Genomic DNA, 52912 nt, shown 5'->3' with positions numbered 1-52912 from the left:
ACAAGAAAGTCATCGAGGTGCTGGAGCATTTTCAGAGAAGGGCAATGAAGAGATGGTGAGGGGTCTGGAGCCAGTGAAACAGCAACAAAAATGGCATGCTTGTGGCAACACTTCTGTGATTTACAGATAACTTGGAATGATGAAAAAGGAGATATATTTATTGATCACTCCTACAGCAAGTAACTTAAAACTCTCTGTGTTCTGTGACCTCTGTACCGCATAGTCAGATGGGCAGCAACCAGCTGTGAGAGGGAAGGGAAAATCTCCACAGACAGTCCTCATCCCCTGGCTGCTACCTGTGAAATCGTCCCTTCAGTCACTGGGGAACACTGAATGCAGGAGGGCCAAGTGAGAAGAATACACTATTTCTAAATACGCTTGCATATGTGCTTATCTCCAATAAAATCTGAACCACTGGTAAGAAAGTGGAAGAATATGTTCTGAAGTCTGACTGCCCACTGGATTAAACAGTGAGCTCTGAAAGGAGTTTATCACGTATTGCAAGTGTCATACCTCAAAGCAAATGAGAAAAAACAGTCCAGTAAATTAACAGATTGAGGTGTCACCAAGCTTTCCCTGCTGTTCTCCTACTGCCTGGTTGCAAAAGGCTTAGTTACACCAGGTATATTGACCTCCAGCTCTTTCTTACTGATTTGATAGCAGATAGTTGTATCATGTGCTTCATATTTTCTGGCTCAAGTGTTCTTTATCACTGTAGCAGTGTTTTGAGCTTGCAGATCTTTTATTCCCAATGTTTTTATGTGCTTCTTGTTACTGTCTACCATTTATTACCAGCATTGTCAACAATGTCTACTTTCATCCTGTGCAGTGAAGCTGTAGGTGCCCCATTGCTGGAGACGCTCAAGGCCAGGTAGGATGGGGACCATGGCAGCCTGAAATGGTGGGTGGTAGCCCTGCCCACAGCATGGAATTTGGAACTAGACAATCTTCAATGTCCCTTCCAAATTAAGCCATTCTATGATTCCATGATTTCTTTGTTAGTTAGAATAAACTAAGAAAACAAATCGGCATGCCTTATTGCAAAAAGTAGTAAACAGCTACATAATTCAGGGATCGCTGTATGACCTTCTTGGCGTTCTGACGTGCAATTACTTCAATATTGCCTGATTATCAGAACAAAAGATTAAATACCCTTCAAAGTTGAAACTAGAACATAGTTTGTATGCGTGGTGTCACCACCTCTTTTTATTCCACTGATGAAAATTATGTAAACATTATTTGGATGCAATAACATTTAGTGCCCTCATGTTTGTTCTAACAAATTCATTATTTCCTTTGCAGTCAGTTTTAGCAGTGATCTTTTATTAGAACACATAGTCTGTGTTTTCATTTAATTTTCTGCAGGCCTTCTTTGTTTGGCTCATTTATCTTTCCTTATCCCTTGAAACCATCTACAGTAATTCAGTTCACTACAGCTAGACTTTCTGACAGAGCAAGAAGTAATCAGCTCCAGGCACAGCTGATTCCAAAGTCTGCCAAAGAGTATCTCATGATTCTGACTATTTTTATGCTTTTTAGGTTATTGGACGCTTTTTGTTAGCATTCCTTTGTCCTTCATCCTACCAAAGAGTTACTCCTTCCTCTTTCCTCTCTACTGAAATACAGTTTGAGCAGCGTTGCAAAGAGAAATAGCAGCAAGCCAATGAAATAAAGCTTTTAGTTTGTTTGTTGTACCTAGTAAGTTATTACTATTAAGTAATCTCCTTCCAAAATACAATGGTGCTATAGAATATTTTAACACAGATCAATTTGTTGTTTAAAACTTTTTGGAAGTAAAACAAACTAATGTAGGTACAAATACCTGCTTCCCTTAAGCTCTGTTCAAAATGTGCCTGATTCTTAGGTGCTAGATTGTGGTTTATGGTCAAGTTAGGGTGCTTGATGTAAGTAATTTGAGTCATTTGTCTTTCCCTGTCAAAACCAGTGTTCGTGAAAATTTCACAAGTGACAGGTATACACCGAAAAATGAATGGCATGCAGCTGGGGCAGACACTGTCCAAGGTGCCTACGTTATCTAATAGTGCGTTATGTACAGTTCAGCTCTAGAGTATCATTTTAGATAGGGAAGATTTTTCTCATCGAATGAGACACAGTTCTTAGGAGTTTTTTCTTATCTGAATATATGGATGGTGCTCCACGGATAACACCTGGCTGGTATTTCTGTTGTGCAGGAAAACTCATATGTTGGCATTCATTTTTGCTCTCAAACTGGAATGAAGACAAAAATTTCCAAAATCTCTTACACAGTGAAGCAAACAGAAAAATATACATACAGCTTCAGATGGCAACATTCAATGAAAACAAATGCTTCTCTTAGAGTTTGACCTGTCCAATATGTTTGGAATCTTTACTATTCAGTTTAGTTTTAGCCTGATAATTACCACCAATTACCAAATGTTTCTGTTTAATTTTTGGTCTGACATTTGTTAACATCACTGTTTTCTTTGTATTTCTCCAGTATTTTTTGTTTCTTTCTCTGTAGAAAAACTATTTGCCCTCATCTTTAGTGCCCCTTGTGAACTATCACAAGCCCCTTCTCATTCTGTGCTGAGAAGTTAACTCCAGTCACCAAATAGCCCACACTGATGGCTTCTTCCCACTCTAAATGTTTTCTTCCTTCTCTCTTTATTCTTCTTGTACTTGATAGGAATTCCCTGGACACATTTGCAGAAGTAACAAATAATTCCTACTCACATTCCTCCTTTATGCTCACCTTTGCTTAGGAAGCATCTAGAAAATGACAGTGAACTGGCTTTTGCTGAGTTGAGATCACTGATTATCAATCTGACTAATATTGTTTTACTATATATATTTACCGCTTAATCTGGCTGTATTCATACACAGCTGGGACTTCAATATTTGTAGGCCAAATGGGATAGGTCCTGTCTCTTTTCATAACAAACTGAAATCCATATCTGTGCAGGGATCCTCAAATATTATTTGTATAACAAAGATGGAATGAAAGAAAAGTCTTACTTTAACCCTTACACTTACTTTAAGATGCATAGCATTCCTTGCTATGAATATATATTTTAAATATTTTAAAGCATCGGGGACATCACTAATTAAACAAGTATGTCTATAAATTTTAAGTGGGCTTCTTTAGAATGTGCCCTAGTGCACTAGAAACAATATTGCAGAGAGTGACTACAATTAACTGTTAATAATTGTTTTTTAAATTATTTATTTTTGAGTGTCTGACATTATAAACTCAATGTGGCCTTGAGATTAAAATTTTGTAATGATTTGAAAGGGCTACCTGCTGAACTATGAGACTTTGTAGCTAGGGAAATAAATTACATTCTAGTCCACATCCCTCTGTAAAATAGATGTCATTTAGGAGAAGCTCTTAAAAAGAGATTTCTTAATTGGAAAAACATCCTTTTCAGTCACAAGTGGCTGAACTGGAGTGTGTCCTCAGAATATCAATATGAGCTGAAGCTATTAAAATGTCATGGTTAACCTTTTTAAAAAGCCTAATTTAATTAGAAAATAATAATTAGGGTATTCTTACCAGTAAGAAATGCCTGCCTCAAATGAACTTCCTGTACACTCTCAATTTCAATGGATAATTCTGCTGGAAAAGATTCAGCATATGAACAATGCGATTGAGTTTGCAAATACTGTGATTAACTTACAGGTTTTGCTATTGGAGGTAATTACTGGAGCATGCTGGAGGGCAGGGACAATTTACTTCCTGATCACACCTTGTAAAATGTTTTTGCACATGTCAGCAGCTCTTAAGCATAATGTAAAATAAATAAATAAATAATCAGAGCAATCAATGTTCTTATACCCAGGGCAATTTCTATGTCTTTCCTGAAATCAATGAGAGCAGAGATCTTGTGAACTGAAGGAAAAGGCAGCCTGGCACCCTGCAGGGTATCTCTTCATTTAAGCCTGCATGACTTAGAGCTTCACTCTGGCTACCATTTTGCAGGTATATTTTCATCCAGATAGAACCATTACATCCCATGTCAAGGCTGGAGATGTAATTCCCTTTTAGTGCAGTGGCTGCTGGAATAAGAACAGTTATACTCAATGAAAATAGATTATTTGAAGAAAATTGTGGTTCCAGGGTATAACTCAGCTGAGCAGTATTTGAAGACCAGTTGATGTAACATCATGGAATGGTCACCCACTATCTTCCATAATTAGAAACAAATGTCCAATGAATCTCATTAGGTATGGGACAGGAGAATCACTACCTAGGAAAAATAACACTGCTCAGTTGGAACACTATTTAGGAAAAATAACTGCTGTGTTGCATGAGTGCTTAGGATGAACGATTTAAAAATACTGTTTTAAGGTACAAAAGGACAGTTCTGTTTCCTTTTGCTAGCCAGCAACAGTGGGATCACACAGTCCGGTCTGCCAGCATACAAGCAGTCGTTAATTTGCCTGAAAAGTGACCTTTGTCCAAACTGTTTGTTTTTAATTGGACTGATTCTTTGTTGTGGAGCTATCCTGGCTGGATGTCATCTGTTTGGCCATGGCTGGATGACAAAATGTCTTTCAGGAACTAAGATTTTGGCCCTGTGCTCCCTGACAGAGGATCTGGCCTCTGTTAGATTCTTTGTATTCAGCCCTGGGGGGTGGGGAGAAGAAGAGACATGGGATGCAGGTCTCTAAAAAGCATTGCCAAAACAAAATAAAGCAGAGTATCAAAACTCACCCAGGGCCAGGTCACAGGCATCCTGGCCCATGCCAGTAACAATGAACACAATAATGAGTTCTTTGATTTGGTCCCTTTTCTATTGTAGTTTTTAAACTACAACACGCTGAACTTTGATCTTTGCTACTGGTGCTTCCAGCATGCTCATAACAACATGAGAGAAACCTAGACCCAATAGAAGATAGGTCACATTCAAACATTTCCTAACTTTCTCACAATAGCAGTTTGATGAGATTTTACCAGATGAAGAATTGCTAGAAGAACCATGTAGTATGTGCCAGAGACCTGGGGCCTATTGCAAAACACAGTGAAAACAGTCACACCACCTCTACACAGTGTCATCCATCATCTTACAGAACAAGGAGGGAACAAGGGCAGGGTCTGAATTGTCCTCATTTAGGTACAGCAGAGGAATTTCTCTCTGTCTGAGTGTCACTGACCTTCTGCCAGACAGCACGTTTGTTGTAGGAATTTCTTCACTGAATTTCTCTCTGTGCTGTGAAATCTCGTGGCCATTGACTGCACTGGTCAACCATCTCAGCCTGGGTTACTCTGAACTTCTGTATTTGACATGTTCCATACAAAGTACAGAATGATGGTACCAGAGGGGTTAAAAAATAAAGTGCAATCAGATCTCTATACCTTGACAAAGAGACATACATTATGTGTTTTGCATTCAGCTTCAGAAAGCAGGGAGACCAATGGAAGAGATACCTTACATCTTTGAGGGTGTAGTCAGCCTTCGCTAATGCTGAGATTTCAAGAGATAAATGGCTCAAATCAGGCTACTGAGACATTTCAGAACTCTTAGTTCTTTTAAAGCATGATTATGTACTTTTCCCTGTAACAATGGCTAAAGAATTCTGCTAATTTTGCAGCTCCTTTATACTGATCTGTACATGCTGCATGAAAGGAGTCAGAGCAGAGATAGGCTTCAGACTCCGGGCTGAACTTGTACAGCAAAGCAGTGCACTCAGTCCTGTCTCTGTGGCCGGGATTTCCTTCTCTTCCTGTCCTGGCTGGGATGTCTCTGCAGAGTGCTCAGGCTATCTCCTTGATCCACCCCTCCCTTTCAGCAGTACCCTTTGCAGCAAGTATCATTTACTGACACATTCTCCTCTTTGCTATGCACCCCACTGATCGCCTGGCTCAGGGTACTGGGAGCATCCTCCAGCAGTGTGGCTGTGCAAATCAGCACGAGACTCTTGTGAAGTCACTGTCCACCTCACTCTAAAAATCAGTGCAAGTCCAGCTTCAAACATACAGCTTTTGCTTCAGGACACCTGTGCTAGTGGTGACCCAAGGAGAAGTGTAGTTCCCAAAGGCATAAGGAACAGTATTGTAAAAGGTGTGATGGGAGCATGTGGGGTGCAACAAGATTTAGGGCACTGTACCCACAGGAACTGATCAACCAGAAGGCGGCCCCTGCCAGCACTGACCATTGCCACAGCACTGAGAAGATTTTCAGAAATGCTTCTATCTTCTCACCACTTGGCTGCCACTGCTGGTTGTCCACAAGCACATCCTGTTCTGCCCATCCCCACTGAGCTCTTTGGTCAGGATGCTGAAGAGCTGCGTCAAACAAGGCATTCTTATTAATCATAATACCATATAACAAAGTGATACAAAGTGCACGCCTGTTCAGGAGAGCTGAAGTGTTGCTCTGAGAGTGGATAAATGAATTGATGCTTCTTCACCATGCAAAACTGGAGTGAGAGGAGGAATGATTTCACAGTTTTAAAAGGTTATTTAAGCAGTGGTGTTTTGAATAAGTCTGCAATACAGTAAGTACCATAGAGTGCAGTCTTACCTAAATCAGTTTTATAGCAGATAATTCAAGTTCTTGTAGCAAAGAGCTCATTGAAGGACATAAAGCTTACCTATGAAATCAGAGAAGCATTTGAATGATCAGTAATATCATCAGCACTTCCTGAGCTCATTAGTTTACAGCTGTCTCATGTGTGTCTGTGCTGCAATGCAGCCACAGAAATAACTACAGATCTTGCATCAGCTGTACGCAACCTGCCCAGTCTTGTGCTGGGTGGATATGCAGTGGTTAAATCCTACAACCCTGTTTTGCTAAATTACAGGATTTTAGTTCCTCTAAGGAGTTGTGCAATCTTATGCATGCTCATGCCTCTACTGAAGACTGAGAGCTCTACACAAGTACTTGGCGCTTGGTATTAAGTACTAAGTTTGAGCTTACTGTGACCAGAGCTTCCAACAGTCATGAGATGTCTGCACTGCCAACAGGATGCCTGTTTACTGAGATTTCCCCTTTGTCCTGGCACCTGACAAGATCAGTTCCTAGACTTTTTCAAGCTCAACAGAAAATGAAGTCCCAAAGACTTTGTATCACTCAATACTAAATGAAGGATGCAGCAACATGTCTTAGGAATGCAAAGCTCTCTTACCAAATGCAGCTATAATAGCCCACTCTTCTTCCTTCCCTTGCTCCCTGAAATTCAGCTTCTTTCACCCATGTGCTTTTCTGGGTAGAGTTGCACGATGCAGTTGAGGATAGCAGAGATATTCTCCTCCTACGGACTATTCTGAGATGCAGTCCTACCGTATTTTGTGTTTCACTGTACACAGACTCTCTGGGGACTGTAACAGTTTCAAGGCTGTCATAATGTTTTATACATCAAATATGATAAAATGTATTCACTGTACATTTGCTTATTAATCTTGTAATCTCTTAGCCACCCCTTGCCACTTCTTGCTACAAACCATCCATGACATTAAAAATACAGAAGACAGACTCAGTAGATTTACCAAGTCCTCCCCAGCCATCTCATGTCAGCCATTATCAAATTAAAATCATGGAGTTAAAAAGATAGTATGCTGGTACCATCTTTGTTGGTTGTGTATGGTGCTATGATGTTTGTGTGGAGATAACATCCCTTCTGCTTCTAAAATGAAGATAGTCCATATTACATAGACTTATTTTTTTAAGGGGAAAAAGGGGAAGGGGAGGTTACATTCAAAATTCACAGGATTAAGAGGATCTGAATACAAGAAATGCTGCCACACAGACTCACCACAGCTCATGAGCACTTTGTGCAGTTGTTTGCCCAGTATGCTGTTTCAAACATAAAAACAGGCTTTTGACCAGGAAGGCTGGAGCCATAGGCTATATTTCACTTTGTAGAACAGGGTCAGATAGCCAACTATCAGGTGGATGATCTTTTTTAAAGGGAATTTGTATATATCAAACATAGTGAATGCCGTTGCAAGCGCCTTATTATCCTTGTCCAGTCATGGAAAACACAGCTGTAGCAAGACTTGGCAAGGAATCAGCTACTGGGAAAGCAAGTGTAAAACTGCAGTCAGTGGGCTTGAAAAAGCAACACAGACCTGAAGCTGCTGCACTGAAGTGGCAATTGCTGCGTCAATTTCACACTGGAAATTACTAGTATGGGAGAAGCACAGAGGAGCCCAAGTCAAGGACTAGACCCTATCATCAGGAGGGCTGCACAGATAGTGATTGAGAACAGAAGCAGTCACTACCTTATTACCACTTTTGTGAGAAGTAAAGATCACAGGGGATGAAAACAAGGGGATATTCATTCACACGTGTACACAAGGATAGCATTTGTAATGAAGAGCTGCTGTTTGAACAGACCTGGGAGTAACATGTCTGCTCTTTCGTTAAAAACAAACAAGTAACAACTACCTTTTTACAGAACGTGTCCTTGAAAATATACGGATACCTAACTGTATGCTACAGGGGATGCGGGTTTTTTCTTTCCATCTCCTTGGGATGAGATTTCCTGTTTTGAACTATATTCAGAATTAACCAACATAACAAGCCAACCAGAAAAACTGCAGGATTGCGAGGTTTTGGTTTTTGCAGCTCAAAACTGGCACATAATAATAAATACAGAATCTGCACCAGCTCACACTGAAGATCTCCCAAACAGAAATGCTAACATATGGCAGTTCTCAGCATCTTAGAACTTGCATTGTGATTCTAAGTGCAAAATCCCCTATGGCTCTCTGAAAGAATATATACAATGAATTCAACACATTATTTATGTAAAAATCCATCCTGTTGAATATTCTGCTCTTAGAAGACGTGGCTTTCAAAATTAGATTCGCCAATAAAACTCCCTTCCTTCATTGATAATCAGCAGTGTATTCCAGTCATCCCCCTCAATTTATTCATGGCAATGGAGGAGAAGGAGAGGTCTACTAAGGAGTAAGCTCTGCTCCACAGGATCACTCAGGGAAATCTATTCAAGGGAAAGAATGTAAAAAGGATTGTGCTTTTTGCACATAAATTAGAGATAAAACAAATACTACTCACACTTGAGAATTTGCTAACCAGAATCACCATTTTTTAAGAGTTAAAGTAAAGCTGGTAGCAAAGAGCAGAAGGGCTTGGGGCATCTTTGAGTGTCACTAAATTACTGGCGGTGCTAAAGCACAGTGCTGTGGTTTAATCTAGCAGGTGGCTCAGTGTCATGGAGTCGCTCATTCATTCCCACCTTTTCCCAGATGGAAGAGGAGAATTAGCACCAAAAACAGTAAAACCTGTAGGTTGAGATAGAACTATTTATTAAGATAGAGAAAAGGAAAAGGGGGAAAAAAAAAAAGAAAAAGAAAAAGAAAAAAAAAAGGAATAACAGTTATGACAAATATATATACATGTGTATGTATTTAATAAATGATACACAGGCAATTGCTCACCACCCAATAACTGATGCCCAGCTAGCCCTTGAGCAGCAAGACACATACTGATACATAGATTTACTTTAATCTTGATCACCAGCACTCTCGCAGATCACTCACATAGTGGCCTCTCTTCCTTCTCTCAAATGGCAGATATTAGACTAATTTCACAGAGCAAATATTATGAAGTCTACTGATGTTTTTATCTTTTGAAATGTAAGTTAGTGGACATGCACCTAGAAGTGTTCTGGATTCATTTAGCAGAAGCAGACAGGAATTTTTTGAAGCAGCTGTGCATGCCACTACAGACATCTTCTGTCTTCCCATCTATCTGTTCTTCTGCAGTCACAGCTGTGACTGCATCTGCTTCAGGTACTAAAATCGGTGGTTGCACAGAGATCAGCTTTGGACTGCTAGTAAAATCCATGCAAGTTTTTCTGTCAAGGCTGGCTCAGCCTGCATTTATAGTAGACAGTTCACTTGCAGAGGTCCCTTTTAGTAATTCAATATTGAACTTAAATGGCAGAACTAATTCCATTCTTATTCTAAGGAATACTTTAAACAGGCTTTGAAATTCTCCTACCTTCAGAAGGACCAGAGCACCAGTTCACCTGCCCCTAATTTGTGTCCAAATCCCTCATTTCTGCTCATGCCACACCTACAGACTGTGACTCAAAGCTGCTAGCAGTGCAAAACCTCCAAAGGCAGTGTATGCACCCTGGAAGAGTTGCTGTTTTTCCGGGTGGCAGGTGTGCTATCACACTTTGAGCAGTTCCAGAACTCACACTTTCGACTACAGTTTCTTGTGTAATTTATTTAATCAAAATTCCAGTGCAGTTGGAATACAGCTTTATTAAAGCTTTATAAAAACTTGAATTATTTTCCTGGGTAGCAATTAAGAATTAGTAACTGATGCCTACCTGCTACGTACTTCATGAAATTTTTCTACTACGTGTCACTGTACTCATGTTTTAGAGATTCCTTATTATAAATTGCTTTGCTTTGCTGCCAAGTATCCCATGAAAGGGACATAAATCAGACACAGCAGACCAAAGGTAAATTCCCAGATTTTCATGCAGTAAGCCAGTAAGATCTAATATCATTTATTTATTTAGATGGAACTGCAGAGTTTGTCAATGTTACAGCTGAAGTTTCTCAAAGGAAAGTGATGGCCCAGGACTGTTTGTACTGCAGCGATTAATTGTGGTCTTCACAGAATACAGAGCAGTTAGACAGCAAGTTCTTCATCTGATTAATCTGAATAAATTAATAAACTTGGTTTTTAATCATACGTCTTTGACTGGATGAATGTTAGGCAAAAAAAAAAAAAAAAACTATGACCCCAAAGGATTAATAGGGAGGCATGTTTTTCGTCTTCAGCAGAAGGCAAAACGTTCCTTAGAGATGTGTTAGGCTGAATATTGCACAGGTAACCAACACCCGGTGCACACAGGGGACTTACTCATTCCCTGTCTCAGCTATTATTTCTGAGCAAGCTGTTGATTTAATACTACACAAAGAAGGCAAGACTAATATTCATTTAGTAACAGCAGTGCAAATTAGCTACATCTTTCTGAACATCTACTGATCGCAGACCATCTCTTGTTTTATTCAAGCAATTGATATCCTGGTTACATTACCAAGCTGTGTTTTCAGACCATTTCCTTATGACTACTGGCAGGAACAAGAAAAGCTTATCCATTCAAGTCATCTGTCAAGGTTCTGACATCACAGGGTTTCTTGTAGTGTGAATTTTGTGCAATAATATTGAACAGAATTGTCAATAGGAACCAGTTATGTAAGCTTCTTTACTTGCTCAAAGCATGTTTTTGCTAAGATCTGAGTTCTTGTTGCCATGTTGCAAATATGTAACGAGGTACAAGAAGCAATAACCCACATGCAATAAGACTATGAAAACAGATGTTTCGTGGCTGCAAGCTCCCAACATTCCATCTACCTATGTTAGAGTTCCACAAGCATAGGGACACAGAGAAAACCAGATCAATACCACCCAGGCTGCCACTTCTCTGCTTCAAGGCAGGAGGGGCAGGGCAGCCATCTGGGTTGGGAAAGCCTCTAGAATGCACAGGCCCACATGGATTCCTAGGCTATTACAGCACCTAATCGCAGAGCATGAAACTACACAAGTGAAATGATGGTGTTTTTGTAACAGATGTCCTTCCATTTACTTTTTCTCATCCACCACATGAAAAAGACAGAGAATTTTTTCCTGCCTTCAGTCAGCCTCTGGAGTGAGGCAGACCTTCAGCCCTTTCTCAGGCACTCAGACGTCACACAGCCAGCCTCACTGCACTGCACTGCTCAGGAGGGGCTGAGGGCAAAAGATGTGTGGGAGAAGGAAGAAAAGCAGCACCTGAGGCAAGAGGAGACAGACAGACCTGAGATAGGGCATGCATGGATTTCCTTTTTCAGGATCAATTAAGATCTTGTCCATCTCTTACCCAGCTCTGAAATTTGTTCACCGCAGGTGTGCAGAGGTCTGTCAGGACAGGTCTTCAGGTGTATGTGTCACTTGGTGGGAAGGAAGAGCTACAGCCACAGCAGAGATGTCTTTGCTATGGAACAGGAAAGTAATTTGTGAGCTACAAAAGAGAGAATGCAAGCAGAGAAAAGGTCACACAAAGAAAGAGAAACAGATTTGTCTGAGGCAGCTCATCTGGTTACAGGGATGTTCTTCCTGCACTGACATCAATGGGAAGGCTTGTCAGTGCTGTGATCGTGTGATCACTTGTATTAATGACATGGCAGTGGGAGGTGGCATTTTGCTCCGAGGGCAACATCAAAAGGAGGAAAATGTTCGTCTTTTTTTTTTTTTTTTTTTTTTTTTTTTTTTTTTTTAATTTCAGTCACAGAAGCTGCTTATAACACACACACACACAAAGGCTCAGATTTCCACTGGAGAAAGAACACTTTAACACCCCTGTGACACTTACGAGCAACGAATCCTGTTGGAAAAATGCATTCCTTTGGTGCTGCCACAAAGCGGCTGCATGCTGGGGCCTGGACCACAAGTGAATGCACAGACTGGCACAGGGAGTAGAGGTCTGCTGCCTGCCTGAGCAGTGCACCAGCCCTGGGAGATGATTTACTGCAGTGCACGAAGGCGTCTGCTGGATGCCAAATAACATGTTCACATTATATGAAACAAAGAGAAACAGATCCCTTTTAAAGATGACACAGTCAAGCTGTAGTATGGGGACTAGCTGTTTCTTACAAAACATCACAGAATTTGATATTTATTTTTTTTTAATAAAAAAGAAAACTAAACAAGTCTATCACTTACATACACAAATTCCCAAGCAGCGTGTGGTGATGCCCTGCCTATTAGCAGGCACAGTCAATGGTCAGTTCTCCTCCTGGAATAAAGGTATCCACTGGGGTTCAGCTCAACACTGGATACTCAAAAGTAACCCCCAGGTTTCAAAGAATCACAGAATGTCTTGTGTTGAAAAGGACCACAATGATCACCCAGTTTCAACCTCCCGCCATATGCAGGGCTGCCAGGCACCAGACCAGGCTGCTCAGAGCCACATCCAGCCTGGCCTTGAATGCCTCCAGGGATGGGGCATCCACAACCTCCTTGGGCAACCTGTTCCAGTGTGTCACCACCCTCTGTGTGAAAAACTTCCTCCTATTATCCAACCTAAATCTCCCCTGTCTCAGTTTAAAACCATCCTCCCTTGTCCTATCACTATCAATCCACTTAAACAGCTGTTCCCCCTCCTGTTTATGTGTTCCCTTCAAGTACTGAAAAGCCACAGCGAGGTCTCTCTGGAGCCTTCTCCAAGCTGAACAATCCCAGATCCCTCAACCTTTCTTCAGAGAAGAGGTGCTCCAGCCCTCTGATCATCTTAGTAGCCCTCCTACAGACTAGCTCCAAGAGCTCCACATTCTTCCTGTACTGGGGGTCTCAGACCTAGATGCAGCACTCCAGATGGGGCCTCACAAGAGCTGAATAGAAAGGGACAATCACCTCCCTCTCCCAGTTGTCCGCCCCTTTTTAAATGCAGCCCAGAACACAGCTGGCCTTCCAGGCTGCAGGCACAGACTGCTGGTTCATGTCCAGCTTCTCATCCACCAGGACCCCCAAGTCCTTCTCCACAGGGCTGCTCTCAAGGAGATCTTCCCCCAGTCTATATAAACATCTGGGATTGCCCCGGCCCAAGTGCAACATTTGGCCTTGTTGAACCTCTTTAGGTTTTCATGGGCCCACTTCTCCAGCTTGTCCAGGTCCCTCTGGATGGATTCCCTTCTCGCTGGACTATTTACCACACCACTCAGCTTGGTGCCATCTGAAAATCTGCTGAGGGTGCTCTCAGCGCCATCGTCTGTGTCACTGATGAAGATGTTGAAGAGCACCACTCCCAAGACAGACCCTCTGGGGATACCACTCGTGACCGGCCTCCACCCTGACACAGAACCATTGATCACAGCCCTTTGGCTGTGTCCATCCAGCCAGTTCTTAATCCACCAAACAGTCCATCCTTCAAATCCACACCTCTACACTTAAGAGATAAGGATGTGGTGAGGGACCATGTCAAAGGCTTTGCAGAAGTCCAGGTAGATGACATCCATCACCCTTCCCCCATCCCCTGTAGCTGTCATTCCATCATAGAAAGCCACCAGATTGGTCAGGCAAGATCTGCCCTTGGTGAAGCCATGCTGGCTGTATCGAGTCACCTTTTTGTCTTGTATGTGCCTTAGCGTAGCTTCTAGGAGAATCTGCTCCATGATCTTCCCAGGCATGGAGGTGAGGCCCACCAGCCTGTAGTTCCCTGGATCTTCCTTTCTCCCTTTCTTAGAATGGGAGTAATGTTTCCTTTTTTCCAGTTGCTGAGGACTTCACCAGACAGCCAGGATTTTTCAGATATGACAGAGAGCAATAATAACATAAACATAAAATTTCTGGACAAAGGTTCTTTCAAAATTAGTCATCCATTAAAAAAAAAAAAAATTGTGTTGAAAACAAGTAGAAGCACACTTACCCTGTAAACAAGTTACATAGCCTATACAAAATAATGATCTTGTTGGCTCATTACTTCTGGCTCTGAAACAACATGGTACAAGCACTGTGGAGGAGGAGTAGTGCAGATGGATTCCTTACATTTCTTTTCCATGCACGTTGTTACAATCTGGTCACCTTCACAGTGTCCAAGAAGCCTCAGAGCTGTTGCATTAGGCAGGGTCACATCTCCTGTGCTCGTTCCTTTCCTCTCCCTGCAGATTCCCTTATTTTTTGCAGGAAAACACGGGGGAATCTCCTCAAAAAGTACAAATAAATAACCAAATAGCAAAGATAGGAAGCCCACCATATTACTTGTTTACAATACATGCTTCTTGTGTCTTGTTATTCTGCTAAGATAAAACTAAAGTTATCCTATTTAGCATTATTATTAAAAAAAAATAAAAATCCCCTTGGTATTTTCATCTCAGATTCTCAGGAAAACACAAAACTGTGATTCTGTGTTTCTGTTTCCTTCAGAATATTACGGCTTGGGTGAAGAAAAAAATCTGCAATATAAATGTATTTCCCAATGTCATTTCATTAGGTAAAGAAGTGCTTCATATTAAGGATTTATCTTTCATCTCACATCACAGTTTCAGTAGCACAGATCTCTTTATTCTCTTTTCTCTCTCTTTCCTTTTTTTTTTTTTTTTAAGTGAAATTCCATTTCTTAAAATAACAGCCCTCTTTGTGAGATGACTATGTTATCATTACCCCAGTAATCTCACTTTGAGATTTCAGACTATTCATTTTAACACCAGTTCCAATCTGCCTTTTGATATTCCTTTCTCCTCTGTTCAAACAGGCTTCTGATTGCCCTGGCTCATCACTGAGGGGGCTGTTATGGAAGACAAAACCAGCTGACATCCCACAATGTCATTCAGTGTATCTCGTGCTCTTCTCTAGCAGCAGCTAGCATTGAGGAGGTTAGGATATGGTCACATTTCACTATTAAATTCTACCAGCCATTATCCAGATACAGTTTTTAATCTTTGCATCAAAACAGCAGTTTTGATATGAAAAGTTGTAAATCTGTTCAAATCACCAGGCCACTCTGCACAAGCGTTTGTTTTTTTTTTTTTAAGTAGAGGGGATGCTGTTTTGCTTCCATATATGCAGCTGCTGATTTGTGTCTTTATATCGCAATATGCTCTATTTTAATAGCTGGCTGTGTGTTCTTTAGCTATGCCTTTGGTTTCCTAGTTTCATAGTGATTTGCCTTAATAGGTAATAGGAGGTGCTGTGGTTTCACTGACAACTTTTAATGAGCCTGTAGGAGTCCCAGTCAAAGAAGTATTCTCTATTTTTCTCCACTCTGTTTTCAAAAAATAAAAAAAAGTTCATAGCAGCATGTGCTCAGCGGCTCCTTTGTAGTTTTCAAGGAAACTTTGCATTAAAAAAGTGTTGTTTACTGGGAACACGATATGCTCACTGTTCACTCCTTAAATCAGGCAGGAAAGAGGGAGAAAGTAATACACTGCATATTTAACCGCTATCAGCTTCCTTGTGCTATGCTTTTGTCCCAGCTAGGATTCAGCCTCAGCAGGGGTTTATGTTCAAAGAGATGAAGTATGTTACACAAAGAAAGCTTCCATGCTAGTATTGCTATCTAGAGGTGAACTTTGTTTTCTGTCTTGCTATAACTGCCTTTGCCTTGAAAACCTCTTCAAAGACTTTCACCAGCATGAGCAAGGTCAGACACAGAAAAAGATTATATTAGAAAAATCACTCGATTTATCACCATTGCCACATTTATTGATTTGCCTAATGTGCCAAAATAACAAATCAGCCCGGTAACAGCATATTTTAAGTTGCAGAATGCAGGGACTCTTGCCTTGCATCAGAGCTGTGCATCATCACTATTTCAGAGAGCAGAGTGGTGAGCATCTGCAAGAGCGAGCTCCCATGCATTGTGCTTTGAAGATGTCATGAATGTAGTAGCCACTAGCAGATGGATATATATGCTTCCACAACTTATCTTACAAGCACTTCACAAACATCATTCATTACCCTTCAGTGTGCTGTACTTGAGTCAACCAGTATAAAAAAGAGAGAACCATTACACATCTGAACAAGGGAAGAACACATTACAGAGCATAGATACAGCATGCTTGGTTGCAGGGTATGCCGTTTCTGTGTTTGGAATTAATTTGTCTATTTTATTTTATGTAAAACACTTGAAATTCTTCCCCCCCAACCCTTCCAATAGTGTCCTTCCCTTGTTTTGTAAGGCATTAGGACAGGACATCTGTATTCAGTTCTGCAAGCCTTCCCTGTCATGAGAACCCATTTTAGGTGTAGAGGGACTCCCACACCTCTGTGCTTGTGTCACACTGCCCTACACAGCTAGCTAGCACACCACGCAGGGCCAGATGGGCAAATACAGGCAGCAGCCTGCGAGCTGTTGTGCTGTTTGCACCTCTGTTGAGACAGTTTTGTGCCACTCTGAATGCAAACTCAGGTTTTGCAGAGTATTTCAACTCTAACTAGCAAAGGGTCATAAAGAAAAGGAAGCCGCAACATCAAAACCAGCAAACCCAATGTAAATAAATAATAATAAAATGCAGTAGAGTACATACAGAAAAATATACAGACAATGCATATACCCTTTAAAGACTGAACCAAGAAATGGCTTTTTTACTCTCTTTCCTTCCTCCCCCTCCCCCCCCCCCCCCCCCCCCCCCCCAGTTTTAATCTTTCACTTATAGGCTTTAAACTTACAACCTATATTTGTGAATTCAGCAGACATAGTTGCTATGGAAAATACGTAATGCTCCTCCAGGGTAGGTGGCAGATAAAAGTGAGAGTGTCACAACTCAAGTCATCTGACTGGAGGCTCAGTGGGGCAGTGCTTTTCCTCCCTGCCTACCTGAAGTGTATCAGTAATGCTTATGGGCACTGTGCAAATATTAACAAACCAGATGAGAATTTCTGAGCTGGCTGGAAAAGCAAGAACAATACAAATAAGCAGCAGGGGAGGTGAAAAAGCATGCAAATCAATCTATACTTTCCGGTCCACAGGTCCCAAGCCTCATTACCTTTGAAACTTTTGCTAGTGCTTAAGCAGCACTCTAGTTTCTTTCTCAAAGATGGAAGCGCAGTCTGCCATCCACAGTTTAATGAGCATCAAGGAGATCAAAAGAGCCAAGGCAGAGAGATTCCAATTGTCATCTTAAAATAAATTATTTCTGCGGTTGTTTATTTATAATTCTTACCTTATTTATCTTATCATTATTTCTATCCCTGTCTTATACCTATATTTGGGGGATGTTTAGAAGAGGATGGCTTTTATTGCTTTCTAGAGAGATGAGGAAAAATAGTAATGTGCCCTTTATGATCAAAGTAGATTTATGTTTATCATATATTGCTTTTCATCTTCAGTATTCTCTGAAATCGTAGATGTATTAAACCTTAAAACATTCTTATGAGGTACATAAGATAAGGTCACACTCATTTTCTATGTGGAAAAAAAAAAAATTGTGCCAGAGAGAATTTTATTCCTCTGTGTATGAAAAGAGTGACAGTTGGTCCGGGTGAAGGGAAGTCCACGAGGGAAAAGCAATCAGAGCAATGAGAAGCTTAATTTGCTATCATTCCCTGACAGTGAAAATTCTAATTCTAAAATCCGGAGGGGTAGAGTTGTATTTTATTTATTTTTTTTTTCAGAAGTGGAGAGGTTAGACTGTAAAATATATCTAAAAACATGCATATATGCATAAACCTATTAAAAGGAGAGTACATGTACCAAATCAAACACTTGAATGACATTCTTAATATGTGACAAGAGCAAAACTTGAGCAGGCAGTCTCAGTTCAGTCTTCCTGCATGTCTTATAAAACATAACTAATAGTCACAAGCGTTACTTTTAGTTCTGAAGAACAAATGCTCTCTCAGTAGAAGGAATGATTATTCAGCATTCAGTTTACTTTTCATCGTCCAACATATATTTCAAACCTTTTTTAATGTCAACTAGTTAACTACATAAATGCAAATATCTTTGGGGGTTTCCCTCCTTGTTTCTGGTAGCTTGAAGAAATGACGCCTTACAGGGTTACTTACACCTTTGGTCATCAGCCAGAGCTCAGCATTAATAACACCAGCACAGACTTTCATAAAGACAGATGCAGACACAACTCCTGTGACTCAGTCCCTACAGCAGTACAGAGTATCTGGTGGCACAACTCGTGGCCTGGCTGCCACTTCTCGCAACAATTTGGCCATTGTATCCCTAACCTTCCTCTCCATGAACACACATGCCTCTCTAAAAGCTGAGTAAACCTAGGACACAAACTGAGTAGAAAGAGGTGGCACACATGATATTTATTCTACAGACCAGAGGAGTTGCACAAAACTTAGGCTGAGGCTCACTTATCAGCTTCATTCCCAACTCATCTATGGGCTGAATGTGCAACTGCAAAAGTATTCTGAAAACAAATATGGTTAGGGCAGCTTCATCTACACAGAATGACAGAGTTATATTGAGTGCAGCCTCACTGAGCAAACACAGCACAAATACGCATGCAGTGCTAGCGCTGTGTTAGTCCAGAGGACAGTGCCGCTCTTCTCAAATATGAACATGTATGATTTAACAGCTTATACTGACCAACACTATCCCATGCTGTACCATAAAATATGTCTTTTCTGTTAAAATTAAAGTGAAAGGTGAATATTTACGTGTACTACTTGGAAGCCAGATATATTTCTTCAAAGAAACTCCAGTCTCGCCGAAAACTGAAACGACCTCACACATTAACCAGTGCAAAAAGCCAGAGGTTAACTGGGTGTATATCCATGGAGTATTGGTGGTGTCAGCACGTTCCGGTAGGTCTTGAAAAGAGAACGGATTTAGTGGCATTTAGTGACACCTACTGGCCTATTCTCGCGCATCGAAATTACAAAAGGTTTTAATTTCTGACAAAGGAACGTCTTTCTCAACTGAAGATTTCCTCTCTGCTTCCCCATTGCTTTCTGAATAGTACAAGATGATAGGGGAGGCCGCAAGGACAGCCAATAAGCACCATACACTCTATAAATGAGAGAATAGCTTCATAAAGTACAGGAATGGGAGAAAAATCATCGTTCCTAATGCCCAGATGTTTGGGAACAGATTTCAGTGCCCTCAGAAATCACGGTGGAGAGACACACGATGCACAGCTTTGGGGCAGGGACAAGAGCTGTGTGAGGCAGGGCTTCTGGCGTAAAAGGTGCTGACAATTGCTTTGTGTCTTAAGGACTACACAACAGCATACTTTATGGGGGTCTAGTGGCTCTCATAACGTTTGTAATGTTTTTCTGATCTTTTTTAGCTTACTTGACTTTTCTACTTCCTTTTCCCAACTTGACATAATCTTCTGCCAGTGTCCAGTTTATGCTTAATTCATTCTGAAAATACACCTGAGCTGCCTAAGCGAGGGGTCTTTTCCAGCAGGTGTCACTGTGAAGTAATAAATGCAAAAAACCCACCCCCCACTGGCGGGGCAAGATTTGAGAGCCTGGGTGGGGCAAGGGCCAGCAGCAAGCTCTGCACTAACACCTACCTAACCCTAAAACCAAGGCTACCATTAAGCCTTGGAGGAAGAAGCCACAGGGTTTGCCAAGTGTCCAACGAAGGGTTGTAGGACAGCCGTCCTCCTGCAGCTGGACAGCATGCCCCTGCCTGAGATGCCCATTGGTTGAGCCACTGGCACCTCAGCAGTGGCGGAGCACTGACTTTTGAATGTCTGAAGCCTTCTGCATGAGAAATTCTTGCAGCCACGGGGAGCTGAGCCTATATTTTCTACTTGGGTCTTCAGGAAAGTCTTTGTTTCCTTTATCTGTAGAACAGGGCTGGTTTTCAGGAGCTGGTTTTCAGAAGCCAGTTAAAACCATGGATGTATGTGCCTGCCTAGGACTGGCTTTAGGGAGCCAGATTTGAAAATGACGGTGTCACTTCTTTATTTGGTTGCAGTCAAATTTAAAAGCATTAATGTCTGCAGGACTCCAGCTCAGGTTTTCAGCTGTTTTAAAGCTTCAAACTGATTTTGCATTTTTGCTGTTATTAACAACTTGATACCAACATGTCCGGAAAATCAGCTAATTCACCTGCACTTTTATAAGCAGTTCAGTTGTATCCCTTATTGCATTACTGTTACGCGAAAGGTACCATGAGTAGACCTAGACACAGAAATGGATGAGGAAGTCTTTTGATCGCACTTTTTTTTTTTTTTTTTTCTTCTTTTTTTCTCAGAAAAATATTAAATATTAATGACATTTTGCAAAACTACTCCAGCCTTGATGAACCTTCCTTTAGAAGACACAAAAGGACGGGAGCTCAGAAACTGACAGTATCTGAAAGCTGAGAGGGCACCCTGCTGGTCTCTGCATGAAGCGCTCTCCTCCAGACCATGCTTGTCTCTGATTCTTCACTGTTGCCTTTTAGAGTGCCAGGACAATAAAGTTCCACTATAGTGGAGATTTTACTCTATTCTCTGTCAAGAAACGATTTTCAAATAGTTGTCACGGAAAGGGAATTTTAATTGCTTTTTTTTCCTATTAAAAAAAAAAAAAATACTTTTGAAAACTCAGAACCCATCCTCAAGAAGCTTAACCTACTTAGCTTATCCATGACTGATAGCATTACACAAACAAGACTTCTGCAGATAACTTCTCATCAGCAGATGGTGTTAAATCTAACCTATTATTTCTCAAAGCGTTTGATTCCCACTACAGTGGGAAGAGCTGATATTTGTTAGCATGAGTTAAAATCACACACCTTCATTGCTCAGTACTCTTAAAATGTATTTTCAAACAACAGTGTTCTGTTCTGTCAGCAATTTAGAAATGGCCTGGCAGATTTTACCTTGTTGTCTTAATTTAATTTAGAAAAAGAAAAAAATCTTGATACAAGAAACTTCCTGTTGAAATTTGAAGCTGTTGTGAATTTCTGCTCTTGTACCCCACAAAGACACTTTTGCAAAGACAACACTGTCTCCACAAAGACCCTAAACAGGTGTTTCAAAACAAGCACCAGCTTTAAGCTATTTAAAGCATGCAATGTGACATGAGAGAACATATTTCAGAGTGCTACTTTTGTCTTTTGATCTCTGAAGATAAACTTTCTTGAGGTGAGCAGATTAACAAGCACAGGACACAGATTAATTGCTTCTAGTCTGCACTATAATTTTCACTTTTTAAATTACTTTTAATGTAAAAACCCCTTTCCCTTATATACGTTGTTATAAAGTAACATAAATAAATGTGACCTTTCTTGGATTTTTCCCTCCATTAACTGCTTCTTTTCTTGTGCAAAACTTATCCAGTATCATGAGTGAGAACATGATTATATAAAGATGTACGAAGCCTACACAACACTACTCAGAAACTTATCAAAGTTTCAGATCTGTGACGTGTATGTTATTTTCTTCTTACTCTTCATGACTCAGAAACTCAGTTAAGTAAAAATATATTACTAGGTTTGTGTCTCAGTGAAACATTGTCATTTTTAAGGAATCTTCACCTAACTTACATTCGTATTTGATATGGAAAATTTATGAAGGGGGCGACAGAGGGACAAGGTTTTCTGCTGTCTGCCCAAGTGGAGATCCCTGCAGAAGGGACTCACAGAGACATGCTGATTCCAACTTTGGTTTGAGAGCAGGAACCCCACCTGTACAACTAGCATGTATGGTTCTTATAGCATGGCTTGGACCATGCTGATGATAATCCATTCCATTCATCATGCCTTACACAGAACCATGTTTGAATCATACTTGGTTTGAAAACCAGTAGTTGCCTACTCAGTGGAAAATTCTAGATACTTTGATAACCACTCAAGAAAGATCAGGGGGAACTGAGGAAAACAGAAAACAGAGTCACTGAGAGCCAGTATGAAATGTTAGATATGTCAGATGTTTCATTTCACTAGCTGTCCTTGTTATTGATTAAGAAGAAAAACTGCTGAAGACTAGTCCATCCCATAAAACTCTTGAGTTGTCCATGCTTCTTGTGTGATGCTTTTGTGATGTCACTTGCAGTGTAGTATAATAAAACTAAAGAAATCCAGACCCTCCTTATTGAGATATGCAATGAAATGTTTATGTCCAAATCACTTTTGCGTTATAAAATGTCTTTTGCTGTGTCTTGCAAGGCTCTGAGTTGTCATTAAACATGCTATGGAGAGCTACTGGGATAATCACTCAAAAGACATAAACTTAGCTGTGTCTTTCAAGGTCAAGTTCCCTTGTAATGAATACTGGAAAGAAAGAAAAGTTTCTTTATAATTCTTCCTCTAGTTTACAAACAGACTGAAAGCAAACAACTTCAATAGGAGTGGAGCTGATGACTCAGAAGTTTCCTTACTTCATTTCAGAATGCAAGGCATCAGAGACAAATGAAAATAAAGTTGTTCTCTTACAGTGTTGTTTCCTCATGTAAGAGAGAGCTTCTCCACTTTGCTTCACTTCTAGAAAGCTGGATTAATGGCTGAGCATGGACTTAGTTCTCCAGCCTCTCTTAAGACTGAAGTGACGCTCACAGAAAGTGGGGTCGAGTGGGCCAGGCCATGGCTTCTCTGTTTTAGACGCAAAGATACACTGTTGTTGAAAACCATCTGAGCTTACCTCCATTCAGAGTCAATCTGTTTCACTCACATTGGAGGATAAGCTCCAGCACTGGGTGAGGCAGGGAACACAAGGATGCTCAGATGATTAGGCACTTTGTCAGAGACTGCTTTCCTCAGCTATCAGGCATGCTCTCCTGTTCCTCCAGCCCCTGCCTCTGTGAAAAACAGGGTGGTATATAGAGATATCAGATTTCATTCACATCCTCTTATAACCACATACTGAGAGCAAATCTCTCAAACAATTGTATCTTCAGTATGTTCAGTCAATTGCCCTGAACCACTGCAAGCTGCGTTAACCCAGACTGGAACTTCTTTTTAGTTTGTATATATATATGTATATTCTTTCATTATTTTACAGGAAAATATATATGTATGTTATCCAGACATCCATGTATATCCAATTTCCTCTGAGCATTCATAAGGAACTGGAAGACCCAAACAAGAGAACTACAATCAGGTCAGCTCACCTCCTAGCTCTTGCCTTGCCAATAGTCCGGTTTTGTAACTAACAAACTGTGAAGAAGCACTTTCAATGGAGTGCAGTTCTTCCTAGTCTTGCAGTGGCACTTTCGGTTACCTCAAATGCCTGTCTTTTACATATTTATCATACCCAGCTGAGCACCGGAGTCTACATATTGACTATATATTGCTTCTTACCTAGAACCTGTTTTTGAAGAGAAAACTGAGCATAAAAAAAAGTATTATATAAATGGATTAAATCCAAACTTCCCCCATTTCAAGGTTCCTTGTCTTCTCTACAGTTCAGGTTTATACTCCAGCATTCCTTGATACTACTCCTGTTTTCCTCAGCTTTTCCCTATGCTTATGGGAGAACCCTTCCCCGCCTCCCCCGGCAGAAAAACAAACAAACAAAAAAATTGAGCTTGTAATTATGATAATTATACAGAGTTCCAACCATTTCCTGCAGCCATTTTCACTTTTTTAAGTTTGTCGCTTTTTTAAGCATTTAAGACCAGGTTGGATGGAGCCCTGGGCAGCCTGAGCTGCTGTGTAGTATGGCAGTGGGTTGGAAATGGATCTTTTGACCCAAGCCATTCTGTGATTCTATGATTCTATGTTTTTATGATTCTATGACTCTATGATATTGTATGAACTAGCTAAGCATCATAGCCATGTCTACACCTCTGTTAAAGTGCTGTGAGACGTGCACCATACATGCTTCAGCATTCAACAAAGCCTCCTCGTTGCACTGGGATGTCTGAACATTCAGAGAACCTGTCACACTCTGCAACCGATCACTTATCCACACCTCACCTCAGAAATGAACGACTCAGAAATGAAAACTTGGCCCCTGCAATCAGCAGGCTTCCCCTGGCAAAAGGCAGATAAAATATGGACAGAAACAGCAACAGTGTGACAGTATTTTCTTTAGTGCTATTTCATAAGCAGAAAAATAACAGAATCAGAATACACAGAGACAAGCTAATGAGATAATCAGGAAAATGAAATACTTTTAGCATAATAGTAGTCCTGGAAAGAATGACTTGAGAGAGAAAAGAAAATATTTAGAGTGAGTTCACTGAAAAATGTACAACTATAATTCAGACAGGAATAAATATAAGGTTAGAAGCTAGGAGGAAATCTCAGGCATTTCTAAATTTAGGAACAGCCTCTGTTATGAGTGGTGAAGACCAAACAACTTTTAAGATGGAATGATTTCAGTTCATGACAGAGATTCCAAGAAGTTGTTACCTATGATAGCAGGCATTAAACTAAGGGAGTCACAACCCCTCTGGTACTCCTGTGTTAATGGCAACAAAACTAAGCTGGAAGATGACATGTCTTGTCAGAATTCATATTGCACTAAAAGAAAGCAAAGAATTCCACGCATCTACAGAGCTGATGATCAGAAATATTTCATTCACAGGGGACCATAATCTGATGCTCAGTATTTATGTTTGAGATGCTCAAATGAGATGTGACTAACTGACATCAATCTTTTCTCAAGTGATTCTTCTGAATTAGCAGTGATATGAAGCAGAGTAATATAGATGGGGAGATCTGAAATAGTCTGTGCCAGGCTGTTCTAAAGCATGGTAGTTAGTCCCATTTTAAAAGCCCTCATCTTGTCAAAATAAGCCCATACAATTGCACCTTCTGAGTAACTTTTACACTCATGGACATGGAGAAAAACAAAAACCATGACAGTATTTCCTCAGTTCAGAAAACTCAGTCCCTCCTTGGCTTTCTGTTCTATACAAAAAATAACAAAAAACATGTTGTGAATCATTTTTGTATCACCAAAGAAAATTAAAGAACAAAACAAAACAAAACAAACAACAACAGAAGCATAGCAAATGATACACAGCACAATTGCTCACCACTAGTCAAGTGATGCCCTGCCAGCCCCCAAGCAACAGCAGGTCTCTCAGCCAGTTCCCCCACTGTTGCTGTTCAGCACAACACTACATAGTACTGGTCAGGTTAGGTCAGCTGTCCTGGTCATGTCTCCTCCCAGCAATTGTGCAGCCCCAGATCCCTCACTGGCAGGGCAGCACAAGAAGCTGAGATGTTCCTGGCTCTATGCAGCACTGTACTTCAATAATTGAAACATCAGAGAGTTTTCATCACAAGTCCAAAACACAGGACCATACAAAGTGCTACAAAGAAAATTAATTCTATCCCAACCAAAGAAGAGCAGTAAGACATGATCAAAGGTGATCTAGAAAGGTCTTGTTTGTAATTAAAAACACAATACTTAAGGCATTGCCTCTGTACACAGCTCAGCCAGCTTCTGCCTATTGAACACTGTTTTCATATCACTGGTCTGAAATACGCCAGGGAAGATTTCCTCCAATTTATCAGGAAACAAGGCTGCAGCACTAGCTGTGATGCTGCAGTAAATGGAAGATGCTTGTCTCAGCTGATTGTGTTGCCTCAGCTCTTATAAATATTCCTTCTGACACGCCAGACAAAACTCTGCATTTGTATTTAGGGAGATGTGGTATCATGGTGGTGACACCCTAGATTTACCCTGTACAAGCAGAATTTAGTTCACATTTGGTCTTAATACAATCAATTTAGTTTTCTTCTTTTTCTTTCTTCTGAAGAATCTTTACCTAAATATAAAAATAGCTGGTTCTTCCACAGTCCACATTATCTGCCCAGTTTATTTGCCAACATTAATGCTTCATCTATTCTGGGGGGGGTTTAAAACCTCTTGGAAAGATCTCTTTTGAAGCCCTCTGTTCAGCTAACGTGTTAGGGTGAACACTGTGATTTTCATGAAGATAGCATAAAGCTTTTTGATAGATAAGCTATTTCACAATGTAACTTGAACTTGAAAAGGATGAAACAGTGTGTTGGAGACTCCCTGTCACAGCAAGTTTCCCCCCGGGGGTGTGGCCAAGGGCTGTGAGTGGGATTTTTTTCAAAGGCCATATCAGAATTGCTTTTTGAATTCAGACTCTCTGGCAAAAAGTAGTCTGTGACAATCTGTCATACCTTTTGCAGACTTGCATATCTGCTTATTGGAAGCAGAGTTATGGAAGAAACAATCTGTGAGTGTAGATCTTTTTAGGTGCATAGTAGGAAGATCCAAGACTTCAGCATGTAGCACTAACAGGCCAAAATCAAGCTTGAATTTTTTATGATATTGAATTTGTTGCAATATGCACAAAACAGATCAACTATAGCCAATATATTTTAGACCCATTTTATTTTATTTTATTTTATTTTATTTTATTTTATTTTATTTTATTTTATTTTATTTTATTTTATTTTATTTTATTTTATTTTATTTTATTTTATTTTATTTTATTTTATTTTATTTTATTTTATTTTATTTTATTTTATTTTATTTTATTTTATTTTATTTTATTTTTTCCCAGAACAGGAAGCTAATTGCCAGCAAACATACACACGCTCAGCTAGAAGAAAATGAAGACTTCAACTGCCTGCATTTCAGAAAAGGTAAGACTTCAAATACAAGTGATATATTCCTTTGCTGGTGCAATGTATTTTCAGTCTACAACCTGCTTCAGTTGCCTATCAGACTCTGCATATGCTTTAATGAATGTGCCTGTTCCACATAACCCAAACTGTCTTAGAATGTACTTAGGACTCTGAGTACAAAAGATTACAGAATCCCTCTGTTTCATTAGCATCCAGGGGCACAAGGCCTGCTTGAAGAATGTGCTCTGTAGCTCACAGGCTGCTTCCTCCTCCCTTTGATGTGTTTCACAGGTATCAAAAAGGACATAGGGGCTGGCAAGATACTCGTCACCATGCTTGTGCATCTTTGGAGCTTCGTTTTCCTTTGAAGTGTAACAGCTAACAGGTGAAGTTGGGCAGAGCAAAAAGATTCCTTTTCCTATTAATTTACTTCATGCAGTTCTGGCTAAATGGAAGAGCTTAATATTACATACTGAAGAGGTCAACAGCCTGCATTGTCTTTTACCACAGCAAATAAAGAAAAACATTGAGAGAAATGTTTAACCACATCTATTGTAAGGCATAAGTCTGAGAAACCATTTAATTAACAGAAGCAAAGTGATGGTGTGCTCTTCTAATCCTTACTGTGATTTTAAGCTTATCACTGAAGGTACCATAATTTATCCTGGTCTGAATAACAGAAAAATGTGAAGCATGTACAATTCTGACACAAATCCACGCAAGAAAAAAAGCAAAAATATTAAACACTTGAAAAAGCAGTCCAATGCAAAATGTATTTCAGAAATTATAGTTTAGCTTCTGTTTAACATTAAAAGGTTACTATGGTAACTGTATACCTGAGCTATAATTAAAAACAGGTTCTTTCTCCTATGGCAAACTCTGGTTTATAAGATTCTGTCCTTTGTTTTGATTGGCAGTGTGTCCTCTGTACTTCTTACAGTTAAGTGGAAGTAATGTTCATACTGAGACCTGGAGCTCCAGCAATCATCATATGGTCTTGCCTTACTGGGCTTCCTTCTCTTCAGTATGCCCCTGTCCCTGCTGGTTACACTACTTCTGAAACAAGACAGGATGCCATGGGCCTTCTTGGCCATCTGAGCACTTCTACTTTACTCTGAGGCTGGAACTCTGCAACCCACTATCAAAATCTCTCTCATCTATGACCTGTGTTATCTCTTTGCCAGTTTTTCCTTACTACTCATGAATTACCACTAACCTCTTTCTGTTCTTCACAAGAAGTGCTGTCAAGGCAGAAATTTGGATTTCTCAGGTAAGGATTTTAACTTTGCATGCACAATGTCAGGCTACCTCCCTTCATCATTTTGGAACTTGCTCCCAAGTCCATGCAATCTCGTTACCAGGAAACTCCCTGCACACCCAGTAGAACTGAATGTTCATTTGTATTTCATGAACGTCCCCTTCAGAAAATCTGATAAGATACTGCTGGTGCAATTAGTCACACACTACCACTGTAGAGCAGGCTCAGAACCATGCCCTTTCTTTTTAAACAAGTGATTCCCTTTAAACATATATATATATATATGTGTGTGTGTGTGTGTATAGTTATTTAATACTCAACCAGAAATACATTACGTTTGCCAAGATAATTTAAAAATTTGCCTATCACCAGGTAGGTCTGAATCCAGCCTCTGCCTGCAGCTGTCTGAACACAGGAGGGAAATTTCCCTAGAGTACTGAAATTTTCTGAAAATTTCCCTTTACTGGGGTAGCAGCAACTGCTATGCTAGTTTTGATGGCTTCCATGCCCAGAGTTATTTTAAATGTTCTGCAATCAGACTTCATAGATGTGGAACTTACAGTCACACCTTATGTGTGATTTTTATCTACAGTAAAGCTCCCAGTGTTGCTACCAACAAAGAAGATACAGCATCTTTGCTGCGTGGATGTTACTTTGAGTGGGAAAAGAAGGCAGAAAAAGAAGATAAGCAGGGTCTGCTGCTGCTATTATTTCTGCAGTATCCAAACATTCATGTTAGAGTAAGTCACAAACTTTGCCTTACTTTTGATATCAGTATTTCCATTTCACATTGATATTTAGCCTAGACTTATAAGATGCTTAAATCACCTACCTAAGTCTGCACTGCTGATATCCTATACACATTTAAGAATCTTCGTTTTACTCCTTGCAAACAGCAAGGGTAAATGTTTCTACTTTTCAAAAGCACAAAGTTAGGATTTTGTAAACATATTTAGTAAACAGAACCTCAAAAGCCCAGCACATTAACAAGCAGGTTATTTATATTCAACCAATGCAATTATAACTGGTGAAAAGGAAGTTAGAAGAGGAAATGTAAAGAATAGACTATAGATAGTGTGGTGGTGATAGTAATCATTATGCTTCTTTTCAGAGAAGATGAAGAACTCTCTGCTTGCAGCTTTCATTTTATTTGCAGCAGGTGAGTTTTCATTTGATGTATGATTTACTACTGTTTATACATAGTAAAAAATATAAAGATTACTCAAAGGCAAGAATGTATGACTTAAGTAAGTCATTACTGGATTAAAGGCTCTGGGTAGGAGAAACTACAATAAGTAACAGATTTTCCTATTTATTTTACAGTTGTCTTGTTAAATGCATTCTTTTATTTATTCCCTAGATTCCTGCAACTGCTTAAGCTGGGATTTTCCATTTTGCAAGCAGCTTCCAGGTGAGTAAACATTTCTCACATGATGACTACTTAATGACAAAGATGGAGATATTTGTTGATGGAAATCTACCAGCTGAAGTGACTGCATTTGAAATATGGCATAGGGCTTTTTGGTTGAAATTCAGAGTGTAGGAGCTGTGAATTTCTGATTGTTTCCCAAGACCTAGTTCCCCACTGCAGGGCTGAAGGCACAGGGTCTATCTATGTTTCTAGTTTCTGGGGGCTTCCCAGTGGCCTCCTCAAAAGACAATAAAATCTGTAGCATTTATATTAACAAACTTTTATGGTTTAGATTTAATTAATACATTACCATCAGTGGCAAAATGGATCATTCAAATATGTATCAATAGAGTAAGGTGGTCATGAGGAATTTATTGTAGGCAGAAATAACCCTACTTGCTAAAAGCCACAGCAGGGAAGATACATTTTTTAGTACATAGTACTGGCTGAGCCATCATAGTAAGACAATATTTATCTGAAACTAGCCATGCATTATTTTCTAAGACTCACTGTTGTCCCACTGAACTAAATTCAAAGTGCTACTAAGAACACCAGACAAATAAGAACAAAAACAATTCTAGAGTGGAAAAGCGATGCCTCATCTGTCTGCCAGTCTGTTTCTTTGTTTTAAAAAGGAAATTAGATTGTGATATCATTGGTACAGGGGAAGTTTTCTCTTTGTGTTGTCTTGGTACAGGCCTAAAAATATTGCAAGGTGTACAGGAACTAGCATTACACATTCTTTCAGGGAACCAAAAATGAACAGGGTAAAACTGAATGTGCATATGTACACTAAATCTTCCAATTGTAGGACAAGTGAAAACACAGAAATAAGGTATTGTCAGCTGAAGAGTGTAATATAGAACTTCAGTATATGGGCTGGGGCAGCAGGTGTAGGGTAAGCTAGTAGACAGTTTCCACAAATAAAAATTACTCTGACACTATTAGGAGACACTCTGTAGGAGACAGAGGTGTTGAGGAATGGTGGTCTTAAGTCAGAGATATACTGACAACTTTCTCATCTAAATCTGCTGTTAATATAATACGAAGAAATCACTCTGAGTATGGAAAAAAAGGAGAACTGATCTTTTATCACATAACTTGAGTGAATTTGATAACTGGACTGTAACACTAATTTCAGAGACACATATTTACTTATTAAATATCAAGTATTTTCTGCTTAATAGTGATAAACTTATTGGCATCTTATTAAACTTATTACACACAAGAAAATCAGGGTCCTATTCCATATGGAAAAAAAAAAAAAAAAAGTTACTTTGAGTATCCATGCATTTTACTTTTCTGAAGCAAAACAAAACATTACAACAACAACAACAGAAAACACCCTCATTTTCTTTCTGCACCTTTTTTCAAAAGCGTGGGTGATACTTCAGCTGATTCTTCTGAACCAGTACTTCAGACAGTAAAACACAAAACAAAAGGAGGACAGTCGGATTTTATGACTACAGTTTCTGATAAATATTTCTGAAATATTGAAGTATGTTTAACCACTGCAGACTAATAGATCCTTTAAGAACATCATCAGTGTTTAACTACCATGTAGTTAAACAGGCTGAACCACACATATGCTGAATTGCAAAAACAAACAAACAAAACAACAAAACCTTTTACCAAAAATTAATCACAAGTCAATCTGCCTCAAAATTCATGCTCCTGCTTTGTAATGCAATCTTTATAAGTCTGGTAGCATACAGCAGACTGTGTTTCTCTTCTGAACTCCACAAAGTTGGAGATTGACAATTTCGGACTATGTCTGGAGTCTGGTTAATATATTCTTGAAAAATAGTCCTATGCTCCTGTGGTGTAATGATTTGCAAGAAATTCCCCAGTAAATCTTGCAGATTGGAAACTGTAGAAATACCACATTTGTCCTTGGTGCTGATCATCAAAATGCCAGCCCTCTCTCCCTTTCCCCCCACCCCCAACTTAAAATTAATTGATCAAGAAATAAATTATTGCATGGAATTAATGTCTAAGATGTGTGTGAGGTCTACAAGACCCTCAGTTTTGGCCCACACTTTCCAAAATGTCTACTGACTCATGTTTGACAGTCAGTAAGTTGCTACTGACAAAGCTGTTGCCACATCCAGTTTGTAATCTTGTTGTCAAGCAGGGTCTTCCTCAGCACAGGACAGTTGCTCCTTGTTCTGCAAAGTTCTCAAGCCATAGTGACTCCCCAGTGAATGTGCTTTGCTCTGAAGATCTGGAGCAGGCTCCCAGAAGGTTCATGCATGGTTTCATACATGTTCCAGCAAGCAGCTGAGTGGCGCCACACAGTTCCTGATCCTAGTCTGTCACATTAGTAGAGACACTGAGGGCGCAACAGACACAGTCTAACAGGGGCAGAAGGTGTGAAACCACAGAAACGACAGCTGGGAGGCAAAAACCAAAGGTATGCTAGGGTAGAGGTTTCACAGCAATTCTGTCACATGCTGTAGTGAAATTGCCTTGCAAGAGCTTTCCTCAAAGTTACCCAAATAGATGATAAAAAAATAGAAATACTTCCTTGCACTCATTAAGTTATTTTGTGCCAGGGAATGCAGTAGTGCTTCCCATAGTATGAAGGTACTCCAATTAGACTAGAATAAAAACAGTTCAAGCTCAAAAGAAGTGCAGGGGCAAGCAGGAAGTGACGTTGTCAGTGATGTGGATAAGAAGTGCTGCTCAAAGGTGTCACAACACTGAAGCTGCAGGAAAGTAAGTGTCTCCACACTGCACTGTTTGGTGCAGAATAGCTCTTAAAGGAAATACAAAACAGAGAGAATGGTCCTTCTTATATAGTCACATAGGAAAACTATGTTTTAGTTGGAAACATGACTGATCATATTTAAATGCTCTAAATGTTTCTGTCCCTTCTTTAAATGTTAGTGAGCTGCTTACCTTGAGAAGAGGTGTGGCATAAGATGTGGAAGCAATTTTTTCCATTTTACAAAAAATACAGCTTGTTTAATTTATTTATTTATTTATTTATTTATTTATTCTCCTAGTTATCTTGCACCTATTGATAATAGTTGTTGCTCTGTGGTATATATCATATATTTCATATACTTCATCTTACAGATTGGAAAAATGAATTGTCCTGTTACAAAGAACTAAATGAGGACTTAACCTGTACCTGGCTGCCAGCACCCAATGATCCAAATATTATTAATTACACCTTATTCTTAAAATGGTAAGTCTAAAAGTCACTTCAGAAAATAACAACTTATCACTGCTGTCTGGTCAATCCTACCTGCCTAAATTGTTTCATACATATTTAATTACACTGTAGGTTGTTACACAATTTTGATCAAGCCTTTCCTCACACTTCATCAATTCTTACTGGCATGGTAAGAGCTGCACATTTTAAACAGCAGGGAGAGTGACACTGGCAAGCACACGTGTTACTAAGCAGACGCTTCTGTTTGCTTTATAATCAATGCAGAAACAGCTGGAATTTGTGCTTGAACAGATTTACAGAAAAGTTTGAAATAGGTGCATAGAGTCAACAACCATCTGTCTAATCTGATGAAGGGTGATGTACCATTCTCTAATTTCATGAAGAGTGCCCAGAAAAACTACTCAGGTTTGGATTGAGAGAACCTCAGCTGTAGCAGCTGTACTTACCCCTCTCTTCCACAGTTTCATTAAACTCTGATCAAGCTGAAAACTCCACCTTCTCCCCTAGTTTTAAAGCAAAGAAAACAGAACAACATGGAAGTTAGTAACCGTATTTCGGAGAAGTGACACTAGCTCTTCCAACCTGTAACTATCTTCACTGCCCATTGCAAACATGGAAATCATATTAGAACTACCCTTCCTCCACACAGTAAACATTGTTTCATTCAAGCAAAGATTTCTTCTTTCTGCAATTTGCTAGTCATTAGTCATCCTTCCACGCATCAAAAATCTGTTTGAAACTTTATTTCCAAATACCACCTGAATTACTTGCTTTTAATTTTGTCTATTGACTTGCAGCAAATATTCAACACTAATGTGTTCTAAGTTTAAAAGTTTGAGTTTCATTATGCAATATTATAATGTTAAACCAGATAACCAATGAAAGGCAGGATGTGTCACATTTTAAAAAAGGAAAAAACAAACAAACAAACAAACAAACAAACAATAAGGTCAATAACAAAATGTCTGCCTTAGGTAGCTCCATTTTTTTGTTTTTTTGTTTAAGAGAGCTAAAGCAAAGAACTCAGGTAAAATGTAGATGGGCAGGTTAAATCAATATCTGCCCACTGGATTGTTAAAAAAAACGAAGTATGTTCTGTCTCCATATCTTCATAACAAAAGGGATTTTCCTCGCTTTTCATCTTTGTATTTGGGATTCGCCATGAGAAACAGAGAGCTGACATCAGAAACACAATTTTTACCATGAGACCATATCATGGGGCACACAGTTTATGATACTGTGTGCTGTTGGCAAATTCTGATACTCACTGCTGATTATTTTACCACAGAGCACAATGCTCTTTACATTAAAAAAGAGCTGTGGTTAGAAGCATCTCCAAAAGCCAAGGAAATGTCTGTGCACTGGGAAATTCCCCAGGGAGATCTGCACACTGCAGAGCAGCCTCAAAGCTGTGACTGCTCTCCTGGCCACTGTGGCTATTTTCCCACTGGCAGAAGAAGTGGATGGCAATAAATCTCAAACCACACTGAATTTGTTGTCTTGCCTCCTTCATTTTTTAGGAGGCATCATTTTTTTATTTCTTGGAAGGGGAGAAGCACTTGTGAAATGGCTCTTTTTCTACAGAGACGCTGTCAGCTAGAGTATTTGTAATGTAGTTGCTCTTTGTATGTCCAGTCAGAATCAGAGTGTATTATGGGTAAATTGCAGAACTGATGTTATGAACAGAAAAGCCAGTAAATGACTGAAAAAGATGGTAGGAAAGGAGAGATGCAATTGTCTCACAGAGATACAAGGTTTCCCAAACTGGAGTCAGAACTTGAACCTCAGCCTCCTAGGCTTCAGCCTGATAATCCTAGAGAAAAATTTTCTTCTCCCTTTTTATTGTTTAAAAGAAAAATAATAATCATTTGAAAGGATTTTTTTTTCTGCTTGCCTAGAAGATGACATCACTCCATCTGCAAGCAATGTTAGTTTAGCATTGATATTTTTCCTTTTCTTTGCTCTTTACAATTTAATTGTCAGGAAGACAAGGATTAAAGAATAACACTCCCACAGAAAAGTTCAAACCAAGCATTCAACATCATGGTTTGAAATATTAATGGCTGATTGACAATTAGTCTGAAAAAAAGAAGAAAAAAAGACAAGGGAAGCTTCCAGGAGTTTTGTTCCATTATTAAATATTCTATCATGATCAGCACATTTAATACTTGAAGTATCTAGCTATGCAATTAGTATGCTTATCAATTTCTTTTTAAGAATGTTGAATTAGAACATCTTTAGCCTTGAAAAATCTGTTTTGTATGCATCAGAGTGCAAACAACAGAGCAGGATCTGGGGGGGAAGTCCAAACAGAACAGGAACAGTCTTCCATTTAACGACTTTTCCTAAAGGAAAACTGACTGAGTGTGAGGGAACACCCTCCAAGAAGTTGAATCTTACTTCTCTAAGTCTTGCTTTTCTTTACACATACTTTACATTCACATGTACTCCAAAATGCTACACTACTCAGGACCACATTTCTGCAGCAACTGCTAACATGAAGAACATCTTTGCAGAACTTGAGCTTTCACTACAGGTCACAGGAAAAGGCTAAAATGTCAGCTGGCTTCCAGAAGGTTGCCTCTTAAAAGAGAATTCTGGGACAGTGTACACTGACTGCCTCCTGCACTTGCTCTTCTCCCTGCTGTTAACTGTTTTGAGCAGTGGTATTGAATGATTTCCATATGTCCAGTACAACCTCAGCTATTTTGAGACTCAGTGAATTCTGGAATCCTGTCTGAATTAAATGGTTTGGGCCTTAAGAAAGTAAGCTGCCTAAATGTCTCCAAGTACTTCTGGACAGTCGATACACATTATGTCCAGTGAATATTTTAAAATGTATAATACAGACTTGGCCAGCTGTTGGCTTGATTGAGAATCAGGGTCACACAAAGTATGTTTCCATTACCTAACCTGATTCATATAGCAATTACAAAAATCATTGTTACGTAAAAGCCTTATTGTGCAGTCACATAAGTTGAAGGCACTTTTTATCTTGCAAATATACTCTGTAGATGGTAGACCTGCCCTGTTAACTTTCACCATGACAACTTCAGCTGTCACAGAAAGCTGTTGATGGAGAAGAAGGCTTGCAGACTTACTTGAACAAAACTAGTGATATTTTCTGCTGCTAGGGAGTACAGTTAGGCCTGCATAACAAATCATTTGTAAACAAAGTCACAGGGAGACTGTTTTTTTTGTTTGTTTGTTTTGATACTTTTCTTGAGTGTTCTTGAAGGTAAGTGAGGATGAAGGGGTACCTGCTCGTGCACCTCCTGCGTAAATATTGCAGTATCTGCAGGTGCATGAGATACAAACTAAAATTAAAATTAGAGGTCCAACTTTCAGTAACCTTCAAGCAGAGGAATTCCCTTCCTGGAAAAAAGTTACAACTGCAGACACACAGGAGCATCAGACACCAGCAACCACCAACTCTGGAAGAAAACCATGAAACTTCTTGGACTTTCTGTACTGTATTCATACTTAGGTTTACTTAAGAGAAGTCCATACAGCTGAGGAGAGAGGGGTCTTTCAAACATCAGTGTCTTATTTAAACATGAATACCCTGTTTCTGCAAAGCATCATTCATAAGACAGGCATACAACTCATAAAACCAGACATTTTTCATACGTTTGTCATAATTTAGATTCAGTAACAGGAGGAATTCTGCTATTCAGAAGGAACTGATGTTCCTCTATAGTAGGTGGCAAGTAGACTTTATGCAAGTAATTTCTAATCTAATATTAACTTCTAAAAGCTGTTTATGTCCAATTTTAATCTCAAAGAAAACTACACAGATTTTGTCTTTTATCACGCTGTGCCTCATAAATGTAAAGAATGTAGCAGTTCTGCAATACACAACATGGATTTGCAAGTTTAAGCCAGATAGAATTGCTCGGGTACCAGAATTATATTTGCTGTTTCAAGCTGCTCAGTTCTCACCTTCAAATTTTCAGAATGATGACTTTGTTTATGAGTACCTGGACAGCTATAAAAAGGTGTATGATAAAACAGCAAAAACTCTGGCTTTCATTCTTATTCCTCTTCTCTGAAGGGAGAGAATCACAAAACTTTTTAGAAGAAATACATCATCACCTTCCATCACAATAGAACGAGAAAATCTCTTCATGAGCCGTTCTGCATCTATTTGGATAGCGGTGAACTATGCCCATGCCAGCTGTGTGAAAGGAAAGAACATCTCAGTTACGCCAAGAAAAGCAGGTATTAGTTATGTCTTCATTATTCGTATTACTGCAGTATCCTGCTGAAGCAATGGTAGCATTTTCTTCAAAATTATTGTCAAAATGTTAACTCCTGCTATATTCTTATCCTTTTCACTGATTCAGCGTGCTGCAGTTTGGCTTTCTTCAATGAAATCTCTATTGAAGTCCATGGCAGAAGTTCATCCATTTTTATGGTAACAGGACTTCAAATCATTTGCTGGACTATAAAATACTGATACCCAAAAAATTATATTGTGACATTTGTGTACCATATTTCACCAGCTTCCTCTGTCTCTGATGGTTTTTGTAACTTCTTTATCATAGAACCATGGAGCTATAGAATTGCTCATGTTGGAAAAGTCCTTATAGATCACCAAATCCAACCAAAACCTAACCATACTTCCTTAACTCTAAAAACTCTTCACTAAAATAGGAGACAGTCATAGGTTTACAAGGAACAGGCTGATGCAGTAGCATATATTCAAGGAATTGTTTCCACAGACAATTAACATTTTGGGAAAACTTTTCAAATGTAACTATTTTCTAAAGCCAGTTAGCTATTACACAGTATTACAAGGGACACGTGAAAAAAACAAATCCTATGAACTCTGCACTGTGGATACCTATTCACTGATTCTCTGCAGCATACAATCGCTGAGTTAACTACAAGATCTTCTGAAATCCTAACCTTCCCAGAGTAACAGTGTTTCAACAGTGCTTCTCATTGCTGAAAGGAACTATCAGTAAAACCTAAATTATCACTATGACCTTCTTGGGAGATTTTCAGAGGGAAAACTATCTACTTGCATTAAAACTTATATAGCTAAACACAATTGCTGAAATGGGAAGCTATTAAGAAGTTCTGGAAACATTTCTAGTTTATGATTAGAAGTATTCTTGACATTTTGACTTTGCTTTTCAGACTTACTGAGCACCTGTTTATAGAAAGGATTTTCCTGCTATCAGAAGTGTTCACAAAATAATTGCACACACAAAAGAGGAACAACCCTTATTTGTAGACACTATAAAGATTTAGTTAGTACTTATTTCCAGTTTTTTTAAGACTCACAGTGTTCAGTATTCTCAGCCAACTCTTCCATTTTTGGTAAAACACATCCAATTCACACATAATGTCCAAAGCTTTCCTGCTTCCCTCGTACCGATGACATCTGTTCCCCATTTCAGGGAAGTGTTTAACACCATCTAACATAAAAGCTTATCAGATCACAAAGCAATTGGTAATAAAATGGAACTCACCCACAACTCCTACAAAATATGAGCTGAGATACAGAGAGGCACTGACAGAAGCCCCTCAATGGACAAAGGTAAGTATTTCCATATGCCTCTTTAGAACATGGGGTTTATTATCAGTTCAGTAGTACGCAGTACATACAGCTACATGACAGGACGTAAACAGGACACTGTTGTAGCACACAAAAATGTGGACAGCAAGAAATCACAGCACACGATTTGCTCACAAATCTCACAGTGGTCTCTTAGTTTGATGCTGACAGATTCTGAACTGTTTGAAAGAGAAAAGTTAGTAGTTTTACACTAAAAATGAGAAAACCAGTAAAACTATGTGATATGGTTTATTAACTTGTCAATAGGACACAACAGCCAACAGAGGAAAAGCTGAAAATCCAGAGAGGGAATCAGAAATGAGGTACAATCCCAAGATTTGATTACACTTTAATTAAAAGACCATATTGCTTTCTGTACTATTATCATAACAGAACAGGTTGCTAAAATATTGTTCTTCAGAATGCCAGTAAGTATCAAAGTCAAATCAGTGATAATTTTTCAGTGCATGTAACACTGAATCCATTTCTAAGAGGGGGTTAGACCTGCACTACTGCTTACATGTACTGGCAGAACATAATCAGTTGAAAAAGGGAGTATCATCTTTCAAGCATGAAATAAAATTTGCTTATATGCGTAGTAATTCTTCACCATTGATGGAAACTGCTACTTTTGGTCAGAATAATGGTTTTTGGTTGAGAAAACAGTTAATATAAGATTGTCTTATTGCTGCCACACATATTAAACAACATTTGCTTTTAGGTGCCCATAGAAAGCAATGCTGTCAACATCACTGTTTCAAATGCTACATCTTCATATATCATTCAGCTCAGATGTATAAACAAGGATGGTCTTCACTGTGTTTGCATTTGGAGTAGAGAGATTTTGGTCCCTCACAGTAAGTTAATTTCATGGGAACAATTTTATAATGTACATAGTCAAAAACTGTCGAAAATATTAAGGTCAACCCAATTTGTATGAGTGCATGTCTCCATCTTTTCCCATGTTTGCCAGAGCTCATGAACAAGCCAAGAATATCATACAATGCAACTACAGAAATATCACCAGGCAGAAGAAGTCTTCTTCTTAAGTGGGAGGTAATTTTCTCTTTGAGTCTGTGTACACTATATTATAATCATACCATTAATTCATTACTTTATAGGGGAAAATAGGCTTTCTCACTGTATCAGGACTACAGTGTACAAGAAAAAGGTACTGAATGTTGAACTTGTGCTTTAGGATTCCCTGCCTCTGTATGGTGGTAAATCAGGTTCTAGAAATTAGCCAGGAAAAACCACTATAATTTATAAACTATTTAAATTTACAGAAACCTCCAGGCTCAAATCACTGACTAGAATAAAGATTCTTTCCAGTTAGTGGTAAACACTAGTGCATCTCAGGCTAGCTATGAAAATAATTTTCCTTGAAAAAACCTTATAAGCCACATACAAGTGACATATCTTGTGTTAGACACATTCCTAAGCAGAATTCTTAAGAGAATTAAGAAGTAAAAAGAGAAACAAAAACTTTTTAGAAAGGTATTTTGTAAGACTGCTGATATAAAAAATAAAAATTCAGAAGTGCAAATACATTATAATGAGAGAAAATGAGCTTACAAAAACAACATCCAGCTGAACATTTCCCATAATGATATTTAAAATTCACTCCATAAATCATAGGCTTCCACTTTTCTGTTGCAGGTGTCATTATCAGCTGACTGTCTATGTCCATCAGTCACTCTTACTAGCTGAAGTTACTGTGTTAGGAAAAGGATAGCTGACAGTCTGGAATTCTCACATTAAGGGCCCACAGGGAATTTTGATTAGCAAAGTCTTCCAGTTGGTCTTTGGGTAGAAGCTCACTCTAATGCTGAGAGAACAAACATCTACAAACTGAGAGTTACCAAAGGGAATGTCTGAAGCAGAAAAGACAGAGATTGGCAGAGTTCTTAAATATATATATTAAATATATATATATATGGGAAGTTATGTAACTACACCTTTCTGGTTTTGTTAAGGGAAAGAAAAAATAGCAGAGAAAGCAGACACCTCTTCTGGCTAGGATGAGATATCCCTTCTTTTCCTTTATCTGCTAAGAAGAAGGAAAAGCTGTGAAGTAAATGATTCACTTTGTGATAAATTAAATTGTACGTGGCAGTTCCAATGTTAAGAGAAGACATTAGTCACTACTAATGAACTATAATTTAAAAATACCTACATTAAATAGAGAATCAAGGTTAGGACCTTCTTTGAGGATTACTCTTCTTCTAAACTAGTATACTAAGTAAGGTTCAAGTATACCTTCAAAGGGAAAGAGTATATTCAGTAATGACTGTGTTAAAGTGAAAGGGAAACAAGAAGTAGGGGAAGAAGTGGGCTCACGTGCTATATTTGTTTAAGCCAATCTCAAAGAAACACTGGAAAAAAAAAAAAAAAAAAAAAAAAAAAAAAGTTTTAAAATGTCAAAGACTACCTGCAGTTCCTCTGATTTATTTTTTTTTTAATTTCTTTTTTAGTTTTATTATTTTAATTTTTTTTTAATGTTCAGTGTGTAAGCTTTACATAGTTTGGACAAAAAGGCACAGAAAAGATGACTTCAGCTCTGAACATCCAACTGGGGAGTACGTACTATTTTTATAGAAATAGCAGAAGCTCTCCTGCAGGACTGCACAAGATAGACAGTGCTTCCCCTTCTTAGTGTAAATTCTGTTGGTTTCTTTTCATGTGTTGCATATCCTAGGAATAATTTCCACCGCATGCACACCTTTTCTATTTTCAAAGCCTGATTAGAGGACACTATTCCCCAGTAGCTTCATCAGAGCTTCAAATAGTGGGATCAATTCTTTCTTCAGTATCTTGGGAAAAACTTCTGTTGTTTCTATTTTAAGAGCTCCCAGCATTAGCAGTATTCCCTCTCAACACGTATGTCTTCGCCTTTTAAGCCTACTGGATGTCATCCTCTTCTTTGTTACTCTGAAATTATCCAATTATTTCATTAAGAAACTCAATCTCCTAGCTTTGTGTTAGCTTTACACTACTAATTGTGTGCCAAGGTGACCAAGAAATAATTACCAATCTTGGTATCAAGTGTTGCAGAATCCCCAGACTTTGATGTTTTTATTTCTATTTCTAACCAAATTGTAGTAATTTTTCTAATCTCTCATGAAGATTAATACAATGGAATAATGACTGAACCACCACCTAAAATTTCTATCAATGAATATAGAACATGTTTCAAAGTTGTAGTATAATTACCTGCATTTATCCTCAAAGAGAGCAGATGCTTAACAGAGACTAGTAGATGAATACTCCCTGAGGCATAAATTGCAATTAAACACCTCTCATTAACTTTCAAGCTCCTAATTATGACGGATATATGTTCCAGTGAAGTGTAAAGAACATTGCAGCTTCTTCAGTGCTGCTATTACTAATTGGATACACATTACTAAGATTCCAATTAAGCAAAAACCTTAATCCTGTGTTTAAATCCTTTCAATTTAAGAATGTAGTATTCTTAAATAAAATAGTATTAAAAAAAGGGCTTGCTTCACTAATTCCTGATAGTCCATTTGAAATAGTATGATATTATCCCCAACATTAAATATGATATTTTGTTTCCATAATTCCATTGCTCTTAATTTTCTACGCAGGACATAATAACATTTATAGAATAATAACCTTTTTTTTCTTTTAGGTAATGCAAAGTGAGAATGCCATTGGATACTATATTGATGTTGAAAGAATACCCAACAGTTGCAGGGATTCACCAAATCGCATCATTCTAAAGGACAGGGAAGTTCTTCTAAATATCTCTATGGCTCACTATAGGATTAATATTTCTGCCTATAACAAAGCAGGACAATCTCCACAAACCATCTACATTGTCCCAGACTTCTCTGCAGCAGGTACTTACCATTTATTGATTTGACTGGTGGAAAAGTTTTATAAGCAATCTCTAGACTAACTTTTGACAGTCTTTCAGATTGTTATTAACATTCTTTTGAATATTCATTAGGCTGATATTTTTTCGTAGTAACAGTACTATATGCTAGAGGGAAGGTAAGCCATCCAGAGGGACCTGGACAGGCTTGAGAGGTGGGCCCATGTCCACCTCATTAAGCTCAGCAAAGCCAAGTGCACGGTCCTGCACCTCCCCTAAGCACAGACTGAGAGAGCTGGGGCTCTTCAGCTTGGAGAAGACATGGCTCCAAGGGAACCTTATAGCTGCCTTCCAGTACCTGAAAGTAAGTTTCAGCCAGAAGGTCTTCTCTAGTTTAATAATCTGTCTTAGAAAACAAAAGAATATTTAAGGCATTTTGCATTTTCTGCAAGAATGTGAAACTCTAAGTTACACAGCTACAAAATATAATTATCCCTATTTCCTCCCCCAGGTAAGAGTGATCTCACAGTTGTACTGTCTATAGGAGTTAATAGCAGTTCACAGGCAATTGTTTAGCAGTGTTAGACATCCCCTGCCTGAGGCATGGAATAGCCATTTCCCCTGTTCCAATTTTAAAGAATTAAAGGCCCTGAACAGCTGTTAACACTGGAGGTCCCAGATGCTATGGCAAAGTGCTAGTTGCTACATTTCCTTTATTGACATAAAATAGTAGCCATTGCCGTATGTGGCCATCCACATGTTAACTACTTAATGAAGAATCTTCAGATGAATCAGAGAAAAAGTGAGAAAAACACTGATAGGGGAAGGGACAGACTGTTTTCCTGCTCATTCATATCTAATGGTATATTTGTTCACAGATTTGCCTGGCCAAATCAAGGTTAAACCTCAGGGAACTAATGCAGTCATCACCTGGATTCCAGAATACAGTCCAAAATGTTTTGTGGTTGACTGGGGCACTCATAAAGAAGACATGCACATGAAAATAGTAGCTACAGATGCTGGAAATTTTACTTTAGGTAAAAGCAACAGCCACATCTCATGAAGGCAGCATTTCATTTATTTGTTATTTTTGGCTGGGGAGGGAAGGATTTTCATCCTGTTTTTAAGAGCAAACCAAGGATCCAGGTAAGTGTACCCTGTCCAACAATGAGATAACGTCTGCTTTTAAGAAACACTGAAGCAGGGAAAAAGAAGATCCTTTAGTAGGATTCTTCTAATCAAAGCTGGGCAAGAAATGTAGCTAAACTGCAGTTACTGGAAAGAGGTTTCTCCCTCCCCAAATTTAGGCAGAGCTGTACAGTACTTGATGGCTAACACAGTGGCACTGGAACAAAAAGGAGTCTTTCTTGTCCCTAATTTCAAATATAAATGCTCTGCTGCAGACTTTCCCCTAGGTTATTTTTTATCCCCACAGTTGTGCTTGTCAAAGTGCAAATTCTCAACCGTGTACCTACCAATCTGGGCATGAAGAGCTGCTAGTGGAGATCAGTTTACAGAACAGTCATCTAAAAACTCTATTAAAACCACATAAGTGACTCTTGTAGATACCATTCAAAACTGTCTTTTAGGTATAGTATAGAACATTTAAGTTCAGGTTTACGTGAATAGATGTAATGTTTTCCTCAGTCCTCCTGCAATATCTGCAGTCTCACATTACATCTAGTTGTTTCGCATGTTTCTAAATATGCTGGCTGGGGGAAATAATGGTCCTTGAACTTAGATGTGTAAACTTATATTTGTTCACTACTTTTTATACAGCAGGTCAGGTTTTCCAGAAGTGGATCTTTGTAATACATGGCATCTTTTATAAACAAACCAGAACTACATCTTGTTCCGCTTTTGAAATAGATTCTGTAAAGTACTGAAAGGCAGTGAGAAAGGATTCATATCTCTTATGCTCAGTGTAAAGAAGCATACAGGATCTCTACTGAAAAACTGTAAGGTTGCTATCCCTCTTCCTCTTCTTTCTTATTCATAACTTTTCAGTAAACTCTGAAATATGTTTGTTTGTTTTCCAGACAATATTAATCCGTATAAGTTGTATAAAATCATGGTGCATGCATCTGATGTGTGTCAGTGTGAAAGTTTCAGAACACATGAAAAGACTTTTGGAGTGACCCGCTTCTACTCAGTTGAAGGAGGTACTCCTCTGTTTCATATATTTATCTTCCTTATATTTCTTCTTATTTCCTGTCTGCAGCAAAACAAACAAACAAACAAACAAAAGCCCTGCATGTTTCTTTTCCTGGTGACTTAACATGATTCTACAGTTAGCATTGCCTTTGGTCCCAGCAATTATACACTGGCAATGAATGACCTGACTGCTTTTCCTTACTGACAAGACTATATAAATGTTGTTATTATACACGACATTACAAAAGAACAGAAAGGAGGCACCTGAGTTGCTACTACTCCTTGTGGCTCAAATATAACTGTAACTGAAGTCAGATTTTCCAAAGGAAATCCAATGATGTCTCATATAGCAAATTGAAATTAATACAGCTGTGACTGCTGGAGTAAAAGTGTTTGGAATGAGGTTAGTGATAGTGTTCACCTGCTTGGGCATTGCTTGATATCTGGGAGTTTTACTACAAGGAGTTCCTCTTTTGTTCTCCACCCTCTATCCTGTACTTACGACAACTAGAATGAAGTAAAGATCTTCCTGGGTAGCAGCTAGGTTTCAGTCATGTATGTCTATGGCACTGATTTTAATGTGGATCTTATTTTCTGAATTTTAAGTTCCTAGGACAGGACCCACTAATATAACAATTCTGAATATCACAAAGCATTCAGCATTCGTGAAGTGGTCTGAAATATCTGCTGAAGATTGTATGGGCTTTCTCCAGGGATACAAAATCAACTACATAGACTCATCAAGGAAGAAGTTTCTGGGTAAGTCTCCATTGCTCAGAACATAGCAGTAGTTCAGTGTTACAACAGAAAATTTTTCATACACAGCCATTAATTGATTACAAAGCACTCTACTGATTCAGATTTCCCTGGGAACAGAGTGCTTCCAAAGATCAGCTTCTGGTGAGTGTTTTACTGCTCCTAATGACTTCAAGAAAATTATACATATTCATAGGAACACCTCAGATTAAATATTGATAAGAAAAATTCCCTTAAAACATACAGTTTTAAGACAACAATAGAATTTCCCAGTAACACTGAAAGGAAGATATATGCTTTCAGTATTTCTGAGGTCTTACAGTTTCAGTCACAGTACTTTTATGCTTCATTGCAATTCAGCTAGGTTTGGCTCTGAGCATTTTTCTTTTAAACTCTATTGGCTGTAAATTTTTTCATACTTCTTAGCTGTTTTAAAAGACATGGCTATTGATTTCATTTTTTAGAAACATTTTCTTTAATTGATAGCTTTATTTATTGTTTAACCACGAAAGATAAACCTTCTACACATTGAAATACAACTCATAGCTATGCAGCTGCGAGCTCAAGCTACTTAAGTACCACCTTTATCTCTTTTGTGAAACATGCCATAAATAATAATGCATTAATTTTGCACATATTGACTTATAAATACAATTAAAGACATATTATGGAAGACAAATAGAACCTATTGCCTAAGAAAGGAAAAACAAGGATTCTATAGGTCTTCCTGGTATATGCATTCAGAAGACAACAAAAAATAACAAAAGCTTGAAGTTTTCAACTCTGTGTCCCCTGAAGTTAGCTGGAGTTTGATGGAAAGTCAGGGGAGTCCACAGGACTGAACTTAATTTTTTTACTCACCCTTAATGATCACTAGAACAGTAACACAGCAGATGGCCATGTTTTCCAGATGGGAATAACAATGTTACTGGAGAATCCTAGGGGATGTGCAGGCTACAGCACCATTTCTATGATCTCAGATTCTCAATAGCAAACTTGAAAAATAATTTCTGCCAAGTTTAAGGTATTCTACTGTACTGCTGATTGCATCATCAGAAAAGGTGGACTGAGATCAAAGTTCTAGAAAGCAGATGAAGTTGAATACATTGACATTTTTCTGTACAGAACCCAAAATAATAGTACTGATACTGACTGATGTGAATAACTACTCAGTACTGTAGTGAGGGTAACGCAAAGGTCTTGTCTTTCAGATATCATTCAGTCATTGCTTATAGGCAGTTCAGATGCTTTGCTCTTTCAGTGTCCTTATTTCAACTGTTACAAGAAGGGATTTTCATAAAACCATAGCATAGCATGCCAGGTGTATATCCTATTAAACACAGCCTACTGTACTTATTGCCTAATTATCCTGGTGTGCGAGGATCTCATGATTTTTTACAACTGAAAGCCAAATGCATGTAAGTGTTTTGAAGAATCTTATACACCCCAAAGCAAATCTGCTTAGTGTGACTTTCCAGGTGTGGATCAGGTCATAGGAATTTTGTCTTTTCCCTAGTCAACTACACAGATACAGACTCAAATAATAGAGTTCATCTCATCACCCCATTCACTAACCACTCTTGTGTTTTCAGCTGCTAGCATCAACTCTTCTACTACAAGTTACCATCTTACTGGACTTAAGGAAAAGACCATCTACTATGTACAGATTTCAGGATTCACTAAAGCTGGAGAAGGATCACCATCTTTTTCACAACCTTTCAGTACTCTAAAATATGGTACTGTGGAATCTGTATGCTACTGTGTTGCCCAGCAGCCATCTTGGCTTTATACTCCATTGTACAAAGCATTATTCTACACCCTTTCTCTTTTCCCTGCTTTTCAAGGAATAACAAAGTGCTCATGCACAGGATTTAATATTCAGTTTTTGGCTTACTGATAACAAAGTCAAAACTATACTCTGCCTATATTTCTTTACCTAACATACAAAGAAGACTTAGCTTGGGCTCCTCATCTTTGTAACATTTTGTGATCTTTTCATGTCAGTTATATTAACTGTCCTTTATTTATTGCAAACTCTTATCACAGGTTTCAGTAGTAGAAATAATCTGCCTTTGACTTATGCAGTTCAGTAGTCTTTTTCTTGGCAAAATCTTTATCACATAAAGCTGGTTTCCAGATAGACACCTCAGCCAAAACTTTTCTTTTACAAAAAGGTCATTCTTTCTATTGTGGCTGGCAGTTGATCAAATCTTCTGTTTTCTGATTACTGGAGTCCTTTTTATCTAACATGTTCTAACATTCGCTGGCAAGAATTTGCTTGTTTCAAAGGTGCCTCAATAGGCTAAGGTCAATACTGTTATTTTTATGAAGTTCCACATATTGTATTCACATGTCTTTTCAACACATGATCAGTTGGACAGAGCAGGAATCCCAGAATATGAGTAAAGTTTGACTTGTGTTTAAAGTATATCTGTAGTGGAGACAATAACGCCTCTCTATACTTGACAGCACAAGTCTGATTCAGTCTTTCTGTTGCTCCCCATCAGAAAAAGGAGAATTTGAAGGTTTAATGACTGGCCTTTGTTTCAGCATGATGTTTGCTCTGGTTTTTGTACCTATGACATGTATTCTGATGCTTAAGAGGTAAGAAGTGAATATTGACTAATGCTATTAACAATAACTTCCTTTTACTTAACTCTGATTTTCATAGCACTGATAGCACTGCATCTCTTTTTATTTTTTATTGTTATTATTTTTTGTCATTAGATGCAAATCAATTTAAAAGTACAAGGAGAAAAGCTCATCCCATACATTTACATAGTGAGAGAATTTACAAACCCGCAATAAGCTTGTTTAAATACTTTATCAAAAATCTATAATCTTTTGCTTTTGGTAAATTAACTAACTGATTACTTTCAATCTCAAATTCCCTTGGTAAGAGCAAGGATCATTTATCCCAGTAGAAAATAGGCTATAGATAAGAAAACAATGGTGTATTTAATCAATTTATTCTTTCATTCCCAACTGATGGTCATGTCTTTTCAATGGAAATGCAGGAGGAAATTCCACCAGTATACATACATACAAATGCTGCAATCAAAGCATTTTCCTCTGAGCATATTTAGCTGTTACTGTACATATCACTCACATATGAAAATAATGAGAAGAAATGGATGAGTAGGAAGAAGAGAGAATAACAAGGGTGCCCACAAGATATGGATGAGAGAAGCAGTCTTCCCCTCAGATTAATCTGAGGTGCAGTACCAGGGCCACATACTAACTCTGAAAAAAAAATGGCTTGCATAGTAATTGATTCTGATACTCATTTTCTCATAAACTTAGTGGCATACAACCATTCTGATCACTATTACGATGTCCACCTAGATGCCACCTAGCCTTGTTTTCCCTTTAGAAAGCACCAGCTTCAGATGCTGACTGTGAAGCCTTCAAAAAGGGACTAACCAGACACAAAATCTATCTTTACAGGGTCAGTGGGATCAGGTAACACTACAGCCTTAGGCTTCACCTTAATAAAGTACTTGACATCTAATAAAGTCTAGATTTGATTTTAAGACCAGACAACAATGAAGTCAGTGCTGAGGCAAGGTGATGGCCTAGATAACCTCATGCTGTTTCTCACAACAGTGCTGACATTTTTCATGTGGATATGAGTCATTGCCTGAGGTCCCACAGTGCAGCTCTGCTGTGCAGCAGCTGCTGGCAGGGAGAAGCTCAAAGGGAATGTGCTGAGAGATGTTCTCCAGCAACCTGGAGTGGCAGGAGTAATAGTGTGTCACCATCATGTCCTGTCCTCTTGGAAAGGATGAAGGAAGAAAAAGACCCTTACCTCAGCCTGATCAGTAGTGAGGGAGTCAGTTGGGCCTGCCCAGTGTCACTGCTTTCTAGAGATGCTCCTTCTCAAGAAGCCCTTGCTTTGTGCCATTCACAGGATGAAAGGCAGCTTCTTATCCCCAAAGCTGTCAGAAGCAATGCAGGGAACAGCCTCCAAGGTCTGCATGTACCTGTGGAGATAACAACCAAGGCAGATCAGATGGCTTAAAGATCAGCTGTCAGTTTTGTGGTTTTGAGCCCCAGGAATAAGAAAAGAGCTGGAAAGAAAGGGCTATGAGAGGGCTAAGGACAAACAGCCACCTGAAACTGATAGGTATGGCACCATTCTGAGCCCTGCTCTACTCCTCTCTTGGAGGATCAAGCTTTGAAATAAACAGTGGATTTTGATTTTGAAGCATTTTAGAATAAATTGTCACTTACTCTACAGCTATGGCAGAAACAACCTAGTGATGGTATGTTTGTGTCAGATGAAATGGTGTGATAATACAGTTTCCTCCAGAAAGGGCTGAACTCATACTGTGAGAAAAGAACAGTACCCACGTTACTCTCCATATTCCAGCTTGCATATGCTAAGGAGAGCCTTCTACAGACCAGAATTGTGATTATAAAGAAGTTAAAAACAGAAAAATGTAGCTTTTTTTTTTTTTTTTTTTCTTTTTTTTTCCCTTAAGGAACACTAAACCTTTGTGTAGAAAGGAGAAAATACTCCCTAGAATAGAACTCACCCTACAAGTCCTCAAAGAATATAGAGATTTCTGTGGAAATGATAATGAATTAGGAATATGTGATGATAAAACTATAAAAAGACACAACATTGCCAGCTATTGTCACAATTAATTTGTCCTTGAACAAAGATACAAAATCAGCACCTAAAGACAGTCTAACAAGTTTTTAATTGTTGTCATGCTTAGAATAGTCATTGTAGAATATCTTGTTTTGATGGTCATGAAAATACCAATAAAATGTAGATACAGCAGTTAATTTAAATGCACAGGAAGTGCCAGTTATTTAACCTGTCAATAAACGTAGAATATTTATTTACAGGTTGAAAATATCATGCTGGTCCAGTGTACCAAATCCAAGAAAGAGCAGTGCAATCCAAGAAATGGCAAGTACAATTCCATGGTGTGAAAAAAAATGTACTAGGAAAATCTTGCCTGCTTATTAGTCACTAGCACTAGCTGTTACTGTTTTCACACTTCATCCTAACATCAGTCTCATTTCAGCAGCTGGGAAGCTAGGGTAGCATCAGAAATACACAACTGGGAAGGTTATTGTTTAGGCAGAGACTATACACATATTTTAGCTTAACAAAGGTTCACAGACTCCCTTTGAAAACACTTTAGAGCACATTTAAATGACTTGTTAAAAGAACAAGAAAATGTTGAATGGGTAGAGTTGTTGAAAGGAACAAGTTCGGTTATACCCAGTCACTTTTCAACAAATGGAACGGATTATTGAGTACAAGTTACTCAATCTAGAGTAAGTAACACACTGTGGTCTAATTCCACAAAAGTGGAATTCACAAGAGGTAATGTATGTGGTGTTTTCTGAAGCCCAGTATTCACCTCCCAGTCCCTATGTTCTTCTGCTGAAATTCTGGGGCTTTAGCATGTCAGCTATTAGCTGTCTGAGAAGGTATCTGCTAGACAAGAGGCAACAGTTCAATAGTTCAAACCTTGCTCAGAATTCCTGTATGTTTTGCTAAAACTATTTCAATGTCAGGACTAGCAGAGTGTCTGGAAAATAGCTAGATAATGTGATTCTGCTCCTCTTATGCTGGTACCTGATAACTTAATGTCTTTCCTCTTGTACATATCAGTTTATCTCCCAGGTCTCAGACTGCTAACTATTATGTTTTTGGAACAGGAAATTGTACTGCTTCCTTTTTAAAATCATTTTGATTTTCCTGGCAGGCCTGAACTTAGTTTGCCACTTGTAGATCTAGCTTCCTGGGCCAAAATTGTAAGCTATAGCAAAGCAGGCTTGCATCTATTCAGGACAAGAAGCCTAAATCAAGTGAAATACATATTTCTTGATGTATCCTGATGGATAGAGATACGAATATGTCACTCTTTGTTTCTAAGATTTAAGCTGATGAGAGGAATTGTATGTCATTGTCAAGTAAAGCTGAAGTCAGAGGCTGAAGAGCTTAAAGTTACATATTCACATAGGAAAAGGCAAGTGCACAATTGAAGATCAGAACAGAAGCTGGAAGATGATAGTATCTACAGCCCAGCACTGTCCAAATCTAAGACAACAGAACCAAATAACTAGCAATGACATTCATGAAGATAATGACACGCTGTTCATAATCAAGAGGTTAGATGAAGATAAGGTTTTTTTTCCTTCTTTCGTATAACAAAAAAGTCCAAAAATCTGCCTTTCGCTTTTCCTATTTAATAGTAATCAAGAAGTTTGCTTTCCAATAGGAGCTGCAATCTCTCTACACCTTAGTGATACCAGGGAGATGATGAGGGCATGGTTTAGTGCTGTGGCTGATGAGGAGAAGATTTTGTGGGGCTTCAGTCATAATTTAAGATAGCTGAATTGAGAAGATTAATGTGAGTGTGCAAGGGCTGGCACAGACCATACTTTGGTGCTGTAACTTCTCAGAATACAATAGGTAGGAACAGATCCTTGTCATGCTTTGTCAGATTATGTTGGTCCTGGGAGCTGGAAAGATTACAACTGATGCATATTCTTCATACATTAAAATAAATAAATAAATAATAAAAATAAATAATAGAAACTTGTATAGAACTTATTTTAGATTAGTTAGTATAGAGTTAGGACTGCTGACCTTAATAAATGGAATTATGGAAGTGCATTTCATAGAGACTACCTCCTAACTTTTTTCTTCTGGCATTTACTTCAGTAAATCGACAATTTCACTTTGCAAAAGTATTATACCAATGTTACAATTTCTTCTTGTCTTTCCTTGCAGGGCAATTGGAAACCCATTTCAAAATCACTGCTTCAAACCCTGCCAGACAATGATACCACCAGCCTTTATGTCATAGAGCATGAGGCAAAGGCTTGTTTGAAGCTAGAGCACTTTACAGATGGCATAGAAGACAGCAAGCATGACATCAGAGAGTCAGACGAATCTAGCAGTAATATAGGCATAAATATAATACACCCTGAAAAAACGGTTACAAGTGAAAAAGATGAGGTAATTTCCATCACGGTACCATTCTTGAGCGACTACACCAGCATGGAGTGCAGCCAGAAAGCTCTGATGAGTCTAACAGTGAAGCTGCCTGCAAGAGCCACTCACCCTCACCTGGAAATGGAACTAAGTAGTAAGCCAGCACAAACTGAGCATCAGGTTTTGTTTGCTCCCCAGGACTACCTCAAACAAAGCCAGGTAGTATTTTTGCCATCAGAAACTTTGATGGGACAAGTCAGTTTAAACTAAGGAATCTTAAAACATTCAACTTTCAAAACCTCAGGTACATGAATGGAGGCATTAGAACCATATAAGACAGTTACCATGTGACAAGGGCTGCGCTCTAGTTCAGTGAGCATCCTTGGTGAAATAGATTTACTGTATAATCAGATTAGATATTTCTCCATGGTCATTCTGTTGGAACTCCTCGTCTTAACATAGGCAGATTTTTCAGAGAAATGTATTAAAACCTTTCTGTATTGTACATCTCCTTGTCCATTCCTCAGAGCAAGGGCACTCAGACACCCATTTCTAGTCTTCTAGCCTAAAAACATTTTCTAGTCATAAGAAGAGCTTGCTAGTTGGTGTGACCAGTGTAAGATATAAGGGTAAAAATAATGTTCTTTTGTAAAAATTCTACAAAAACCACCAACCATGACAAAGAACTCTCCTGTTAGTTGAATGAACAAAATAGTGAGATGCCTTGAATTTAGGAATGGAAAACGATGCTTATCCATCTATGGAAAGTTAAACTTAGACGAATAGTCCTGTTTAAGGAAAGATGGTAACAAGTATTATTATTACTGAAGTTTTACTTGCATTAAGTTAAGGCTATTTCTTCTTATGTTCATCT

General features: G+C 38.7%; 1 protein-coding gene across 1 annotated transcript; it reads left to right on the top strand.

Annotated features, from left to right (window-relative positions):
• The first annotated feature begins 29284 nt into the window (after positions 1-29284).
• LOC140264668 (interleukin-6 receptor subunit beta-like) lies at positions 29285-52308 on the top strand. Its single transcript, XM_072360601.1, has 15 exons — positions 29285-29327; positions 29529-29579; positions 32661-32772; positions 36815-36981; positions 38169-38308; positions 39048-39183; positions 39300-39382; positions 41979-42189; positions 43043-43201; positions 44204-44326; positions 44925-45077; positions 46667-46810; positions 47582-47678; positions 49932-49995; positions 51835-52308. The coding sequence occupies exons 1-15, from the start codon at positions 29285-29287 to the stop codon at positions 52306-52308; spliced, it is 2157 nt and encodes a 718-aa protein (XP_072216702.1).
• The last annotated feature ends 604 nt before the right edge of the window (positions 52309-52912 follow it).

Source organism: Excalfactoria chinensis, chromosome Z, assembly GCF_039878825.1.
Source record: "Excalfactoria chinensis isolate bCotChi1 chromosome Z, bCotChi1.hap2, whole genome shotgun sequence".
NCBI classification, from domain to species: domain Eukaryota; kingdom Metazoa; phylum Chordata; class Aves; order Galliformes; family Phasianidae; genus Excalfactoria; species Excalfactoria chinensis.
The sequence above is the reverse complement of the archived record's forward strand: the minus strand, read 5'-3'. Positions and strand labels throughout refer to the sequence as shown.

Coding starts and splice junctions, on each gene's coding strand:
- LOC140264668 (XM_072360601.1), top strand. CDS start 29,285: ATGAAGAACTCTCTGCTTGCAGCTTTCATTTTATTTGCAGCAG. Junction 29,580..32,660: donor ATTTTGCAAGCAGCTTCCAG/GTGAGTAAACAT, acceptor TTCATCTTACAG/ATTGGAAAAATGAATTGTCC. Junction 46,811..47,581: donor TTTCAGTACTCTAAAATATG/GTACTGTGGAAT, acceptor GCTCCCCATCAG/AAAAAGGAGAATTTGAAGGT.